Here is a 72,089-nt window from a genome sequence, read left to right as displayed (position 1 = left end):
CTTTTGAATGGTGATACTTTTCCAGTTGGTCTACCTGCTCTTCACGTAGCTCTGCATGTCGTCGTTTAGGTGCTTTTTGTTCTGGAGATAGGCACTCCTCAATCCACTCCTCCATATAGTAAGACCCCCCCCCGGAGGTCGAAGTTAATCTTAAATGTTTTTGCGGACCTTTTTGATTACAGATCTGAAAACATCGTTGCTTGCTTTAAAAGGAGCACAATTCATTATGTCAAACCTTGGAAAGTATCTAATATCCCTGCCCTAATGCCAAAGGAACTGCACACTGAATATGTTTTTGTGCCGTTTGATGTCTATGTCTGGACCGTTGCGTCAAAAGGAGGGTTTCTGCTCCGTTACTTCTCCGCTGCTTTCTTGTTCCAGTTTGAAAAGCAAACTGCAAGCAGTTTGCTTTTCAGCCCAACTGTATACTGTTTATCTCAGTCGCGGAGGGATACTGAGTTGTTGTGAAAAGTAACTTACAATTCTACCCGTGGTATACGCTCAGTATACCACAGCTAAGAACCAATCAGATTGCTTGATTTGGCTTGTCCGTTTTATAATGTTGTATTTACCACTCCTAGTGCTAGTCTCCTAGCACTAGGATGGGTAGATGCGGAGAACAATCTTCACTGTGTGTGCTGTGTGCTCCGCATGTGTGGCCATTCACCGGCCACGGTTACTTTTGCCATAGTTACTACTGTAGCTACGGTTCTAAGCCGTTTAAGTATTGGCCATAGTTACTACTGTAACTACAGGTCTACGCCTTGTAAATACTGGCCGTAGTTACTACTGTAACTACGGTTCTAAGCCGCGTAAGTACTGGCCATAGTTACTACTGTAACTACGGGTCTACGCCGTGTAAATACTGGCCATAGTTACTACTGTAACTACGGTTCTAAGCCGCGTAAGTACTGGCCATAGTTCTACTGTAACTACGGTTCTAAGCCGCGTAAGTACTGGCCATAGTTACTACTGTAACTACGGTTCTAAGCCGCGTAGGTACTGGCCATGGTTACTACTGTAACTACGGTTCTACGCCGCGTAAATACTGGCCATAGTTACTACTGTAACTACGGGTCTAAGCCGTGTAAGTACTGGCCATAGTTACTACTGTAACTACGGTTCTAAGCCGTGCAAGTACTGTCCATAGTTACTACTGTAACTACGGTTCTAGGCCGTGTAGGCTGGCCATGGTTACTACTGTAACTACAGCTCTGTGCTGTTCTCTTTTGGAAGCTAGTTATCTGGTCTTAAACATTGTGTTTTTTACTTGATTTCGCTTGATTGTTAGCAGCAGCCGCTTGACTAACACCTTGCATGGACCGTTTAGCTTCATTATTTAACTCAGCTGGTGAAGGCAGTGCTCTCGCTCCCGCTCCCGGTAACGTTGCCCTGTAACGTATCACTCTGGCTATTAGCAGCGGCCACTTGGCTAACATCTGGCGTGTTCGGCGTGCTGCTTGATTCTTAGCAGCTGCTGCCTGGCTAAGCTGCCCTGTTAAGCTTCTTCGTTTAATCTAGCCAGGTGTAGGCAGTGCTCTCGCTCCCGCTCCCTCTGCTAGTAGCGTGGGTGTAGGTCATTCACATCCCCCTCTGTGTTCGGCGAGTAGGAGCAGTGCTCTACTCTTTCCGTTCAGCAGGTAGCTGGTGAAGGCTGTGTTACCGCACCCGCTCCCGGTTACGCTGCATCTGGCATTTGTCTCTGACTCGACCAGTGAAGGCAGTGTTCTCGCCCCTGCTCCTGGTAGACGTGTACTTGATTCTAGCAGCAGCCGCCCGGCTAAACTGTCCTGTTGAACTTCTTTATTTAATCCAGCTAGGTGAAGGCAGTGCTCTCGCTCCCGCTCCCTCTGCTGGTAGCTCCGTGCTTCGTTTACTCGGCTAGGTGAAGGCAGTGCTCTCGCTCCCCGCTCCCTCTGCTAGTAGCCTTGCACTTTCATTTACTCAGCTAGGTGAAGGCAGTGCTCTCGCTCCCCGCTCCCTCTGCTAGTAACGTGGGTGTAGGACATTACACCCCTCTCGTGTTCGGCGAGTAGGAGCATGGCTCTACTCTTTCCGTTCAGCAGGTAACTGGTGAAGGCTGTGTTCTCGCACCCCGCTCCCGGTTACGCTGCATCTGGCATTCGTCTCAAACTTAACCAGTGAAGGCAGTGCTCTCGCCCCCGCTCCTGGTAGACGCTAAAACTGCCTTGTTCGTTAATCCAGCTAGGTGAAGGCAGTGCTCTCGCTCCCGCTCCCTCTGCTGGTAACGTGGGTGTAGTTACATCCCTCTTTGTATTCGGCGAGTAGGAGCATTGCTCTACTCTTTCGGTTCAGCAGGTAGCTGGTGAAGGCGGTGTTCCCGCACCCGCTCCCGGTTACGCTGCATCTGGCATTCGTCTCGAACTTAACCAGTGAAGGCAGTGTTCTCGCCCCCGCTCCTGGTAGACGCTAGACTACCTTGTTTATTAATCCAGCTAGGCGAAGGCAGCGCTCTCGCCCTCTGCCGGTAACGTGGGTGTAATTACATCCCTCTTTCTGTTCGGCGAGTAGCAGCACCTACTCTTTCCGTTAAACAGGTAGCTGGTGCAGGCTGTGTTCCCGCACCCGCTCCCGGCTACGCTGCATCTGGCTACCCACAGAATGGCTCATTCATGTGGGCTGTCCCCTAAGGTGGATCGGTTAGCTGCCATCATGGAGCAGACAAAGCCGCTCCTGTTGGCCCTTCAGCCAGGGGCCGGTGTGGGGGCTACTAGCTTGCCGCCTGGCCCGCCTTCGGTTGCCACACCTCTGCTTGAGGATGCCATGTCGCTAGCGGCTCCGGCTGAACCTCTTCTTGAAAAGGGGGGGGCGGGGCCCCGCTCACCCCCGAAGAGGCTCCCCACTCCTCTGCTCAGAGCTCTTTGCAGCACGGAGGAGGACGGCTCCATTATTCGTGCGGCCCTGGTACGCTTGCAGCTTCAGGTTCCGCAGGCCGACCCAGGCTAGCGCCTTCTTCAGGCATAACCCTGCCCCCTTTCATTCCCACTGTTCCTCCTTTAGAGGAGTACCTAGCTAGGGAGCTCCATGCTACTAGAGACACACCAGGGCCCTCTCCCACTCTGCTGCCATGCAGGATCCGGCGAGGGTGGGGCTGGGTCGCTTGCCATCCATTGAGCCTGCCATCGCCTCCCCGATTCTGGCCCCGGATGCCAGGCGCCCTGGCCTCAGTGCAGGGTCACAAACGAGCTGCTCTGTAAGGCCTACGACACAGCGGCACGGGAACTCCCTCTCCCATCTGATACTGGCTGTCTCTACCTCTCTGCAGCAGGCTCCGGCTGAGCCTTCTTTGCTGGGCCTCAGTGATGCATCACTGCAAGCCTTTGCCCTAATGCTAGGGAATTGGGACGAGTCATGTCCTTTGGTGCAGACTCGTCGCCAGGTTTGGCCTGCTTAGTCACCACTGTCGGAGACATGTCCTCCGTAGTGTGCCAGTCGAGTCAGGGGAGCTGTTTGGGGCAGCTGCCCTGTAGGCATTGGAGCGTGCTGCCCAAGCTAGGCAGACCAGGCAGCAGCTCTCGGTCTTTATAGGCCTGTGCCCACTCCCAGCAGGCCCAGGGGCCCCTCTAGCAGCCGCACTCAGCCACCAGCTTACAGTGGTGGTCTGCGCAGGTCCCAGCGGCCCACTCATCCGTTGTGCCCCCGGCTGCCGGCCTTCTAGGCGGCCTCGTGCCTCAGAGCCTTACCGGCCTCCCCCCAGCAGCAGCTCAGCTACTGGGCTGTCTGTACTTCCGGCCCTTGGGTGGTTTTCACCTTAACCCAGGGGTACGAACCGCAGTTCCGGCCCCTAGCCTTCGGCCGGGCCAAAATGACAGTCGTCAGCGATCCGGCAGATGCCCTAGCTCTAGCCCAAGAGTTGTCCGTCCTTCTGCCCAAGGAGGCAATCGAGCCAGTAGACCCTCTGCTTAGCCCAGGGGGTTCTACTCTGCGTACTTTCTCGTGGCCAAGAAAGTCGGCGGATTTCACCTGGCTCTTGGACCTCAGAGGAATGGGCACAACGACAGCGGGCTAAGGGCCCAACGGCTGCTCAGCGCCTGTGCCAAGTGGCACAGGCACAGGAAAGTCAGAGCTTGCAGCGTTGTCTCCACTCTCTGTCACGCTGGAGGGGCAGGGTCTATCTCCTGAGGGGCGTGCCCATGGGCGCCATCCCATCCCGCCAGGAGACCGTCACCATAGGTGCATGTCTCTTAGGGTGGGGTGCAGTGCGGCAGGGCAGGACCGCTCAGGGTCAGTGGTCTGCCCAGGAGTGTGCACGCCATGTCAACGTACTAGAGCTTCGGGCTGTGCAGCTTGCACTCACGTACTTTCTACCCCAACTGAGGGGCAAGAATATGCATGTTCCTTGGGACAGCAGGTACACTGTTGCCCAGACGCAGTCCCTTCTAGAGAGTGGACGTTCTCACTCCACTCTGAATTTATGTGACTACTATTTCTGCCCGACATGTTCGGGTCGACGGCGCCACGGCGGGGTGCCTCAGGTCGGTGTCCCTCTTCCTGAAGAGGGACTTTACGGCAGCGTCCCCCTAGCACCCCAAGGGCTCCGGCTTGGGACCTGCCCCTGCTGCCGGATGCCCTATCATCTCCTCCCTTCGAGCCCCTGGCCCAGGTGGGGCTTTGGTGGCTGCCCACGAAGGCAGCATTTCTGCTTGCCATGGCCTCAGGGAGGCAAGTCGGGGAGTTACATGTCATCTCATAAACGATAATGCCCGAGGTGGGGACTCTCAGGTGTTGCCCTTGGCATTCCTGCCCAGGGTGCTTCCACAAACCCACTTCAATCAGCCTGCCCAGCTGGCACGCTTTGACATTCAGGAGAATGGCACGTCGAAGTTGCTGTGCCCTGTGGGTGCCCAAAGGGCGAATATCGAGGCTACTGCCTGTATACGGCAGTCGGAGCAAACTCTTGTTTTTGCCATAGCGGCACTAAAGGAGGTGTGCCCTCTACCAGTGGCTGCCCCACTGGGTCGTCGATACCATCTCACATGCCTTCGGGGCCAGTGGGCCGCCCCCTGCCATCGGGATGGATACCACTGCAAGGAGCATCTCAACATCTTGGGCTGCCCCGAGAGGGGCGCCCCTGGAGACCATCTGCGCTGCGGCGGTCGCGGCGTCTTCTGGCACATTCTCCAGTTATCGGGTTAATGCGCCACTCCCCATTCGGGCGTGGTCCTTTTGCCGAGCTCCGCTGCTTCCAGTAGTGAGCCAGGGCTTGGATTCATGACATGGTTGGTATAAGTATCCAGTGCTAAAAGCACCGCCTCTGGCGGTCAGTAGGGACGAAATAGAATGATAGTTACGGCTGTAACTACGGTTCTATGAGTCCCGGATGAACCGCCAGAGTTTCCTGTCACTCAGAACTCTTGTGTGCTCGCAAGAAGATTCTGGGAACAGATCCTCTGATGACACCGGCTGATATAGCCGGTGTCACGTGGGTCACAGGTGACTTTGTTGATATTGGTACTCGTACTGCGCATGCGCACGATGGACATATCCAGTGCTAAAAGCACCGCCTCTGGCGGTCATCCGGGACTCATAGAACCGTAGTTACAGCCGTAACTATCGATTGTAGTTGCTATAATTTCAAGTAATTTGCAACATTCATTCTACATGTTAATGGTAAAAGCTTAAACAGTTGATTACCTGCATGCCACAAAGACTGATGTTCTAATATTTTGCACATTTAAGTAGAAATGTAATTGAAATTCTATTTACTGCCTAAACATTGTTCCTTGTCATAGTATTATCCTAAATAGTTTGACCTTGTTTCCTCAGAAGGCTTCTCAGACTACATGGCGGATCCCTCAGAGAAACACAGTTTCCACGTTCAGTTCCCCCCCGCTGAGAGTAGGCAGCTCCCACCACACTGCGCCTCTTCCGGTCAGCGGACACCATGAGGACTACTATCTGATCACAGAGGATCCCATCCTGACCGCTGCTGCCATACTGCAGCAAACAGGAGGGAACGGAGGTGAAAACACACTTTATACATTTAGATATGTGGAGCACAAAGAAAAGTGTTTGAGTTTAACTATAAAATATTAGGTTCAACTAAACCTAATACCGTTATATGAAACTTGCTGTGTTTTCAGCGTAGCTTTGTAAGGTAACATTTAGCAGCTAAACTGTGGATAACAAGTAAACCACATTGGTTTGTTATTCAATATGGCCGCCAAAAGCTTTTTGAATCATTACATGTCCACTTGTTAGACGCTTTTATCGAAAGCTTACCTACTCAATACTGTGGGCAATCCCCACAGGAGCACTTTGGGGTGAAGTGTCTCGGGGACACAACGACATGCTGACTGCAGTGGGGTTTGAACCTGTGCTCCCCTGATCCGAACACCAATGCACTTATCCACTGCGCCACAAGCCTCCCTATCATGTCCTGAGAGCCCTCCATCCCCCAATTACTAGTGCCTTCACCATTTAAAATGTTAATAGTCAAATCAAAGGTGTTCCTCCTGTTGTGTGCCTGCAGAAACAGACTCAGAGGTGGAGATCGCCCACAGTGATGACTCTGACGTGGGGCGCTCTCTGTTATGGGCTGCTCCCCTTCCGGTATTTGGACAATGTTGTGTCGTTGTTGCGATTAAACTGATCTTGTATCTTGCATATTTCACCTTAGGAAAGTGGGCATGCGATGACAGCTTCCTTGACACCATCATGGCGATGGACCGCCGTGCCATGGTCAGCAAGGAGAATGAGGACCTGCGTGCCAAGGAGATGCACGACGAACGGCTGCTGTATTCACACAAGGCCCAGGAATCGAGGTGGAGCAACAAAATACCTTTCAGGCTGGGCTTCTGGCAGTGCTAAGCAAGCTGATTAAATCCAACAGGCCTTCAATACAAAAATTAAGAAAAACTTGTCGTCGTTGATAAACTGTACAATGACTTGTTGGGAGGAGTGTGGTGCAGTGGTCTGGTGCGTTGGTGTTCGGATCAGACGAGCACAGGTTCAAACCCCACTGCAGTCAGGATGTCGTTGTGTCCCTGGGCAAGACACTTCACCCCAAATTGCCTACACCTGGGACAGTTAATTTTGTATTATTGTGATTATATATATATGCCACTGTTATTAATACTGACACCTAACTTTGCACTAAGGTGTGTCTGCTGCTGAGCCTACCTATTGTTATTATATATATATATATATATATATATATATATATATTGCCACTGTTATTATATTGTTTTGATACTACTGAAACTTATTGATCTGCTGCTGATAAATAAAAGAGAACCTACATGCACAGCACTAGCATCATGACTGTCTTTGTTTAAACCAGCAGCAGTGCAGCGGTACACAGACTAACCTGTGTGTGTGTAACGTAGTTCTTCAGGTGTGTATGCTTAACATGTATGTATTTATCACAGTAAAGATGGTATACAAACGTTTTTAAAGAGCTTTCAACCTCATCCCATTGTCTTTAACACACATTTAACATAATAATATACTCATATTAATATACAAATATACAGTATGAGTACTGTTTTGATACTGACATGTAATCTTTGCACTAAGGTGCGTCTGCACTATTGTAATTGTGTCTGTTGACTGTGGTAAATAAAAGAGAGAACTAAATGCACTGTACAAAAGATCAGCTTTATTGTCAATTTACAATTTCCATGCTGTTCAGCTGCCTCAAGGGCTGTGCACGTGTCTTGCCCCGCGGCGATTTTTTTAGGTTGCGTCTGCCCAACGTTGCTTCCAGGCGAATACAGAGGAGTTGAAACGAGCCCTTGGACATTCGGAAATCTTTGATCCACTGGTGTACGTTTGCACCACCTTCTCCCACCAGGCCGCATATCTGGAAACACATACAAAGACACAAATTAGCCCTACATAACTCCATAAATCCTACATTAGATAGTATTAATGTGATTTAATGAACGTACCATTGCTGTTCTTTGGGCGTGATAACGGTCATCATGCTCAGCTGTCCTGGCGAACATGTCCATAGCGTGTGCTTTTCGTGGTCCAATCCTTTTATTAAGGCTTCTTAACCGCCTTCGCCTCCGACTCAGCATTTCTATTGCATTTGAATGGTCGATCTGTATTTGTATTTGTGGCTGAGTTATTGGCTTAAATAACTTGGTTACGAAGCTGTATAACACGACCACCAAAACGTCAACTCCATACCGTGTCTGAGGTCGGAAGGTAAACTTCTTCTCTTGGTTTTTTGGCGAATTGCAACTTTAAGGTGCATACCGCCACCTACTGTACTCGCCGTGAAGTTGTTTGCGGCCTGCCAGTAAACCCAAAGCAGAAGAAGAAGAAGTGACGTCAGCGGCTCATTTGCCTAATCCACCCCCAGGAACTCATTTTGGTGTGAACGCGATCTGCTTTAGTTCATCAGAACTAAAGAGCTCTCATGAACTAAAGTTCTCATGAACTACTGTGGGAAAAGTACTTGGTGTGAACGCCCCTATAGATGCTCTCTCTCTCTCTCTCATTTAATTCAGTTTGTGTCACTGACGCTCTGCTGACGTCACGGAGCTATTAACATACAGTGATTCATAAATGGGAATACAGCACTTTACAAAAACACAAATTAATAGATGTAAAAAATAAGTAATGATAGGCTACATATTGTTCTTACATTTCCCATAAATGTTCATATTTAAAAAAAAATGTAAAAAATAAAATTGGCTTGAAAATGTAAAAAAATGCTTTTTCTTTGAATTAAAAAGTTGTATTTTTTTGTAATCTTGTCATGCATTTAAATAATAAAACATCAACAAATAAAATACAAATTCTAAATGTAATGTGAATATAAAACAAAAAATTACGACCGTATTTACTTTAATAAAATTCAAAAATATTATTCAATAATTGCATTTATTAATTTAATAATTACATATACATATAACTGTAATGACTGTATTTTAAAAAAGTAGTGAAAAAATAATATGAATGAATGAAGATGAAGTTGGTCCTCATTAAGGTAGAAGTACAGGCATAAACACACACACAGGAACTAACTGCTTCAAGAAATAAAGCTGTCATCTGATTGCTCAAGCGTCAAAACGTCATCGGTAACTAGGTCAAACCAGAGCCGTATAATAGAAGAGTTACGACATCTCCGTTCACTCCAATCGACCAGTTTTTTTACAGCAATGGCGGATGGCGGCCAATAGTATGAAGCTGCAGCCTCGGAGGCTGCACTCTCAGGACCGCACTATCAGGACCACACTCTCAGGACCCTAGTTGTTTTGCAACATCGCCACCTAGCGGATTGGATGACCGCAAAAGTACAACCAGCGAGTATTGAGTCTCATACACTGCGATTCTCTTTAGACATTGTAATGCTTGTTATTAACCATCTAAAAATGCATGAAAATATGTTTTTCTTACTGAAATTACATTATTATTATTATTAACAAGTTGTTGTTAATATGTTTTTGATTTTTAATAACAAATGCATTTTGTATGTCAGATGTAAAAAGATAGTCTTTTATATTTGTCTTATCAAATTTGACATACAACATAAATATTAGGGCTGTCAGTCGATTAAAATATTTAATCGCGATTAATCGCATGATTGTCCATAGTTAATCGCGATTAATCGCAAATTAATCGCACATTTTTTATCTGTTCTAAATGTACCTTAGAGGGATATCTTTCAAGTTTTTAATACTCTTATCAACATATGAGTGGACAAATATGCTTTATATGTTTGTTTATTATCATTTGAACAATGACAAATATTCTCATGAATATTAAACACAACAACCTCTGAACATTACAAATATTCACCTCAATTCAACCTGGAACCTCTCTCATACAATAATACTGTGTGTGTGTGTGTGTGTGTGTGTGTGTGTGTGTGTGTGTGTGTGTGTGTGGACACTGTGATGGATCGTTGGAGCTATGTGCAGCTCAAGGCATATATGCTCGAATGGGAGCTGCCTGGACGCTGCAATCATGTTGCGCGCACTATCCGTGCTGAGTGTGCTGACTTTTCGTACAATGTCCCACTGTCTGGCTACCTGCCAGTCAAGTGCTCGGCGCAGTTGTCGGCGAAATGTCATTGAAACAGCTCCTTATATCCGTTAGCGCAGCTAGCTAGCACCAGATGCTAACAACAACAACACGTAAGGTGTGCCTCGCTCGCGCGAGTCGCGCCACACATACACACTCCCTCCCGGTCCTCCCGATGGCCAGTCCGGGCCTGCCAGTGAGCGTGGAAGTGTGGTCTGCCACAAGCGGGCAGCTGGAGCGGGGCTGTCAGCATCAGCTTGTCGATGGTATTTTACACTCGATGCGCTCTGAAACTACGGCGGCCGAGGACAAAAAATACACATGCGTTAATCGCGTTAAAATAATTAGTGGCGTTAATTTTTTTTTGCGTTAACGCGTTATTAACGCGTTAACTTGACAGCCCTAATAAATATATATATATATATATATATATATATATATATATATTGTAGTAATAATGATATAATCTATTTATAATTGTAAATGTATATTGTATGTAGACATACATTTAGATGTATATTTTGTTAAAAGAAAACAAAACTGTTAATTTAGTTTTTGGGAGAAGGGGTGGGGTTAAATAAGTGTAAACTCCTTTGAATCAATTTGATACTGCTTATGTTTCTACAGTATCATAATTCTCTTGTTTCATTTCATTATTATATATATATATTTTATTGTATTACACGTTCGAAATAAATCAAATCAAATGTGTCTTTGAAGAGGTGCTAGATTACTCAAAAACAACTGTTAGTGTGTTTATGCACCAGGCTGCAAAAGATAAACATGCAATTTGACGAGAGGAATTTCAGTGCAGAATACATTTTTATTTATTGGGCACTGTGGATTCTTCACTGGGGTGAGGCGGGGTCTGCTGTTCCCTTAACCACCAGACAACAGCTCCAGCTGCAGTACCCCGGGAAGCCCTCTTCTGAGTAAAAACCCTGTAATGTTCCTCGCCGTCCACTTCCCCGGTAGCCTGTGCCAACGTCCTTATACAGGTTGTCGCACTGAAAGCACCTGGAAATTTGGTAGGCCTTCCTGAATTCCTGTTTGTGTCCCTCTGAGAAGATATTCCAGTTGACGACACCTGAAGTAGAATGTCATAAGAAAATTACAATTCAGACAGAAAAACAACAAAACCTTCCTTAATTTAGCTGACCTTACTCTTAGTCAATCAACTTCATATTTCATAATATAATTTAGCACGTGTTGCTTGTATTGCTGTCCAATTGAATACACCAGAATAGTTGTTAACTTTAAACAAACAACATGATTCACATTACTCACACTCTTACTGTAATTAGTGATTAAATCAACAATTAATGTAGGACACCTAGTTGGGCTTGCCAAAATCACGCTACAGTTTCATTAAACAAATAATCAAATATGCTAATGAAGCTAATGCTATTAGAAAGCTATAGCTAACAAATAATTGTTTTTAGTGCCTTTAATACTGTTAGAAGCTATCATAAGCTAACAGATGTTTGTTTGTTGTTTCCGCACAGCTTCCGGTTTCGCTATGAGTGGTCGCATTTTCGAGAGCTCCCGCTTTGGAGGTTATTCCTCACGATTTTTTACATATTTCATCCTCCTGACAATATGGATTATGGACTCCTACCTCAACTCATCAATGAGGCAACATCACTTAGAGAAGGAGAGTAGTGAAAGCAGGGATAAAATGAACCACAATGACTTTTACCTTCTCAACGGCTGGGAAAGGAAACACCTCGCTTTTGGAAGTGCAAGCATTCATGCATTATTAACTGCAAACCCGACGCGAAAGTACTTACCCCCGTCAGGCAAACTAGACCGAAGAAGTATGATCGTCTTGGTCTTATTGTTAGCGGGAGACATCCATCTGAATCCGGGCCCGGTGCAGACAAGAAGCCATTCCTGCAGGCTCGAGGAGCTAGCATCACAACTAGCATCACAACTAGCATCTCTTCCGCTACAGCAACAACTACGCGACGACAACAGAGACCATGGAGACAGCGGAGACCGAGGAATCAACGGAGACTTCGACATTCCCCCGGGGACGCCTCGGCAGACAGACACGCATGAGGCAGTGACGAGAGGAAGAGAACCGAGATCCGAGGGAACAAATATCCACCATGTTGTTAGCCACCCTGCTAGCATATCGACGGCTAAAGCTACAACGGAGCCTCCCTCCCCCCACCACCCCACCGCTCCAAGCACCACGGCAGGCCGCAAGCCGTTTGCTGTAACGGACAAAGACAAATATCTTCAAGCTGACGACATTATGCATTTAAACAACAAAAATGGACTACATATTTTTCATCTGAACACTAACAGCCTGAGACACAAACTGGCTGAACTCAGGCAACTGTTCATGAACGGTAAGGCAAGCATATTATGCTTTTCTGAGACCAAATTGGACAATTCCATTACAGATTCAGAGATTGAAATTGAAGATTATCTTGTAGTGAGAAGGGACAGGAACGTGAATGGAGGTGGTGTCTGCATGTACATACATAAAGACACCAATTTCAAAAACCGTACTGACCTGCATCATGAAAATATTGAATCTGTGTGGGTTGAAATTATTTTTGACAATGCTAAATCTGTAATAGTCGGGACAATCTATAGACCACCAGAACAGAGTGACTTTTATGATACATTAGATGGGTGTTTGGCTGATGTGGGGGATGTAGAGACAATTATTATTGGAGACTGGAACACGGATATGCAACGTAAAGACACGTCCGTCTTCAAGTCCTTCAGTAGGATTTGTGATCTGCACGGCTTCAGCCAGCTAATCACCCAACCCACCCGGGTATGTGAAACAACACAAACTACCATTGATCTCATTCTGACCTCTGACAGGTCCAGGATCTCCAGTAAAGGGGTTATAGCATGCGGTTTAAGTGATCATTATATGATATTCTGTACCCGCAAAAAGCTAAAACAAAAGGCCGGCTGTCACAAAACAGTCATATCTAGAGACCTCAAAAACTACTCTAGCGAGGCCTTTAACCTAGAACTGGAGAGCCTGGACTGGTCAGATGAGCTCAGTGGTACACAAGTTGAAGACACATGGCTTGGTTTCAAAAACAAATTCTCTGCAATACTCAATGATTTGGCCCCCCTAAGAACAACCAGGGTAAAAAATCGCGCTGAGCCGTGGATGCACTCCGGCATACTGACCGCCATGAAAACCAGAGACAAAAAATGCTCTGAGTTTCATAAAAGTCAGTCAATGCTTTCCAAAAGCACGAGCAGTGAACTCCAGGCCCACGTGACTGAACTAAAAATTGAAAGAAACAGACTAAGAAATGACGTAAGCTCCATGATCAAAACTGCCAAAAAGAATTTCATCAATGACAAAACTGAGGAAAACAAAAATAAACCCCGTGAACTTTGGAAATTACTCAATAACCAGCTTGGCTGCAGTAAAAAACTCAAAACGAGATTTTCAAACGTAAACATAAAGACAGATAACAGGCTCATCACAGACAAACTGGATGTGGCCAAGTACTTGAACATTTTTTTCACAAACATAGCCACAACTCTTGTAAATAAATTACCCTCCCACTCAGGGCTTTTTGGAGTAGATCACATCATGACCTACTACAAAAACCTAGGGGTACGCAAAGATGATTTCAGTCTAGCAAGGGTAACAACAGCAGAGGTACTCATTAAACTGAGCGCCCTCAAACCTAACAAGGCCACTGGCCACGACAATATCCCCTCCAAATTCCTCAGAGACACAGCAACCGCCATCTCACCAGTCATAGCTCACATAATTAACCTCTCCATAAAACAGGGAAAAGTACCCAAAGACTTCAAAATTGCAAGAGTAACCCCCCTGCACAAAAAGGGCAGCAAATTGGACCCAGGCAACTACCGCCCTGTTTCTATACTTACCTCCATCTCGAAAGTCATGGAAAAAATAGTATATGAACAGGTCGAAAAGTACCTCGCAGAAAAGAAACTAATCTATGAATTTCAATCTGGCTTTAGAACATCCCACTCCACTGACACATGCCTTCTTTATTTGAACGACCACATCAAACAAGAGGTGGACGAGGGTAAATACTGCGGCATGGTGATGCTGGACCTACAAAAGGCTTTCGACACTGTCAATCACCCCATTCTGATTGACAAGCTAAAAGCAATTGGTTTTGATAAACTATCGGTGAGCTGGATGCAATCCTACCTGGAGGGGAGAGAACAGATGGTGGAGGTAAACGGTACTCTGTCCCCCCCCCCTCCCAGTGAGCTGTGGTGTTCCACAAGGAAGCATATTAGGTCCGTTACTGTTCCTAATTTATGCAAATGACATGTCATCAGCATGTGACTGCAACTTGTTCCTGTTCGCGGACGACTCAGCCCTGCTGGTCTCTGACAGGAGCAGATTGCAGGTTGAAAAAACCCTCAGCTCCGAGCTCGGCAGAATCTGCACCTGGCTCGCCGATAATAAATTATCATTACACCTGGGTAAAACAGAGTCCATTCTCTTCGGTTCGAAACATAATCTCAGCAAATCCGACGACTTCTCAGTTGCAGTGGGTGACATTATTGTCACAAGTAAGAAGGAAATTACATACCTAGGATCTATTCTTGAGGCAAACCTCTCCTGTGACAAAATGGCATCCAATGTAATAAAAAAAGTCAATCAAAGAACTAGATTCCTATACCGGATCTCCTCTCTGGTAAACAAAAACACCCTGAAAACTCTGGCAGGAGCACTCATTCAAGGGTACTATGACTATGCTTGCACGTCATGGTACCATAGCACCTCCAAGGCGCTAAAAATAAACTTCAAACATCGCAAAATAAACTGGTCAGACTACTGCTTGACCTTTCATCTAGAACCCACCTCACCTCTGCCCACTTTGACAACCTAGGATGGCTTAGAGTAGACGACAGAGTACAGCTACTTGCAATGGGCCTGGTCTACAAGATCCACTACACCTCTATGGTACCCATGTACATGTCAAAATTCTTCCCAAAGGTCAAGGAATACCATGATCATAACACCAGAGGGAGCTCCACAAATCATGTAAAACCCAGATTTGGCACAAAAAAAGGGGAATACACGTTTCGCAATTATGCCACATCAAGGTGGAACGCTCTTCCCACAACTGTAAAGGAAAGTAAAACTATACTTACCTTCAAAACCTCTCTTAAAGAGCACCTTCGGGGGAAAGCATTGCAAAACTGGCCCCGGTAATGGTACAAATCTCAACCTGTCGTACAATGGACAGCTTCCCCCCCCCCATCTATGTATATACTCGCATTTTAGACTCTGTTACTAACTGTATATCTGTAGACTTGGTATGTCTTAAATGTCCGGTTAGGATGTATTAGAACGAAATCTAAAATGAAAATTGTAAATAAGCCATCTGTATGTAAAAAACCACCTGTATGTATATTGTAAATAAGCCATCTGTATGTCAAATATGTCTTATATGTCTTAAATGATATGATGAATTGGAAATGGGGGACCCTGATGTAAACAAGACGAAAGTCTTTCTCTGGTCTGCATCCCCTTAACAATTGTATGTTTTGAGCTGTACTGTACTGTACCCAATATACAAGCTGTTAATAAACTTTTCAATCAATCAATCAATGTATTGCCTTAAGACTATCATAGTTAATGTTAGCTAATCACACTTCATTTCAAGACACCGGAATTGTTATTAATGTTAAACAAATAAAACTTTAAAAGCACTTCACACTACTCACACTCTCTGCGTTGTCGTTCATATTCATGTCTCCTGCTCACTAGGTGGCGATGTTGCAAAACAACTAGGGTCCTGAGAGTGCGGTCCTGAGAGTGCAGCCTCCGAGGCTGCAGCTTCATACTACTCGATGGCGGAGCCGTCAATAGTTCCCCGGAAGTTAGCTTGCCGCTGACTTCCGGGGGACTATTGACTCGAGAGGCTCCACGATCTGTGGCTGGCAGCGCAGTAGAGTTGCAGCGTTCTTGATGGACTATTAAAGGTAAGAAGACGTTTAAAGATTTATATTGCGGATATTATCAGCACATCTGAGTCAAATGAACATGTGTATTAAAGGATGTTAGTGGATTATCCCTAAATCAGTAGATTTAGGGAACGTTTACAGATAACAGATTAGGCTAGGATACCGGATAAAGTTAGCAACACACGTTAACCATGAACAGCTATTAATCCGTTATCCTAATGTTATTTCATCCAACGTTGTGGAATTAGAGAAAAAGGGCTTCTAAACGTGATTTTTTTGTGGGGTGGAGGAATATAATATTAGTTAAATATAACATTGGGGCACGTGTGATTGTAATGAGTGGAAGTGGAGAAATTACGATCTCCATTTTGGAGTAGACCTACAAGCTAGTATAATAAAGTTAACGTTACACAATAATAAGGAAGAGAGCTATTTGATATTAATTTAGAGTGCATATTTGAGACTTCCAAACAGTAAACAAAAACGTAATTTATGGGTGAGTGTTTTTAGTGTATTCTGTTGATTATTACCTGTCTGTATTATGTTGCAACTCAGCTGATTTTGAAATGATGGCAAAGTGAGAGTGAAAACACAAGGTACATTTAATACTACTGTTGTATATAAGTAAGCATACTAAACATGTATTCTATCACTGTATTATATAAGTAATCTTGTTAGTGTATATTAGTAACCTACTGTATGGCAGGTGGAGGGGCAGTGATGTTACAGGTGGAGGATTTACTGGACATGTATACACTCATTACATACTGTACGTAAAATACGACCAAGAATGTGAGACAACTTTATACAAATTCATATCACATCCATTACTGATGCCATTTGTCATACTTTGTTAAACTCACAAATAATAAAGTTCCATAACTTCAGTTGGAAACAAAGACCACACCTAATCTCCCCAAGGCAATTTCCCATCCAATAGATGTGCTATATAGGTGTGTATAACCCTTTCTCCTGTCTGTTTCTCCCTCTTTCAGCCCACGAACCAGAGGGGGATTCAATCGAGCCTGAATACCTGCACTGAGACCCTCACCCTGCACCCTGAGTCTCAACTCTCAGAGTTCTTCAAGCCTTTCCCTGTTATTTGTATTAAACCAAACATTAAGCTTCCCAATGGTGTGGTCTTCGTTTTGTGAAAAAGTGCAAATACAGTGTTTGAATATGATTACCTCACATATTTTGTTGCGGCTGTCTATTTTGATTGTTAAATTGCTCCTGCTGACTTAAGCTAGCCATTTTTTCCTCCTCTCTGTGTCAGTGGGGAAGCCGTACATTCTGATTCTTACTCCTTTCTCTGAGCGAGTGGAGCATCCCCAGGCAGCACAGCAAACCATGGTGGAGACGATATGCCAGGACAACACGGAGGAAAAGGCACAGACAAACTGCATGACATGCTATTCAATGTTTATTGAATTCCATGTATTTACAATGGATGTTCCTAAAACAACACTTTTAACGTCATAATCATGTTGCTGCTAGTCCATTGATAGTCACCTGTTGGTCTCTTGTCCTTTCTGAAAGGCATAAAGAGTACATTAGTCATTTAGATTACTTATGTCCTCAAGTACCATGGGATTACTGAAACCACCATGAATTAAAAAAATGGTAGAAATGAATCTAATCTAAATTTTGAAGCATCCCTTACCATCCCCTCCCTCTAAATATATCAATAAACATTAGGAAGTGATGCTCCTGACTACCATACCTGTTTAAGAAGATAATATTTGTTTTAAATAATTCAAAGCAATACACAACAGCAACAGGCTCTTTAACCAAGGCAACAGCCTAACATGTATATGTTAACAAGTAAACTAGTTGTTCACACTATTCCTAATATTATCCATAAATATTAGCAGATTCTATTTTATTTTTAAAACATATTGATGTAAATACATGCACATATCGGTATGTTGTATAAATATTGCAAATCAAGACCTTTATTCACTACTTATTACCAAAAATCGTAGTTCTATCTCCGGTAATCATGCATTCATATGTCCCGCCACGAACTTCCGGGGAACTATTGAGTCTCCCTGAACCACGTGACGATCAAGCATTTTGGACTTCCGCTGTCGTAACTCTTCTATCTATATGGCGCTGGGTCAAACTATACAATTAGGCCCAATCCCAAACCACGCCCTACACCCTACCCCTACACACTATCCCTCCGTTTGCGCGTTCGTGCGGAGGGTCCGCCACATTAAGTGCTGTTCCAAACCAACGAGTGTGGAGAGGTGTGAAGGGGGAGTGGGCTATCAAGCCCTCAAACAGCGAGGGTGTTTCTCAATCGCGAGTAAAGCTGCTTCAGAGCCACTATTTCAAGCATACTACGTCATCGAGTGCCGCCGAAGTACTGTTCCAATCTCCAGTATACTTGGAAATCTACCGAGCCCGGCGTACTCCGTTTGGAGAAATATCGAGTCTGCACATGAGTAGACTTCGCGGTCTTAAAATCCCCACAATGCTTTGCGCACGGACCAATTTCCCCAAATCTGTGGCGGAAGATGTAAGGCGAGGGCCTCTCATATGACGCACACCTGCACACTTGCTAGCCTGTTCCACACTTCGTTTTCCGAATGCCAGGAAGTATTCTTGACTCGCTTCTGAAGCAAGATGCTCGGCAGACATGTGCTACCAAGCAAGCGTACTCGCGATTGAGAAACACCCCGAGTCTGCATTGGTGCTGACTTGAGACTGGTCTCTACCTGACCGGAGTCACGCTGTGTGTGTCCGTCAGGAAACACGCTGTTTACAAGTAGTTCCAGCAAACATCCACTGATAAATTGCGATGTTAACAACCTCATGATAACCCTCATATTTTTTTAACTTAGGATCATACCTGTGTTTAGTCTAGAAAAAGGTAAATGTGTGCATTTTATTATAAAGTTGTGTATATTTACAGACTGTTGCAAAAACTAAGAAGCATATAAACATCAGGTTTAAAACTAAAAGAGCTTTACAAAAAAGTAACACAATGAAAGATGTTTGGAGTTTTATTTGAGTTCTTAATTTACATTTTTTGTCTAAGAGATGCTGATTTGAAACCGTTGTTACATACAGTTACGGCATTTCCTGTTTCTGCCGGAGAGAGGGGAGTTTGTCCCAAAGCTTGCCGCTGTATTTACTCCCTCCATCTGACAGGAGGGAGCCTCGTTGAGCTGCGAGTGTGGCTACAGACGGAGTTCACTCCGCCACGGAGGGGTAGGGTCGAGGGGAGTGGTTTGGGATTGGGCCATAATGTTACTTTGAGTTTCATTTTCAGCAACGACACGGAGGGAAGCTGTCATGTGAAGGTGATTTTCCACCGAGACAAAACAACAACAGTTACTAATAAACAGGTAAGCTTTGACTTTGTTACCTCTTCTCACGCTTTACGTAACTTTTATTGGATTTGAACTGTTAACCCTTATGATGTGTCGGGTCTCCCGTGACCCGTTTCAAGTTAAAATTATATAATAACTACGCTCTAGTTTTTTAAAACTTTTTAACTATTTTTTTCGCAACATGCACCTGGGTTGCGGTCGAATAGTCCAAAAATCAGCTCCTAAATTCTAACCCTATCGTCTATTCCTTAACCTCTGAGTGAAACGTCACGGGGTTAAGGGATAGTGGATAGGAGAATTCAAAAGGACTTAGGAGAAGAGACTGCGGTACTTTAGAGAATCGACTGCACTTTCACTATCCGCCATGTTTATGAAGCGCCAGCGGAGGTCATAAATGTGCGTCTGCTGCTGTGGGGAAACTATGGAAACTACAGTTTTCTATACAGCGGACTACAACATGGATGTTTAATAAGGCGCCGTTTACACGAGGAGCAAACTGCTTGTATCTGCATAGTTTCGCGTGCGTATAGCCCTATTATTTACACGAGGCCGATAGAAACTGACCCCACAAACGATAACGGGTCCCAAGGTGGATAGATTTGCAAACGAAACGCTCTGGGGGGTCAACCGAGTCCGTGTAATCACCTCTATACGAATATTTCCTGAAAAAATAGCGAAAAAAAAAAAAATAGCACCTCTCCTGCTCACTGCTGTAGCAACCATCAAAAATAGCTGTGTTAATTAAACGCACAAGGGGTTCTTGAATGAAATAATATTATAAAAGGCAAACCAGAATTGTTAACGCCCAATATACTCCTTAAACAAAATAAACAGAGTCAGATTTCATGCATTGATCCATTATATTGACAAAGGTGAATCTCACCCGGTGTTTGTAGAGAATATCTCTCTTTCTGAGCCGTCCTCTCGATGCAATATCCACAGAGACGTGCTTCTTGGTTTCTTTCAGTTAACTTCCCCGTTGCATTTATCCATATGCTGAGGAAATGACTATATCCCGCTGAATACCAGCAATCGCCACACACACTGACTTCCTCCTGTCAGTAGCTACTGCTAGTGCTACTGCTACTGACCATGCTACAGATATTAGTGCAAAAATATACAGCTCCTCTACCACAACCATCAGCAACAACAGATTCGGTTTCTTTCAGTTTCTTTCAGTTTCAGTTTCAGTTTCAGGGCTTAAACAGAAGGGTAGCCATGGCAACATTGCTGCGGGGCTGCTCCAGGCTGCTCTTCTTCGCGGCTTTTGGTGTATTTTGGCGGAAGTTACAGCGCCACTTACAGTCCCAGCATATGTACTACAGCGTTTCCAGCGGCCTCGTTTAAACAGACACGTTAAATGAAACAAATGCATGTGAACGGAAGACTTTTTTGAATACGCATACTGTGCATAAACGCAAACGGTCCCGTGTGAGCGGGGCCTAAGAACGAGGGACTACTGTAAACTCATCTAGAGACTCTGCACCGTGCTCTGATGCTGTTGTTTTATGCTTTATGAACGGGGACAACAGAGAAACATATTCTTCATGACCAAAGTTGGAATTGAAATAAAAAAGGAAAGTGAAACTTATGCTCGTCACCCTCTCCCTCCGGTCCACATTAATACAAATGATCCCAATACGTATGACTGTATGAAAAGATCTTAAAATCAATACAAATGTATTTATTATAAACGTTAGTCCTTAACATCTATCCCTGTGTATTAGGGATGTGCATCTCCATCACTGAGGCCGATACGATGCGCATCTCGATACGCTACCAACGATACGATACATTAATGATACCTTTGAAACACCAGGCGATGCGATACGATACGATTCACCCTGGTTGCGATACGGTTCGATACGATTTGATTCAACATTATGCGATACGGGGCGATACGATGTGATTCAACACGATGCAAAATAATGATACAATTCAATATGGTACGACAGAGGATTTTGTTTTATTCCTTATATGCAGCAAATCATACATTAACAAAAAAGTGCTTCACATATTTGCTTCTCTCTACTAGTACTGCACATCCCATCATGCTGTTTCTTTTTTACCTTAACAAAAACAAACACTTGGACCTTTCACAAACTGGCCTTTTCACAAGTGTAGTAGTGTTCTCTGTCTCCAGAGTACAGTTCAATTTTATAACACCTCACAGTTAAACAATTTAAGGATGCCCAGGATTACCAATGTGCAAATAACAACTACCATAGTGCAATGCACATACAGCTGCCAGCCTGATGTGCTTAACACTCATTCATAGGCTAACTCACCAGTGAGCAGAAAGCAGTGGTTTCTATAGGAACAATAAAGAAAATAACCTTTCACAAACAGGTATTTCATAACTGCTTACAGTAAGGAAGACATTTAAACTATTATTGGCAGTCACAGGCTGTTGTAAACTAAACACCACTCTCACTGACAGAACACCTCACTGAGTGATTGAACTCATATGTCTAACTTTCAGGTTTCTCTTTTCAGCCGCAGACCCCATGCTGCCTCTATGTGCGTCGCTAAGTTCCTCGTACTACTTGTGTACTTTAAAGCGGCACGGCATCGTTTACAATTTGCGAGCGAGTTTTCAAGTTGTCCGTCTTTCTTGAAAAATTCGAAGTGTTGCCAAACGTTTGATTTGTAGGTATTTTTCGGTGCGCTGTGTTTCTCTTTCTCCTCGACTTCCATGTGTGTTGATAACTGAGACTCTCGGCCTCCGTAGTGGCGAAGCAAAGATCAAAGATCGTCTCTGCTGAGTGCTGACAAGATGAGGGGATATTATATTAATGAATCGTTTTTTTACCGATGCAAAGACGCTACAATCGATGCATCGCGAGTTCAACCCAAACTGTAGCCGATGTGCACTCTTTCAACCGGTGCACTCGCATCTTGAACGTTTATGCCGGTGCACCGATGCGAATCGGTGAATCTTAACATCCCTACTGTGTATATCACCATTCAAACATCTTTTAAAAGTTGAACAAACCCCACACAGCTCAGTAAAGACTGTGAAATGTTGACTTTATTTGATCATTTCAGTAAAAACTAACGTTCATATTTCTCTTTTTGATTATAATACTGATGAACGTTCAAAACAAAGCACTTTGGCAACTTACCACATACGTTTTGAAAAGCTTAGTAAGCACCGTAACTTTCATGATATCATTTCTCGTTCATAATCGGTTGTTTCCGTGAACGGCCGACTGTTGTGTGACGGCAAATGCGGCGGCCGCAAGGCATTGTGGGGCAGCATTTTCTCCTCTCCTTTAGGTTAGGGAGGTCCAGTGGTTCCTAAGCTAAAGGAGGTTATAAAGGAAGTTTGAAACCTCCTTTTCTTTCATTTAGAGAATTGGAACGGCACTTATCATGGCTGCCACTGAGGGACTTCCGGGTCATTTCACTCCGTTAGGAAGGTTCCTAAGCTAAATGGACTATTCGACCGCAACCCAGGACTCGAGTACTCCATCTCTGAGTCAGAAACGTTTATATTTTAAGACTATTCAATATTGAATGCCTAAACACACTGCTGCTCATGTAACACAGTATATAACTCATTGTACACTTTTGATTTACTCTATTGATGTTGTGTTGGTGATTTTTGAGCAATCTCTGAAGGAATAATTTATTTGGGGGGTTTATTAAGTTATATCTTATCTTATAGAATAATCAATAATATTATTCAGCTAACTTTTATTTGGCTTCTTTAGTCATACTCGTGTTTGGGTATCATTTGCCATTTTCTTCGGCTGTTAAGATTCACTTTTAGTTGTTGTTATATCAAAATAAAATATAGTTGTAATGATATATTTATTTTCTGAAATGGATGCAGTTTTTGCCTTTGGTCACTTGAGGGCAGTGCACACACAATAATGGTTCTGCTAAACCCCTAATAATAAACAAATACACAAGTTACTGTTCACAAAACAGGAGATAAATATTACTATACAGCCAATTTAATGTTTTCATACAAGGTGGGTTATATTTAGTTTCCACTCAATCAAGGTGGTGAGAATAACATGAAAAACATTACCAACATTACCAAAAAGCACAAAAAAAAGAGATTTCTTCATAAAAATACGTTCCTTTTTATTGGATTGCACTTTGTAAATGTGTATTAAAGGTCTCATATGAATAAAGTTAATTAAAATAATTAAAAATGGCTGAATTGCTTGGAGTTGACACACGATATCTAAGGTTTTTGAACATGTTTTGGAGATACAGGTGAGGAATTATGAAATTAGTATGACATAAGGTAGCAGAATTATTTACATAATTTACAGCAATATAACACAATAGAGTATAATTTAAACTCCAACTTCCTCCAGCCAATCAGGTGCCTTTGTTATTTTCACATTACGTTCAGCCGGGCATAACATTAAACAATAAAGTACAAATTCTAAATGTATTGTCGTGAGTGTAAAACACGTCCTCCGGGTAAAAATATGACGTTTTTAATTAAATATATTTATATACATATATATTTAATACAATTAAAAAATAATATTATTTAATAATTTGATTTATTCATAATAAATATTCAATTTGGATCTAAATATTTGTTCTTGGATTCAACTGTAATGACTGTATTTAAGTAGTGAATTAAAAATAATAAGAATAATGCAAAAATGAAATACATTCCTAAAAATGTGAAATTCGTTTTTGAAAAATATTAGTTTTAAGTGTTATAACTTTTTTAATTTATTGTCTTGAATATAAATAATTGTTTTTTTTTTGTATTCAGGGCATTTGGATTTTACATTTTATTTTCATTACAAAATATATTTTAAATTAAATATAATGACGTTTTTTTTATTGAAAGTCCTAACAAGACCTGAAGCGGAGGTTGGTCCTCACAAAGGATGAAGTACATGAATAGACACACACATTACATTACATGACATGTTACTTGTTAGACGCTTTTATCCAAAGCAACTTTCTTTACGACATGCTGACTGCAGTGGGGTTTGAACCTGTGACCCTCTGATCCGAACACCTACGGACAACCCACTACACCACACACCTCTTCACACAGGTAGAAGAGGTGTGTCCTGCATTCACAAGATCTGCACTCAGATAGTTCAGTTGTGTTTCTAGCTTGCACTGCACACAAAAAACAGGTAAGCTTTGATTTCTTTACTTCTTCTAACGCTTTATGTAACTTTTATTGGATTTTAACTGTTAGGTTTCAGCTGTTATGTAGACACTACATACTGATACACACCTGAACATCAGCAGGAGAGGACTCTTTAAAGTAGAGACACTACATACTGATATACACCTGAACATCAGCAGGAGAGGACTCTTTAAAGTAGAGACACTACATACTGATATACACCTGAACGTCAGCAGGAGAGGACTCTTTAAAGTAGAGACACTACATACTGATATACACCTGAACATCAGCAGGAGAGGACTCTTTAAAGTAGAGACACTACATACTGATATACACCTGAACATCAGCAGGAGAGGACTCTTTAAAGTAGAGAGGCTACATACAGGATTTTAACTGTTGGGTTTCAGCTGTTTTGTAGCCAAGAAGTAGATGAGATAGCTAAAAAATGAGGTAAATTAGTGGGCTACTGATACAAGAGTACATATAACCCCAAAGTATCGTGACACAGGCAGTATGTTCTCAAATATTTATACTACAATAATATATATAGTCATATTTTGAAATGGGGCGTAATACAATACTTTTACTTGTAACAGAGTACTCCTACACCTAGGGGTTTTTACTTACACTTTTTTTTTTTTCCTTATTATTATGTAGAATATTATTCATTATTTGTAAAAAGAAAACGTAGGGAAAATATGAAATATGTTGATATTTTTTATATCACTTTACACACATTTCATTTAAATTATTGAATGTTTAGGATTGGATTTATTCAAAAAAGCAATTACTCTTTGTCTTCTAGGATCTCTTTCGTGTTTTTAGAAAATGAATTGTGTTGAATTCTAACCATTTCTTTCTGAATATATAAAATAAATATTAATAAAATAATACATCTCAATAATCAATATTATCAATAATACACAATCAATACATTTTTTAATATGTTTTACTTTGTACTAATGTGGAATGCAGCGAGGTAGATCTATGTGCGTCAGCATGTGACCGGTGTAACTGGTTAAACTTCTTCTCATGAATGTCTTTCATTGTTCAGCATTTATGAAACAATTCAGTCCACTCCTTTCACAAGTATGACTTTACCAAACCGACTATAGTAACATAAACAGCTGGAGAGGGATCCTCTTTAAACTCTTTAAAGTAGAGACAGTACATACTGATATACACCTGAACATCAGCAGGAGAGGACTCTTTAAAGTAGAGACACTACATACTGATATACACCTGAACATCAGCAGGAGAGGACTCTTTAAAGTAGAGACACTACATACTGATATACACCTGAACATCAGCAGGAGAGGACTCTTTAAAGTAGAGACACTACATACTGATATACACCTGAACATCAGCAGGAGAGGACTCTTTAAAGTAGAGACGCTACATACTGATATACACCTGAACATCAGCAGGAGAGGACTCTTTAAAGTAGAGACGCTAAATATACACCTGAACATCAGCAGGAGAGGACTCTTTTGGTACTTTATGTATGCCAATACTATACTATACTATAATCACTTCAGTTAGATGAATGAATGCAGTAATTTGACTTGTAACAGAGTATTTTTGGTAATTTAGCATTACTGCTTTTATTCTACTATCATTCAAGGGTGGTTTTCACTATAAGTAATGGGTTTTTTTTAGGCGGAGATAGAATTTACATGTTTTTACTATGTTCCATATGAATTTATTTTAAAATAAAAACATCTATATTAATTTCTGACACTTCTACATCCAACTCACAGATGTAACCTTGCTTTGAGAAAAAAGATTATGAATTTACCCCTTTTAGAAGTGAAGATATAGTCTTTGTTGTGTTAGTGGCATTTTCGAGCCTGAAACCTGAAAAACAGGCTCAGGGCTTAACAGGTTAAGAAGAACCTTTTTACAATTTGTATTTCTTCCACCCTCTCCTCTGTCTTTTCCCCTGCAGAAATGGCCTCTGCAAACATTTCAGAGGAGTTTCTGTGCTCCATCTGTTTGGATGTTTTCACTGAGCCTGTTTCCACTCCCTGTGGACACAACTACTGCCGGGCCTGCATCAGCAGCTACTGGAGCTCCGGGGCCATCATCCAGTGTCCGCTGTGCAAAGAAACCTTCCTCACAGCCCCCAAACTGAGAGTCAACACTGAGTTCAGAGACATGTTGGAGATTTCCAAGAAGACCAAACAAGCAGGTGACTCAAATTCCCAAAATGTTCTGAATTTGTAAAAGGTATTTGTCAAAGAACGTATTTTCTTTTCTTACATTTTTTTTATTTTTTATATTGATAAAAAGAAAAGCACAAGGTCTTTAAACAGTCAGGATTTGCAAAAATCACCTATTATGCAAAAGTCACTTTCTGATGTCTTTTATACATCAATATGTGTCCCCGGTGTGTCAGGAGACTCACAAAGTGTCAGAAAATAAACCCCTCTCTCTTTTCCTCCGTGCCCACATCTCTAAAAACGGCGTATCAACGGAACTGATCCAGATTTGCTGCGTCATGACGACATTACTCAAATGTGGGCGGCCTTTACACCCACGGGCCTATCAGAAACGTTGCCGTCAGAAACAATGAGACATGTTTTGTATAGATATGGCCCTATAATATATTTTTCCAATATATCATAATAGGTGAGCTTTAATATAAAAAAGGAAACCTTATAAAACATTTAAAATATGAAAAAATATTCTTTAATTTTCCAAAAGCAGGTGAGGATGGAGGATCCCCGGCCGGGCCTGGAGACGTTCCCTGTGACCTCTGCGAGGGGAATAGGAAGCGCAAGGCTGTGAAATCCTGCCTGGTTTGTGTGGCCTCTTACTGCGACGCTCACCTGAAGCCCCATCGCACCGTGCAGAAGTTAAAGTGGCACCAGCTGATCAACCCCGTGGATTCCCTCGAGGAAAGGGTCTGCAGGAAGCACAACAAAGTGATGGAGTCTTTCTGCAAGAGAGACCAGTGCTGCCTTTGTTCCGTGTGCCTGAAGGAAGACCATGTGGGGCATCACATCGTCTCTTTGGGGGAAGAATTTAAGGCGAGGAAAACTATTCTGCAGGGCGCAAAAATGCATATTAACAACGCTATGAACGATAAATGCAACATGGTTTTCAGGATGGATTACTCGATGACACAAAGTAGGCAGAAGGAGCAGGAAGCGAACCAGGCCCTTGCTGTTGTGGTTGCCGCGATTCTCAGTAAAAGAGCTAAGCTGATGGAGGTTTTGGAGGAGAAGCAGGAAGCTGAAGAGCAAAAGGATAAAGCACTAAAGAGACAGCTATGGCTGGAGATCGCAGAACTCCGTGAGACGAGTGTGAAGATGGAAGAAGCTTTAAAGACAGAGGATGAATTTGGACTCCTGCAGAACCTACCACCCCTCCCCTCTGCATTAATCACAAGGCATTGCTATACAGAACGCAAAAGTCTCCTGCAAGTAGAGAAAGTCTGGAGAGCCGGAGTTAAAATCGAGGAAACGCTCAACGAACACATGGACAAGATTATCAGAGAGGTCCTTCAGGGGGATGAGGAAGAGGAGGCCTTTGAAGAACAGCAAACAGGAACCCCGTTTGACGATGAACTTGTGAAGATCCAGGAGCAACATGCAGTAAAAGTGACTTTGGATCCCAACACAGCTCACCCTTCCCTTATCGTCTCTGAGGACGCGACACAAGTTGGGGATGGAGTCTTCAAGAGGAACATCAGTGACAACCCTAAAAGGTTCGACTCGCTCCATTTCGTCCTTGGGAATGAGGGGTTTTCCTCCGGGAAAATCTACTACGAAGTATCCCTTGAAGGACTGACTGGATGGGAAGTGGGAGTGGTGAGAGAGTCCATTAACAGGAAAGGTGTCAACTGGTCTCTTACTCCAGAAAACGGATGCTGGACGTTGGGGTTGTATTGGGGACGATGCCAGGCTAACTCCAATCCTCCGGTCCACTTGCCTTCGATTAAAAAGCTCCAGAAGGTCGGGGTGTTTGTGGATTTGGAAAAAGGGTTCGTCTCTTTCTACAACGTGGACACGAGGGCTCAGATCTACTCGTTTACAGGGTGCGTCTTTGAAAGTACATCATTTCTGAGGAAAATACTAGCGTTCTGGGCGAGGACCAGGATCTACCCTTTGTTCCGACCCAGCGCTGAGGAAGGGAGCGCTCCTTTACGGATCACTAAAGTCAGCTCAGTGTGGGATGCGTGTGGCGCAGTGGACTAGTGCATTGGTGTTCGGATCAGGGGAGCACAGGTTCAAACCCCACTGCAGTCAGCATGTCGTTGTGTCCCTGGGCAAGACACTTCACCCCAAAATGCTCCTGTGGGGATTGGCCACAGTATTGAGTATGTAAGTCGCTTTGGATAAAAGTGTCTAACAAGAAACATGTAATGTAGTCTAGTCACCAATTCACGAGTCCAAGTCACTCTCGAGTCCCCACTGTCCGAGTCCAAGTCAGAGTCAAGTCCAAGTCCAAGTCCAAGTCCGAGTCACCCAAGGAGTGTCCGAGTCGAGTCCGAGTCATCACTACCTAAGTCCAAGTAACCCAAGAAGAACCCAAGTCAAGTTCGAGTCACAAGTCTTCATGTATTAATCTTAGTGGATATATTTGTTGAAATGTAGCTGCTCCTCTACATTGCTTTTATCCTGTCATGTTATACTCATTTGTCTATTGAACTGCTGTGAAGCAAGTTTGGCTACAATTATTGTCTAAAAGGTGCTATACAAATATAAAGATTATTACCAATATTAATCTTAATATTATTATTATTATTATTATTATTATTATTATTATTATTATTATTATTATTATTATTATTATTATTATTATTATTATTATTTATTAATAATATAATAAATATTCTATCACAATGTCCAACAGCCAACAAGTGAACGTTTAAATTCTATCAATAAAGATTAAGCCCCAGAAAGCACATGGCTACTTAACATGCAAAATGAGACATTCTGCATGTTAAGTAGCCATGTGCTTTCGTGTGATCGGCTGAATCTTTATTTATTGATTAGATCACGTTACTCTCATGATAGTGTTCAAGACAGCCTATATGACAGCCTATATGTCTGAACTCGATCCTTAAGCTGGCTACACACCAACCCGATTTTGGGAGTCAGAGGCCGTCAGAGGCAGTCGGGCATTCGCGGCGCCCTACTCATGTTGGTGTGCCCCGCACCGTCGTCTCTTTACGGCACCTCTTCACACCTCCCGATGCCTCCTTCAACATGTTGAATCGGCCGCGGGAGGTCAGAGAAAGTCGGCCCAAGCAATCACTCTGATTGGCTGTTCACACTACCGCTGCCTGCTGGTAAGGACAGTTATTGCCACTCGTCGACTGAAGTATTTGCGGTGTGTTCGTAGGCGGGCGGCGTAGCGGGTGGCGTAGCGGGCGGCGTAGCCGATGCAGGCGACGAAGCTGACGTAAAAGTCGGGACGCCTTCGGTACGCGTTCTTTGGTCTCAGCTGGGTGTGTAGCGGCCTTTAGAGTAATATATTACGGAGCCTTCTCTTCAATCTTTTTTCCACATAACGAGCATTTTGTGCTGCTCTTTTCCAATGTGGAAGCAGAATGTGTGAAAGCAGACAGCACGATGCGGGGTGTGTCTCTGGACATCTTTAGACTGGTAGAACATCTGACTCGAGACAAAACTTGCTCGAATCCGAGTCCAAGTCGGAGCGTCAATGTACAAGTCGAGTCCGAGTCATCGTGCGCGAGAATTCACAAGTCCAAGTTCGAGTCCGCGTCAATCAGTGCGCGAGTCCGAGTCGAGTCACGAGTCGCGAAAATCGGCAGGACTCGAGTACTCCATCTCTGTGTCAGATACAGAAAAAGAAAGTAGAGCGTCCTAGTCGGACAAGATCCTGGGGTTTGTTATGATGGTGGAGGATTTTAAGATAAGATGACCCTTTTTCTTTGACATTTGGACGTTGCAGCAGCACAAGGAGAGCATTTGTACAGAAAAATAAAGGAAGCTTCTTTGTGTACTTGGAAATAAGCGATGTTGCTCTAGTAAAATCTAATTTGAAGTATTCCTTAAAGCAGGGGTTTTCAAAGTGTGGGAAGGTGAGCATCCCCTCAGAGAACATAAGAACAGCCGCGCCCCCCCTCCCAATTATTATTGCTATTATTATTATTATTATTGTTGTTGCTGCTATAATGCAGGGGTATTATTATCCAGTGGAAAGCCCTTACCTACTGGCCTAGTTAAATCAAAGTGGTTACTTTTTTTTGGCTGGGCAGTGTAGTTTTACACACCGTCTTATTTGACTTTCTCAGGACTTAAAACAGTTTTTTGGGGGCAGACCCCCACAAACAAAAAAATATATTTACACACGTAAGGTCATCATCTTAACAGTGTTTTATGCTCATCGAGTCATCCGTGAGCATCAAGTTGGCATGCCTTTAACAGCTGAATACGGCGATTACCATCTTGTTCAGCAAAATGCCTCACAAACGTATTAAGATCTAAAGCTTTAGTGCGTTTTGATTCAATGCTGAGTACAGCCACACTTCACAGTCTCTTCTCTGTCATTGTAGACCGCAAATACCTCATTCCTTCCGTCTACTTGGGGTCCGAATGCGCCGTCCCGTTCAAAGGAAATCGCCGCCAATCACATTTCCTCGATCGCGCCAGGGCCGGGGGAGGGGTTACAAGGCTCGCGTCTTGTGCTGCATTCACTTGCACTCGGACATTAGGGATTTTCTCTCATAAATGTCTGATGAGCCACAACTTTTATTTCAAAACAAAGCTGAAGTTTTCTACCAGACGCTGTCTCCTCTTTCACTTTAGGTAACTTCACTAAAAATCGATCCATGTTGCCGCTCGCATAAAGTTAGCTGAAGTTAACTAGCTAGATTTCACTGTTTCTCGTTATTTTTTTCTCACGCTGCGCCTCCCCTGAAGCTCTCTGGCGCCCCCCAGGGGAGGCGCGCCTCACACTTTGAAAACCGCTGCCTTAAAGGACTGACAGGATGGGAAGTGGGAGTGGTGAGAGAGCCCATTAACAGGAAAGGTGTCAACTTGTCTCTTACTCCTGAAAACAACAAGATAAAGCTTTTTCTTTAAAATGTGTGTGTTGCAGCAGCACCGGGAGAGCAATTGTAAAGTAGAATAAAGTACTGAATGGATATTTTTGTATTTCTAAACTTATTCATTTCATGGTTAAAACAAAAACAGAAAAAACAACAACTTTATATTAAGGGGAAAATGCACATATGGCAAAAAAATCATAATTATTTGTATGTCCAAATACTACCTTTACGTGTCATTTGTTAGACGTTTTTATCCAAAGCGACTTACATACATTCAGTACTGTGGACAATCCCCATAGGAGCAATTTGGGGTGAAGTGTCTCAGGGACACAACGACATGCTGACTGCAAACTTGCTACCCCCTGATTCGAAGTCCAGCACTCTATCCACTGAGCCACAGCCGCCCATATATACCTTAAATATTGTGATCATTATTACTTTCTATAGTTTCTTATTTCTACGACATTTCGCTCACCTTTATTGTGACTCTATTGAAATGTTTATATTTTAAAATGTGCTGTTTATTTTGGGATTTTATTAAGACTGTACTTTATTCAATGTTTAATCCCTAAACACACTGCTGCTCATGTAACACAGTATATAACTCATTGTACACTTTTGATTTATTGTTTTCCTTTCTGATGCTGTGTTTTTCATTTTCAAGCAATCTCTGAAGGAATCATTTATTTGGGGGTTTATTAAGTTATATCTTATCTTAAAGAATAATCAATAATATTCCTGAGCAAACTTTTATTTGGCTTCTTTAGTCATACTCGTGTTTGGGTATCGTTCGGCTGTTAAGATTCACTTTTAGTTGTTGTTATATCAAAATAAAATATAGTTGTAATGATATATTTGTTTTCTGAAATGGGTGCAGTTTTTGCCTTTGGTCACTTGAGGGCAGTGCACACACAGTAATGGTATTCTGCTAAACTCCTAATAATAAACAAATACCCAAGTTACTGTGCACAAAACAGGAGATACATATTATTATACAAAAGACAGTCATTTTTGTCTTCATACAAGTTGGGTTATATTAAAGGGCCCATGTCATGGCCATTTCTACTGATCATAATTCCGTTGTTGAGGTATACTAGAATAGATTTATATTGTGCAATTTTCCAAACTCACATTGGTTTCTCATCCAGCATCTCTGTATAGTATGTGTATTCACTCTCTGTCCTAAACGGCTTGTTGGAGCTCCTGCCCCCACCACCCTGTGAGCCCAGTGTGCTCCGATTGGTCAGCTCGGCCACTCTGTTCTGATTAGTTAACCACCAGGGAGGCTCCGCCCATGTCTAACACAGTGCTTTTTTCGGCTCTGAGCGGAACATCAACAATGATATGTTATAGGAGCAAATAATTCAGGGAAGAAAGGCTACTAAGTATTTCCATCCAACTTTATTTTTAGAAATGTACAAAATGAACATGTGTAAATATACATATATACACTGTATATCATCCATTCCTCCCCTTATAGGCGTTTTCGGCATCTTGTCTATCGAAGCTTTGTAAGCTGGTGCCGGGGCTTTTTAGGACGAGGCATCAGAGTGTTCATCCCGTCATGTGTTGTCCGCCGGATACGCCAGGAGTTTCCTGATCTGGCTGGACCAAATCAAATGCAAATCACAAAATATTAGAGAAATGTAGTTGTTTTAGGTTCGTTAGCTTGCCAGCTAGATTAATATGCTAACCTACGTTTGCTAGTTGTTCAGTGTAATATGCCAACCTACTATGAACAACAGCTAGTCGTTCATATTAGGCTAGCAAGAACATGTTTACAATTGCAATCTTATACGGGTAGTCTGCTACGTTTGGTCATTCATTGTAGCTGGCATAAAAACAATGTTTTCCCTAGTATGTCTAGCTCTTGGTAGCCTTCTTGTTTAGCTCGGTAGCATACACGCTAGGAACGCCAACTATAATGTAACTAAGTTTCGCGACTGACCGTACGGTAAATCACCCGAAGTATACTGTCTATGATTATTTTGTGTGTGAATGCAGACATTCTCCTGCTATGAGATACATGTAAGGCCATCTACTGACATTGGAGTTGATATATGGAAACGCTAGCAACTTAGTTAGCCCAGTTAGCACTGTGTCAATGGCTTAGCAGCCCAAAAAACATTTACCCATTTAAACAGTCGTGGTAGATACCTTGTTTGTTTTAAACATCATAAATACACAAACAACAATGCATACTTACAGGTGTACCCGAATCTCCCGCTGGTCCAAACAAAGTAGGAACAGCATCGTCCTTCAGTGTCCTACGCTGTGCATATCCGGCATGAATCGCTGCAATGTTTGCGAAGCTTTGGTCCGTGAAATGCCGCGCACACAGTACAATACCGGCTCGAACATCTGAAGGAACAGTGTTAACAAGAAATTTCAACCACTGACTTCGTCGTGGTTCTGCCCTTGGTAAGGCATACATTGAAGATTTCCCCTCACAAGACAGGAAACAAACCCTCGTTGGCATGACTGGATACAGTTTTGAACTGAACCTGAGCTTCCAACAGTATATATGTTCGACCTGGCAGAGGGTGCAGCCATAGCTCTGGGCGTGGCTACTGGGTATCCCTACGTAATGATACCCAGGAAGAAAACATTGGAAAATGAGAAATCTCCAACGAGGCGTTTTGGGGAGGTCTTTTCTGTGTTAGAGTTTTACTCCCTACAGGGTTTGCTTTGAGGGTTTTTGACTCTGCAGACCGTTTACATGCATAAAAACCTTCATAACACACAAGGGGACGGGTAATAACCGGAAAAGCATGACATGGGACCTTTAAGTGTCCACAAGAAAAACATAACATTACTGTACCAGAAAAAAAATTATTTTCATAAAAATGTGTTCTTTTTTTATTGGATTGCACCTTGTAAATGTGTATTAAAGGTCTCATATGAATAAAGTTAATTAAAATAATAAAAAATTGCTGAATTGCTTGGAGTTGACACACGATATCTAAGGTTTTTGAACATGTTTTGGGGATACAGGTGATGAATTATGACATTAGTATGACATAAGGTAGCAGAATTATTTACATAATATACATCAATATAACACAAAGTATAATGAAAACTACATTCGAGTATAATATAGGCTACAGTCGTATAATACAGTAAATTGTTATATAGTTATAGTATAATATATATAAAGACTGTCAATAAATATGCTTTTTATGACTTCAATATCGGTATTAATTTAAAGTTATATTATTTTATTTATGGCATTTCAAGTTGTCTTGTTGGAGAGTGCTCTAACTTTAAAATCAAATTGTTATACAGGTGACATAACTGAGCAGACTTTGGGTCATTTTGCCCCAAACAAACATACTGTATGAAGGGCCGTGTAGGACAACATTCAAACTAACCTCACACACTTACTACTGAAAATTAACCTCTCACACACACTATTGAAATACTCTCACATTCACTACTGAACACCTCACACACACAACTGAAAATTAAACCTCACACACGTACTACTGAAATACTCTCACATTCACTACTGAAAACCTCACACACACACACACAGTCCTGAAAACATTTTACTGAAAGGTTCTCAGTAGGGAATGTGCATGTATTTCACCTATGTGTGTGAGGGGGATTCTTGCTGTAACGGAAGTCATTGTAATGAAACGGAATAACCAAACTGCTAGTGGTCGCTCTGCTAGCTCCGTTAGCTCCGTTAGCTCCAGACAGGGGCTCAGCTGCTTTGCTGATCCGGAGAACACAACTTGAACTCGGACGTGTTTGTTGTGTTGATGCCAGGTGGAGTATTCTTCATTGAAATATCGGACTTATCTTATGGCTCTGCGGTTAAAACAGACCGTCCATGAATGCAGTTTCTTCGGTAAGTGAAATTCAAGCACTTTGTGAATGTTTAGACTTGAGTTAGCATTTGAGCGAGAAGAAGCTACGTCTGTGCTAACGATGCTATCCGTAGCATCCAAGTTCAAACATAATATAGAAGTACATAATAGAGAAGTGTAAAACATTAAGAAGGATTATACTGTAGAACAAAAGGCTTCTGTGTGAGGTTGGTAAAATAAGGTCATCCTCGTACATTAGATAGTTTGCTAGTTAGGTCAGGGTTGCCAACTTTGGGTACCTGGCTGGAGTGAGATTTTAATATCATGGGTTTAATTCGGTTTAATTACACATATGCGCACGAAATGACTGCTATCGTGTCAGCAGCGGGACCTTAGCATATAGGATATATATACAATATATACAAATACACAATAATGGACACAGACTACAGTATAAAGGGCACACAGTTTCATTCACTAATGAAAGTCAAACATGTTTGTTTCCACTGTTTTATTGTGTGCCTGTCGCGATAAGCAATTAATTGACTTATCGTACGATAAATAAAAATGAACTCGATAACTTTTCTGACCTCGATAAATTGCCATTTACATGAGGATGTGACTAGCAGTTTGAAAGGGTGTACTTGAATTATTATTATATATTATCATTATGTCAGTGGTCTAAAATGGTCATACAACGGTGCCGACAATATTATCGTTTATCGCAATAATTTCCGGGAAAATGTATCCAACAAAATTAATTATCGTGAGAGGCCTATACATTAGGGATGTGCATCTCCATCACTGAGGCCGATACGATGCGCATCTCGATACGATGCACATCTCGATACGCTACCAACGATACAATACATTAACGATACCTTTGAAACACCAGGCGATGCGATACGATACGATTCACCCCTGTTGCGATACAGTTCGATACGATTTGATTCAACATTATGCGATACGGGGCGATACGATGTGATTCAACACGATGCAAAATAATGATACAATTCAATATGGTACGACAGAGGATTTTGTTTTATTCCTTATATGCAGCAAATCATACATTAACAAAAAAGTGCTTCACATATTTGCTTCTCTCTACTAGTACTGCACATCCCATCATGCTGTTTCTTTTTTACCTTAAAAAAAACAAACACTTGGACCTTTCACAAACTGGCCTTTTCACAAGTGTAGTAGTGTTCTCTGTCTCCAGAGTACAGTTCAATTGTATAACACCTCATAGTTAAACAATTTAAGGATGCCCAGGATTAACAATGTGCAAATAACAACTACCATAGTGCAATGCACATACAACTGCCAGCCTGATGTGCTTAACACTCATTCATAGGCTAACTCACCAGTGAGCAGAAAGCAGTGGTTTCTATAGGAACAATAAAGAAAATAACCTTTCACAAACAGGTATTTCATAACTGCTTACAATTGTAAGGAAGACATTTAAACTATTATTGGCAGTCACAGGCTGTTGTAAACTAAACACCACTCTCACTGACAGAACACCTCACTGAGTGATTGAACTCATGTCTAACTTTCAGGTTTCTCTTTTCAGCCGCAGACCCCATGCTGCCTCTATGTGCGTCGCTAAGTTCCTCGTACTACTTGTGTACTTTAAAGCGTTGAAAAATTCGAAGTGTTGCCAAACGTTTGATTTGTAGGTATTTTTCGGTGCGCTGTGTTTCTCTTTCTCCTCGACTTCCATGTGTGTTGATAACTGAGACTCTCGGCCTCCGTAGTGGCGAAGCAAAGATCAAAGATCGTCTCTGCTGAGTGCTGACAAGATGAGGGGATATTATATTAATGAATCGTTTTTTTACCGATGCAAAGACGCTACAATCGATGCATCGCGAGTTCAACCCAAACTGTAGCCGATGTGCACTCTTTCAACCGGTGCACTCGCATCTTGAACGTTTATGCCGGTGCACCGATGCGAATCGGTGAATCTTAACATCCCTACTATACATGAAACACACACACACAAACAAATCTATAGACTTACTCCAAACTGCCAAATATATTAATTAACACACTCTCACTCTCATATACTCTTTGACTCTATTTTGGCCTAGTAGAACAATAAGCAGCAGACTTTTACTTTTTTATCATTTCTACTGGATCTTAGATCTGCGCATGCGCAATACGGGTCGGCAGTTGCGGCTCCAGAGTATTTTTGTTGGGTAATCTATGGTAGGGCTAACCCATACAGTGGTGGGGCTTGTTGGAGCAGAACACCTATTGTGGTGGCTGATAGCCACCCCCTCTGCTACGCGCCATTCGTTGGATGAGGCTGAAATCTCTATTAAATAAAGAAAGGAATTGAAAACACCGGAATCAAAAGTTATAACAATTATCTGAGTTTACTGGTAGGAAACCAAACACATATACAAGTTATACAGAGTACTCCGGACTTCAGGTTTGTGATGCGATGCGGATAAAGGTGTCGGGACCCGCCAACTCATCAAACAAAAAGAAATTGACTTCAGGTTTGTGATGCGATGCGGACACAGATATCAGGACCAGCCAACTCACCAAACCAAAAAGCATTTTACATACAAAAACAACAGTATTCATAATCATATTTTGGGGCGGAGATGAGTTGACTTTTCCCTCCCCCTTTTACTCCAAAGCGAATTAGAGAGTCCGTGAGGAGGAGCTGTGTGAGCTGCTCACATCCCCCAGGCGTCCTTACTGGCTGGATTCACTTCTGGTCGGGTTCAATACAGCGAATCAGAGTTCTGACCAGAACGTGAGATTCTAAAGTTTCACAAGGTCAAAAGTCAATCTTTATCTCTGCACCGGTATTCACTCCCTTACTTTCCCATGGGAGTTTTTCACATAAACTATTCTTTCTCAGACATTTAAACCTTTGTGCACATATATGGATGTCCTTAACGACCTTAAAACGAACATCTGTGTGTGGGGGTGAAAAGGAGCGGTGTGGGTGTGAAACAGGATCTCTGGGTCAGTGAGTTGAAAGTGAGAATATCATTTCTATATATGTGATTACCCAAAACCGTTGTGATTACCTAAAACAGTTCAAACAATACATGTTCACTAAAATACAATTCAAAATAATACATGTTTACTTCAATACAGTGTAGAATCATATCTTTTTACTTCAATCCCTCTTTTGATCTCACCTCACGAGATCAACATATAGCATTTGAAACATTACCACTGTCATTTTTTTTTTTTTTCTTACTGTGTCTGTCCCAACATTTATATAAATCCATCAGAAGCTGGGATTTAGAGCACTTTAAACCTTTAGGAACAGTCCACAACAACAACTTTTTATGACAGTGGAGGGAGAATAAAATATGTCTAAAAAAGTTCGTCCTTGTTGGCTGAGTCATCTTACTCTTCCCCCTCCGACGCATAGGCCAACAAGTGCATTCGGTACCAAGGGGAAAGGGCACTTTTCCCTCAATGGTGGAACTGATGAGTCTAACACACAATGAGCGGATACAAGGCACACAACAACAACCACATGTCACTAAAATGGCAATAAAAGTAGCCACAGAAATTAGAAAAGACATTATTAAACTTTTCCCTCTTTTGGTAACACATAGTTCTGTAGAATAAAAAATACAAATCCCTTAAATTATGGGATATAAAAATAAAGTTGAAAGTTCCTCCAAAAAAAGGATTCTTCAGACAAAGTTCCACACCGGCTATATCAACCTGTTTCAGCGGGAAATGGAGTTCTCTGTGCCGTCTTGGTTTGCTGGTGTCTTCGTCCCCCCAGCCCGCTGACGGCGGCTTCTGAGCTGCCTTCTAGAGAGATGTGTCCGGATTGTCCTCCCCCGGCCCGCTGATGGCGGCCTCCGGGTCGATGCTGGAGAGATGTCCCGATCCTCCTCCTCCGGTCCGCTGATGGCGGCTTCCGGTTCGACTGCTGGAGAGATGTCCTCCCGATCCTCCTCCTCCGGTCCGCTGATGGCGGCTTCCGGGTCGACTGCCTTGACGAGGGCCAGATCTGTCCTGATGTCGTCTAGGGTCCTCGCAGGTGTTTTTCCCGACCGCACACTGGCTCCAGTGGTACCAGTTGTCTCCCTTTCCATCTAGGCGGACGGCATGGGAGGTCCTTTGGGTCACTCTGTAGGGGCCGGAAAACCTGGGGTTGAGCCACTTAGGCCTGATGGCCTTCAACCAGACGTAATCTGCTGTGTTGGCCTTGTGTTTCTCGGGTCCCCCTTTGGCGTCAGCAACCTGTGTGGAGAAGTCTCATACCAAGCCCTTAAGTTGCTGGAAATATGGTTTTGAACTCATCTCTTCTACTTCTTTAGTGTTTATTGGCGGCACCAACTAGACTGGAGTGTGGACAAGAGACTATGCAGAAAACAATAAACAAAAAATAAAATAAAAAATAAAAAATAAAAAATAAAAAAATAGAACAAAAATAAAACAAAAAAGGAACAAACAAACAAAACAAAAAATAACCAAAGCTAGATTATTTTAAATGTATCAATTTCTCTTAAAAGCAACAAACAAAACAAAACAAAAAATAGCCAAAGCTAGTATTTTAAATTGATACATTTCTCTTAAAAACGTAATAATCTCACATACATATTGTCTGATGTATATCCCATCCCCCCTTTTTCTGAAATAGAATGCCGTTAACGGTGTTCTTATTTTCAGAAATATCGAGCCTTATACATCAGTTATTTAATATCAGCTATATATTATATATTATTATTACTTATATATCAGGCATTAAATGTCAGCCTTCTTCCATGATTGACCTCGTTTATATTATCTGACTTATGTTGATACGTGTTCGTTTGTATTTATTTAATATACTGGGCAATTATTGCTTTTAATTCTAAATGTTCAATATGTATTTTCTCAGAATGTTGTAGCACTCCCTGTTCGCCACCAGAGGGCAGCAGCTGACCACGAATGAAGTGCCTCTGTCTCTATGTCTTCTGCAAATCTATCTCCACAGTTCTTTTTACTGGATTTTTCTCTCAATCATTACACAGATTTGACTTAAAAAATTGCAGTTTTACATATATTTATACGTACAGTCAGGCACATTTTTATTGTGCGATGTATATTTCAACAGATAGCGTGACTTCCTGAAGCAAGCTTCTACAAACCCCTCACGGCGATTGCGGCTTCAGGCAAGGAGTCGAAACTCAGTCAACAAAATCTCTTTATCGTCACGTATAATGAGCCTGATTAACCCCACAGCAAGAGTTGTGATGAGATTCGGTCGTTCCAAATAATTAGTTGAAGGTCGCGTCTCTCTCCTCCTCTATTACCCACCATATAACAATTACAGAAATTTTATACATTTAAAGCACCACGAAAGGTAACCGCATTAATCAATCTTATCATGATCTGCGGGGAATTTAACCCATCTGTTTTTTACACCTTTGCAGCCTTTAATTGAAGCACTGCAAAGCAACCGTATTAATCAATGTTATTTTGACTTACGGGGAATTTAACCTATACATCTTTTACAGCCTTGCAGTCTTCGTACTTAGTGAGTGAAGGGCCGGGACTGACCTACCCGCCTCTCTCAAACACTTTTTTTGCTCTAGGTCCAGGACTGAATACCCGACTCTAAGCACTTCCCCAATATCCCCAACTAGAATATGTATTGTATTTCCCACCGTGACTAAGAACACTGAGAACGCTGCTGACAACTCTAAATTCTTTAGTATAATCAATCACAGATTTTTGATAGTCAAAACAGGTGTCTGCTCACCTTTTGTATATTGCCATGGTCTTAGTTGTCACCAGTATCTCTGTGTCCTCCCCCTGGACTGGATTCCGTCCCCTGGCTATCGGTGTCCCTTTCTAGAGACCAGCACTCATCACGTCGGGCAAGTCACCACTTGTTGGAGCAGAACACCTATTGTGGTGGCTGATAGCCACCCCCTCTGCTACGCGCCGTTCGTTGGATGAGGCTGAAATCTCTATTAAATAAAGAAAGGAATTGAAAACACCGGAATCAAAAGTTATAACAATTATCTGAGTTTACTGGTAGGAAACCAAACACATATACAAGTTATACAGAGTACTCCGGACTTCAGGTTTGTGATCCGATGCGGATAAAGGTGTCGGGACCCGCCAACTCATCAAACAAAAAGAAATTGACTTCAGGTTTGTGATGCGATGCGGACACAGATATCAGGACCAGCCAATTCACCAAACCAAAAAGCATTTTACATACAAAAACAACAGTATTCATAATCATATTTTGGGGCGGAGATGAGTTGACTTTTCCCTCCCCCTTTTACTCCAAAGCGAATTAGAGAGTCCGTGAGGAGGAGCTGTGTGAGCTGCTCACATCCCCCAGGTGTCCTTACTGGCTGGATTCACTTCTGGTCGGATTCAATACAGTGAATCAGAGTTCTGACCAGAACGTGAGATTCTAAAGTTTCACAAGGTCAAAAGTCAATCTTTATCTCTGCACCGGTATTCACTCCCTTACTTTCCCATGGGAGTTTTTCACATAAACTATTCTTTCTCAGACATTTAAACCTTTGTGCACATATATGGATGTCCTTAACGACCTTAAAACGAACATCTGTGTGTGGGGGTGAAAAGGAGCGGTGTGGGTGTGAAACAGGATCTCTGGGTCAGTGAGTTGAAAGTGAGAATATCATTTCTATATATGTGATTACCCAAAACCGTTGTGATTACCTAAAACAGTTCAAACAATACATGTTCACTAAAATACAATTCAAAATAATACATGTTTACTTCAATACAGTGTAGAATCATATCTTTTTACTTCAGGCTCAAGTCAGTATTTGCAATGTAATTACATACACGCTCCCCCCGACAGTGAAACGCCACGCGTGAGGTTTAGATTATTTCCCTGTCTCAATCCAAATTGAACTGTATGAAATAAAAAGGCACATTTGTCTTGTAGTAAATAAAAAGGGCGACCTGGAGCCAATCCTGCAATTTCCCCACAGGTGAAAGAGTTGACATGCTGAAAACCCAACCCCTGCAGGGGGGTCTGGGGGGATTCTCCCCCAGGAGATATTTTTAAATACTAACATAAAATACACATTCTGGTACTCTCTTGAGAAGAAAAATAAATAAATCTATTACTACACGACATATTTAAAAAAATGAACGCCATTTTAGTTTTTTGTTACTTTGTTCTGAAAGCTGAACCTGCTGCTCCTCACAGAGAGAAGAGGGAAGAGGCTGTGTGAATTACTTTACATAATAAGGGTGGATAGCCCCCATTGTTCTGTGTGTCAAAATGAAAGACAGCCCACACACCTATCAATCATCAAACCGTGGGGTCTTATTTCATTATGTGTTGATTTCTATCAACACGTAATGTTGTATCGATGTATAGAGATGTACTACCGCAAAAGTATTCTCCGTCGGGACTTCCTGCAACAACACCACGCCGTTATCGTGATTCTGATTGGCCAGAAGACATTATCAAAGATGTTCTATTGAGAAGACGATCACTACTGCCCCTTTCACACCGGCGCTTTTCCAGCTCCGGCTCGAAAAAGCGCCGGTTTTTCCTGTTCACACCGCAGCGGCGGCGCGTCATAGCTCCGGAATGCAGTTCACTTCCAGCTCCAAAAAATTGTCGGTCCAGAGGCAAGAGCTTCGGAGCTATGACGCGGCGTCGCTTACGTCTCTCTTACGTCGAGGCGTGCAGGAAACCTTACTTTGACCATCCGTTCGCTGTTATTGATCATTGTGGAGATACATGGGCTGTACAGGTTGTCATGTCCGACTATCACAAGTAGAATCATAATGAAAAATACGCCGGTAAAATGTGCCTGTAGAAAACGGCTTAGCAAGTAGTCAGTTTAGCTTCGGTTGCTATGCTAACATCACCCATGTTATACCAGAGAAACTTTCATAACAGCGTTGTGATGCCAAACAGCGTCAATTCAGACTGACACACATTCACTTAAGGGGAACTGGGGATATGTATCAGCTGCTTGTGTGACAGTCAGACAGTGAATACTTTAGAGCCGTGTGAGCTAACCCGGAGCTAACGGGAGAATAAACTCCAGTGGAAGAGCAGCCAGCACTGCAGCGGTCGGTAAATGCCGCTGAAACACATTAATAAACAATGAACCACGGCACTCTGGAGAAAAGTATAAGGTTGGAGAAGTCGTTATTTAATTTAATCTGGCTTCGTATGATTAAAAGCAACACGATCATCGACCCGACGCAGTCCCCGGCCCGTTGTTGTTGTGGGAGAAAATCAGCGACGTAAACTGTGACGTCATGACGCAGCAGCGGCAGCTCTGGGCGGTGTGAACAGAGCGGGAGCTGAAAAGGGAAACCGGAGCTGAACCAGAAAAGCTCTCGCTAGGAGCTAGAAAGGGAAAAGCGCTGGTGTGAAAGCCGCATACGTGACAAAAGTTTTCAAAACCGTTTCCAGTCTTCGGTATTCTTGCTTTTGGCGTGAGAATAGTTTGGGCAGCGTGAGAGCGTGAGATTGAGAGTGAAAGCGTGTGTCACACGCCAGATGCGTGAGAGTTGGCAACCCTGCAGTTAGGTTACTGTATGCATTGTTATTGTTAATTTACATTTGCTCTGCTCGACGATGCAGACAGCTAGCGTCACAGTAGTGTTGAAGACCAGCGTACTGTATATGAGATTAACCTCACTATAAGATGTGTATTTTAAAAATATGAATCTCACATTTCCAGTTGGTTCCAGAAATAACGTTAACGTAGATATTGCAATATGGTTTGTTGAGCTGGAGTTAATTATTGAAGCTTACTGGTTAACATGATATTAAACGAACTAACCCAAACGTTGTTGTTTTTATTAATATTATTACCAATACTTACTTAGCATTTTATTATCATTACACTGGAGAAACCGGCTTATTGTGGCAGCAGAACGTGAACATGTAACTTAATGCCTGCATTTAAAGGTGGGGTACTGTAGGTAAGTTTGAGAAACCGGCTCGAGATACACTTTTTGTTATATTCTATGGAATGCTCTTAACATCCCGATAGCAATGAATATCTGAAGTGCTTTGACAAAAAAATCCATAAAAAAATGTCATCTGTGGAAGCCGTAATACTGTAAAAAGTACGACCAATCATTTTAGCCGGCCCGTCTAAAATGATTGGATGGCCTACCTGCCTGTCAGCCTTCCATCGGGGCACAAACTTATCTTGTGCCCTCATTGGTCATGTGCGCGTTCGTGTGTGTTGGAGGAGGGGCTCTGTAAGGAAGTGGCAGATTTTCTCCGGTTGTGTATTTTCAAATTCTAGCGATCTCGAGCCGGTTTCTCAAACTTACCTACCCTACCTTTAAGGACGAAAAATTGCATAGTCAATGCTTTAGTGACAAGGAAATATTTTTTTTAAATATTAGATATGACGTTATGTGTGCTTCTGTGACAATTAAGCTCATTCATTGCATTACATTTGTTAAAGATGTTTGTCTTTTACCCTTACGTGTGTGTTACAAATTAATGTGAATATGGCATAGGACAAATATTTAATTTGACTGTCTCATGAAAAACGATTCCAAAATAACAGTAAAATAAAAAGGACCCCAACTAGACAATAATACACAATCCAACTGATAAGATACAGTAAGGGCTGTGATATCCAGCACTTTTTTTAAGGACAACAAAAAGATTATGACATGACGTTTGCATGTTAAAAAGTCTGTGACCAACACATGTTACTTTACTATCTGTTTGTTTAAAGTTTCCAGGTGATGCAGACCAAAGGATGCTGAACACGAGAGACAGACCTAGATTCCTAGAAGCAGTGAACAGCATGGAGTGAAAGGTACAAAGATCCCTTTCATACTGTACAAAGAATCGAGAAACGTTCTGGTTTAAATAGATAAAGTAACAACTATAATACACTGATATACATTCCATTAAACATGACTAAATACTGACATCAGGGAAGTTGAGTGTTCCTTCCTTGCCACAAGTTACATTTCGATTTGACCAAGCAACAAGCAATATGATTTTCTTGTCAGCTTTCACATTTCAATGTATTTAAGGCAATTATTATTTTACATTGTGAGAATGGCTACCATTTGTCTCTACATATTGTCTGTAAAAGACGTGGTAAAAGTGGTTCTTGCAGTGAGACAACCGAACAGCATGATTCTACATTTACACTAAGTTCTGATAACAGTTGAATATTATTTTAATAATAACATATATTTTAACGTTGATTAACTTCATACTGTTCATTCATAATCTGATTATATTTGTAGTACAAAGTGATGAATTAAAAAAACACAATCAAATACAAAAATATATTATTTCTACAGCCGCTAAGTAAACAAACACTCCTCTTTCATAAATAACGTACTTGCTCTGCAATAATATCATAAGTTTTATGTTTCTTGTAATTTCTCTTAGGAGAGGACATGCCTGAAGGACACAACTGCCTCACCGTTTTCTCCGAGGGGCAAGAAGAAAATGAAAAGCTGATATGAGATTAAAGACCAACACAGGACATTCACTAAGAAACTACACTTTTATTGTGAACACAAAGATCTGCACACTGAATAGTGTGTAGTCAAACAGGACCATCATTTGTTTGTGACAGCTGTGCCCAGTATGGGCTCACAGATGTAGTTAGGTGGTTTCTTCATCAGGTCTGGTCCTCCTCCCAGAGAAAGACCGCTCCACCTCAGTCCTCTCCAGCCAAACCCACAGACAGGACATCCGTCACACTGAGGTTTCTCCCAAAGTCTCTGCAGCTCTCTGGACACCACGCCGTCTCAATTGATCCACACTGTGAATATGAGAGGGGAACATGTGTGTAATAAATGCTTTAGACAATAAGAAATATGAAGTTAACTGTTAGGAGTGGCTCAGTTTAAAAAAAATAAACAATAGGCCTACTATTACTGTATTTTAATATCTCACGTCTGAAAGTTTAATTTAAAAGAAGAAGAGGCCACAAAAATAAAGATTGGTATATCAATAAATGTAGTTGATTTTGTCTTTGTAATTGTTTAAAGTAAAGTAGATAGAACAGGTACTTAAGAGTTTTAATACAGTCTGGTTGCGGAGGAGGCACACAGGTAAGAGCACTCACTAGCTACCATCACATATAACTAAGCTTGACTTGAATTTATTAAAAGTATAATTAAGTGACAGCAAAAAATCAATAACTAAAATCATGCAAAAATGTGAATCTTTGCTTGGTCCACTGTTACATTTACCACATATTATATATTTTAGAAACCTGAAGGCATTTATAGATTTGTATGCAAGTATTATCCCAAAAACTCAATACCTTAGATTATTATTGAAAGTTTTGCTGAATAGTTTCATGTTCACTTACCTTAAGCAACGTAAAACATGCAGACTGGGAGCAACAGACGTAGGTTAGCCGGCTAGCATCACAGGACAGCACTGCTGAGCATTGTTAGCATAGCTTGTTAGCCTCAGCTAGCTCTGGAGCTTCCAGCTCGGTGGCAGCAGGTCCCACCTCTTTGCCCTTATTTGGATCAGGCTGGAGTACATCGGTTACTCCTATATTTACTTACTGTTAACTAACTAATGCTAACATAACTGTTGGCTAGAAGTACACAGCTTAATCAACCATATTTAACTGGCCATTATCCTCTCAGCCTGAAATATCAATCACTTCAATAAAGAAAAAAGGAAAGGTTCTGGCTCAATTTCGGTTTAGTCATCTTGTTAGCTTATTGCAGCTGTGCATGTTGCTAGCGGGTTGCTAGGCCACCTCACGAGCTGCGCCAGGTGATGTAAACAAGAACACCCCCATAGACCACACCGTCTCAGTTTGTAGACCGCTCGGTCCAGGGTCCAGCCTACGGCTGCGGTGCTGTTTCTCTATAAATCCATGCTGAATAGAGAACTGCAGTGACGCGTCCTAAAACCAGGAAGTAAACTCCTTCCGGTTCCTTCGTCAAAAACGCAATGCAATTTCTCCATAGGATTTTGGAAAATAGCTCGAAATAAGGTCTGTGGTTGACACACATTTAAGAGACGGATCACGTTTTGTTCAGCCGGATAATATCCACATGTCTACACTATTTTTATAATTTTCGAATCATAAATCTAGTCACCAGAAGCAAAATGCTAACGTTATGCTAAACGAACTACAGCAGGGTCGCTGCTTCAACGTCACGCCAACTTAAGATCCATATTCAAACATACAGATTCAAAATGGTACAAGTTGAAGCGTTTGTTTGAACAGTTTGCAGGAGGCAGGTACTTGCTTTCAAGCAGAACAGGGCAAACAAACTTAGCGGGAGTGTTTTATGTGTTCGGTGTAATGACGTAAAACGGCCTGGACAACTTCTGTAGTCCTATTCAGCCACTTGTTAACAACCATCGTTTTTCAGACACGTAAACTCTTCAAAAATCACCAGTGGGGTCACTGCTGATGGATTTAATGTCGTAGAATAAAACGTGATCTGTCTCTTCAATTTGTGTCAAACACAGACCTTATTTCAAGCTATTTTCCAAAATCCTATGGAGAAATTACATTGCTTTTTGTCGAAGGAACCGGACGTGGTAAAAATGCTAACTTACTTCCGGGTTTTAGGACGCGTCACTGCGGTTCTCTATTGGACCTTCTGTTTCATTCTTCTTCTTTAATGGTGACTTCCAAACAGAGTAGACGAGAATTATCGCCACCTACTGTATCACTGCAGCATTGTTCTTTGTTACTTCCGTTTCATTACAATGACTTCCGTTACAGCAAGAATCCCCCTCACACACATAGGTGAAACACATGCACATTCCCTACTGAGAACCTTTCAGTAAAATGTTTTCAGGAGTGTGTGTGTGTGAGGTTTTCAGTAGTGAATGTGAGAGTACTTCAATAGTGCGTGTGTGAGGTTAATTTTCAGTCGTGTGTGTGTGAGGTTAATTTTCAATAGTATGTGTGTGAGGTTTAATTTTCAGTTGTCTGTGTGTGAGGTGTTCAGTAGTGAATGTGAGAGTATTTCAGTAGTGTGTGTGCAAGGCCAGATGTTTTCAGTAGTGTGTGTGCGAGGTTAGTTTGAATGTTGACCTACACGGCCCCTCATACAAACATGGCAGTCTTACATTCCTAAAAAGAAGTGTGTCCTGTGAAATTCGTTTCCAAAATATTTGTTTTAAGTGTTATAACTTAATACTTAATAATTTATTGTCTTGAATATAAATAATTTGATTTTCTTTGTATTCAGGGCATTTGGGATTTTACTTTTTTTTTTTAAATACAAAACATATTTAAAATGAATTTAAATGTAATGACATTTTCTTTATTGAAAGTCCTAAAAAATACTTGAAGCGGAGGTTGGTCATCACAAAGGAGGAAGTACAGGAATAAACACACACAGGTAGAAGAGGTGTGTCCTGCATTCACAAGATCTGCACTCAGATAGTTAAGTTGTGTTTCTAGCTTGCACTGCACACAAAAAACAGGTAAGCTTTGATTTATTTACTTCTTCCAACGCTTTATGTAACTTTTATTGGATTTTAACGGTTAGGTTTCAGCTGTTATGTAAATACTGATATACACCTGAACATCAGCAGGAGAGGACTCTTTAAAGTAGAGACACTACATACTGATATACACTTGAACATCAGCAGGAGAGGACTCTTTAAAGTAGAGACACTACATACTGATATACACCTGAACATCAGCAGGAGAGAGACTCTTTAAAGTAGAGACACTACATACTGATATACACCTGAACATCAGCAGGAGAGGACTCTTTAAAGTAGAGACGCTACATACAGGATTTTAACTGTTAGGTTTCAGCTGTTTTGTAGCCAAGAAGTAGATGAGATAGCAAAAAAACGAGGTAAATTAGTGGGCTACTGATACAAGAGTACATATAACCCCAAAGTATCGTGACACAGGCAGTATGTTCTCAAATATTTATACTACAATAATATATATAGTCATATTTTGAAATGGGGCGTAATGCAATACTTTTACTTGTAACAGAGTACTCCTACACCTAGGTGTTTTTACTTACACTTTTGTAAAAAAAAATAAACATGATTTATTATTATGTATTTTCTTGTTCTTCTTATTATTATGATATTAAAATGATTATAATTATTTTAGTTCACTTTACACACATTTCATTTAAATTATTGAATGCTTAGGATTGGATGTATTCAAAAAAGCAATTACTCTTTGTCTAGGATGTCTTTCGTGTTTTTAGAAAATGAATTGTCTTGATTTTAACCATTTCTTTCTGAATATATAAAATAAATATTAATAAAATAATACATAGCTCCGTTCGCCGTTTTGCACCGTAACTTTACAATCATCCACTGTATTATTCATCTGAATTTGCCGATGTTCTTAAAGCCAAGACATTTTAGATCAGACGTAACCACCAACCTTGGACCCCGCCTTGTTATGGTCAGCCAATAATACACAATCAATACATTTCTGTATATGTTTTACTTTGTACTAATGTGGAATGCAGCGAGGTAGATCTATGTGCGTCAGCATGTGACCGGTGTAACTGGTTAAACTTCTTCTCATGAATGTCTTTCATTGTTCAGCATTTATGAAACAATTCAGTCCACTCCTTTCACAAGTATGACTTTACCGAACCGACTACAGCAGGGGTTTCAAACTCAAGGCCCGGGGGCCAAATCCGGCCCGCAACTTCATTTTCTGTGGCCCTGCAAGAGCTTGCAAAGAATATAATATGTTTATTATAGGGTTACATGCCGATTTACAGAAGCAGGTTGCCCATAAACTACATGTCCCACAATGCATCTCAAATATGCCTTTTTTTTCAAAATGTTACTTTATTTCAAAATGTCACTTCTTTTTTTGATTGTGACTTTTTTTCCAGAATTTGGCTTTTCTTTTTAAATCATTTTGTGACATGCGCACTGAAGAGACTTGCAATTATTTGCCCTAGACTTCTGCTTTCAGACGTAGTTAATTATGAAGTTATTACCCTATCCGATAATAATCCAATGCAGAGGCAATAATGTAATATATAATACATTATTTTATATATATTACATATTTATATATGTATTTTTATATAGTCTTAAAGTTACAACCGGCCCTTTGAGTGCAACTTTAATGCTAATGTGGTCCGTGATGAAATTTAGTTTGACATCCCTGGACTATGTAAGGGATAATGTGCAGCGAGGCGGTCATTATGGGTAAAAGAACACCCGACAGGCAGATCAGGAGCCTGACGGGAAGCGGAGGGATCTTGATCTGCATGAAGGGTGTTCTTCATAATGACCACCTCGCTGCACATTATCCCGCTTATTACACGGCCACATTCTCAACAAAGTAACGACATGACTCCCAATATTAATTGAAATGCTTTTATTGATTTAGAAAATGTTTTTATTGATTTAAAAAATAGTATTATTGATTTAAAAAATAGTTTTATTGATTTTAAAATGACATGCATCCGCTAAGAAAAATAGTCCGTTGTTACCGTTTGAACTACGTAGCAACAGCAGGAACTGCTTCGATGGCGTTTTTGAGGAGCTTTTTGATTACAGATTTGAAAACATCGTTGCTTGCTTTAAAAGTAACACAATTCAATATGTCAAACCTTGGAAAGTATCTAGATATCCCTGCCCTAATGCCAAAGTAACTGGCAACTGAATATGTTTTGCCGTTTGATGTCTGGACCATTACGTAAAAAAAGACCGCAGCTCTGTGTTGAGGGTTTCTGTTTGAAAAGCAAACTGTATGCAATTTGCTTTTAAGCCAAACTGTATACAGTTAAATCGACCGGGACGTCTTTCTGCAGATGTGAGCGTCCTTAACAACGGGCAATAAGTCCTTGACAGCAGTCTGTACTACTGGATTAACAACGTGTCACGTGTTCTGAATAGACCAATCAGAAAATCGAGTACTCAACTGAGCCATGTAATAAAGTAACATAAACAGCTGGAGAGGGATCATCCTCTGTTGCTCTTTTCGAGGTTTCTTCCATTTTTCCCCATTAACTGTGGGGTTTCTCCAATTAACTGGAGGGTTGGTCCGATGTGAGGGTCCAAGGACAGAGGGTGTCGTATTAATATTCTGTACAAACTATAAAGACCACGGAGACTCTTTAAAGTAGAGACACTACATACTGATATACACCTGAACATCAGCAGGAGAGGACTCTTTAAAGTAGAGACAGTACATACTGATATACACCTGAACATCAGCAGGAGAGGACTCTTTAAAGTAGAGACACTACATACTGATATACACCTGAACATCGGCAGGAGAGGACTCTTTAAAGTAGAGACACTACATACTGATATACACCTGAACATCAGCAGGAGAGGACTCTTTAAAGTAGAGACAGTACATACTGATATACACCTGAACATCAGCAGGAGAGGACTCTTTAAAGTAGAGACAGTACATACTGATATACACCTGAACATCAGCAGGAGAGGACCTCTTAAAGTAGAGACACTACTTACTGATATACACCTGAACATCAGCAGGAGAGGACTCTTTAAAGTAGAGACACTACATATTGATATACACCAGAACATCAGCAGGAGAGGACTCTTTAAAGTAGAGACACTACACACTGATATACACCTGAACATCAGCAGGAGAGGACTCTTTAAAGTAGAGACACTACATACTGATATACACCTGAACATCAGCAGGAGAGGACTCTTTAAAGTAGAGACACTACATACTGATATACACCTGAACATCAGCAGGAGAGGACTCTTTAAAGTAGAGACACTACATACTGATATACACCTGAACATCAGCAGGAGAGGACTCTTTAAAGTAGAGACACTACTTACTGATATACACCTGAACATCAGCAGGAGAGGACTCTTTAAAGTAGAGACACTACATATTGATATACACCAGAACATCAGCAGGAGAGGACTCTTTAAAGTAGACACACTACACACTGATATACACCTGAACATCAGCAGGAGAGGACTCTTTAAAGTAGAGACACTACATACTGATATACACCTGAACATCAGCAGCAGAGGACTATTTAAAGTAGAGACACTACATACTGATATACACCTGAACATCAGCAGGAGAGGACTCTTTGAAGTAGAGACACTACATACTGATATACACCTGAACATCAGCAGGAGAGGACTCTTTAAAGTAGAGACACTACATATTGATATACACCAGAACATCAGCAGGAGAGGACTCTTTAAAGTAGAGACACTACATACTGATATACACCTGAACATCAGCAGGAGAGGACTCTTTAAAGTAGAGACACTACATACTGATATACACCTGAACATCAGCAGGAGAGGACTCTTTAATTAGAGGACACTACATACTGATATACCTGAACATCAGCAGGAGAGGACTCTTTAAAGTAGAGACACTACATATTGATATACACCAGAACATCAGCAGGAGAGGACTCTTTAAAGTAGAGACACTACATACTGATATACACCTGAACATCAGCAGGAGAGGACTCTTTAAAGTAGAGACACTACTTACTGATATACACCTGAACATCAGCAGGAGAGGACTCTTTAAAGTAGAGACACTACATATTGATATACACCAGAACATCAGCAGGAGAGGACTCTTTAAAGTAGAGACACTACACACTGATATACACCCTGAACATCAGCAGGAGAGGACTCTTAAAGTAGAGACAGTACATACTGATATACACCCTGAACATCAGCAGGAGAGGACTCTTTAAAGTAGAGACACTACATACTGATATACACCTGAACATCAGCAGGAGAGGACTCTTTAAAGTAGAGACACTACATACTGATATACACCTGAACATCAGCAGGAGAGGACTCTTTAAAGTAGAGACAGTACATACTGATATACACCTGAACATCAGCAGGAGAGGACTCTTTAAAGTAGAGACAGTACATACTGATATACACCTGAACATCAGCAGGAGAGGACTCTTTAAAGTAGAGACACTACTTACTGATATACACCTGAACATCAGCAGGAGAGGACTCTTTAAAGTAGAGACACTACATATTGATATACACCAGAACATCAGCAGGAGAGGACTCTTTAAAGTAGAGACACTACATACTGATATACACCTGAACATCAGCAGCAGAGGACTCTTTAAAGTAGAGACACTACATACTGATATACACCTGAACATCAGCAGGAGAGGACTCTTTAAAGTAGAGACACTACATACTGATATACACCAGAACATCAGCAGGAGAGGACTCTTTAAATTAGAGACACTACACACTGATATACACCTGAACATCAGCAGGAGAGGACTCTTTAAAGTAGAGACACTACATACTGATATACACCTGAACATCAGCAGCAGAGGACTCTTTAAATTAGAGACACTACACACTGATATACACCTGAACATCAGCAGGAGAGGACTCTTTAAAGTAGAGACACTACATACTGATATACACCTGAACATCCGCAGGAGAGGACTCTTTAAAGTAGAGACACTACATACTGATATACCTGAACATCAGCAGGAGAGGACTCTTTAAAGTAGAGACACTACATATTGATATACACCAGAACATCAGCAGGAGAGGACTCTTTAAAGTAGAGACACTACATACTGATATACACCTGAACATCAGCAGGAGAGGACTCTTTAAAGTAGAGACACTACTTACTGATATACACCTGAACATCAGCAGGAGAGGACTCTTTAAAGTAGAGACACTACATATTGATATACACCAGAACATCAGCAGGAGAGGACTCTTTAAAGTAGAGACACTACACACTGATATACACCTGAACATCAGCAGGAGAGGACTCTTTAAAGTAGAGACACTACTTACTGATATACACCTGAACATCAGCAGGAGAGGACTCTTTAAAGTAGAGACACTACATATTGATATACACCAGAACATCAGCAGGAGAGGACTCTTTAAAGTAGAGACACTACACACTGATATACACCTGAACATCAGCAGGAGAGGACTCTTTAAAGTAGAGACACTACATACTGATATACACCTGAACATCAGCAGGAGAGGACTCTTTAAAGTAGAGACACTACATACTGATATACACCTGAACATCAGCAGGAGAGGACTCTTTAAAGTAGAGACACTACATACTGATATACACCTGAACATCAGCAGGAGAGGACTCTTTAAATTAGAGACACTACATACTGATATACACCTGAACATCAGCAGGAGAGGACTCTTTAAAGTAGAGACACTACATACTGATATACACCTGAACATCAGCAGGAGAGGACTCTTTAAATTAGAGACACTACATACTGATATACACCTGAACATCAGCAGGAGAGGACTCTTTAAAGTAGAGACACTACATACTGATATACACCTGAACATCAGCAGGAGAGGACTCTTTAAAGTAGAGACACTACATACTGATATACCTGAACATCAGCAGGAGAGGACTCTTTAAAGTAGAGACACTACATATTGATATACACCAGAACATCAGCAGGAGAGGACTCTTTAAAGTAGAGACACTACATACTGATATACACCTGAACATCAGCAGGAGAGGACTCTTTAAAGTAGAGACACTACTTACTGATATACACCTGAACATCAGCAGGAGAGGACTCTTTAAAGTAGAGACACTACATATTGATATACACCAGAACATCAGCAGGAGAGGACTCTTTAAAGTAGAGACACTACACACTGATATACACCTGAACATCAGCAGGAGAGGACTCTTTAAAGTAGAGACACTACATACTGATATACACCTGAACATCAGCAGGAGAGGACTCTTTAAAGTAGAGACACTACATACTGATATACACCTGAACATCAGCAGGAGAGGACTCTTTAAAGTAGAGACACTACATACTGATATACACCTGGACATCAGCAGGAGAGGACTCTTTAAAGTAGAGACACTACATACTGATATACACCTGAACATCAGCAGGAGAGGACTCTTTAAAGTAGAGACACTACATATTGATATACACCAGAACATCAGCAGGAGAGGACTCTTTAAAGTAGAGACACTACATACTGATATACACCTGAACATCAGCAGGAGAGGACTCTTTAAAGTAGAGACACTACATACTGATATACACCTGAACATCAGCAGGAGAGGACTCTTTAAATTAGAGACACTACATACTGATATACACCTGAAGATGAGCATCATGTGTCTTCTTCAATAAATATGGTTCTGAAATGAGCCGTGACATCTACGTTTGCTTTTGGTACTTTATGTATATTTGTATGCCAATACTTCTGTACTTTCACTTAAGTTAGATTAATGAATGTACTTGTACTCGTAACAGAGTATTTTTGGTAATTTAGCATTACTTTTACTTAAAGTGGACCTATCATGCTATATTTGAATAATATAGTGTAGGATCATACCTATATAAGGCATATTTATACTTTTTTTTTTTCAAAATACCAAACAGATCATGCATTTTAGCCATGCCTCATTTCGCTCAATTTGACCATTTTTTAGCTCTGTGTTTGTAAGGGCAGATAAGGGCAGAACAGCACCATCTACTGGCCTGGCATATGTACTACAGCGTCTCCAGCGCTTTCGAATGGCAATGGCCGTGTCTGTCTCCTCCTGATTGGTGGAGTTGGCCCAATAGCCGTAGCGCCACCGTCCTGACGTCAGGACAGTGTTCAAATCTGGATCAGTTTTTATCAGATCCGTTGCAGCCCCTTTTTTAGAGATTTGGGTATGGAGGAAAAGAGAGAGGGTTGTGTTTTCTGACACTTGGTGAGTTCCCTGGAACACCGGGGACACATATTCATGCATAAAAGACGTAGGGGACCTATCATGCAAAATGCACTTTTTTACATGCATACAAACTTTTTTACATGCATACAAAATGCACTTTTTTACACAACCCTCTCTATTTTCCTCCATACCCAAATCTCTAAAAAAGGGGCTGCAACGGATCTGATAAAAACTGATCCAGATTTGAACACGTTACTGACGTCAGGACGGTGGCGCTACGGCTATTGGGCCAACTCTCCACCTATCAGGGGAATGTGGGGTTGGGCCACGGCCGGCCATTGCCGCTCGAAAGCGCTGGAGACGCTGTAGTACATATGCCAGGCCTGTAAGTGGCGCTGTAGTCTGCCACAAAAGCAGCGAAGAAGACTTCCCGCCCATAGTTACCATGGTTACCCTTCTGTTTATTCTCCGCTGTGGCTTTTTTTCTCCCTCCCCGAGGCAAGCGTTTGCTCCCGCTGCTTTAATTCAATGCAATCCCTCCCCGTCGAGGCAAGCACTGTAATTCTCTCCGGTTAGTCCACCAGCAGATGACAAACACCCACCTCTCCGCCTCTTCCAAGGAACGAGGGGACCGTGCGGCAGAGTTTCAGTTTCAGTTTGTTTCGCCGGTCAAGATGTCCGTCTCCCCTCTCCTGCAGGGGGGCATGGTCAGCAGAATCAGACCCGTAGACAGCAAACAGCACATAGAGCGAAATGAGGCATGGCTAAAATGCATGATCTGTTTGGTATTTTGAAAACAGAAACGTATAAATATACCTTATATAGGTATGGCCCTACAATATATCATTTAAATATAGCATGATAGGTCCACTTTAACCTGTTACGCACCATCCCCCCGGTACCGGGCGGATAAACGCGTCATTTGCAGGAAACAACGTCTAAGGGATCTTAATATTTAATAAACTATGAATCTTTTATATCCATGTAACGGGAAGAAACTCAGCTAACTGATCTTTTTAATTTTTTCTCTCCAAAAAAAACCCACACTGCTAACACTCAGCCTCTGAATTACCCACGAGCGAAAAAATGTAACCTAAAACGGCACTTAAACTCACAATAACTCCCTTATTACTTATCCTAGATGCACAGCCAACCACTCGTTTTTGGTGTCCTGGAGACACTGAATCTGTGTAAAAAACCTCAACACTCAGTGATAAACATTTGCGACGCTATAAACGAAAGCGTACATCATAACATGTGGAGCTAGGTAGCTAGAAACGCTAACATGGCTTACCTTGGTCAAAACTGGTCTTCAATGGCATTAAAACGATAAAAAAACGATGCTGCAGTTAATCCATAGGTTCATCCACTGTATCTGTGTCCTCTTTGAAATTATTTCTGATAATCCATAAGCAATAAAACTGCTTTTTTGTTTCCAGATGCCAGAGCTAGAATGTAGCTCCACTCTGCTTTAGATTTACATGTGCGCAGCCCCCACCTTTTCTCTTCACAATGTGTGTGTGTGTGGGCCTCCCCCTTCGATTCTATTGGCTCTAACGGTCAGAAAGAGGTGTCAACCATCAAAATTGAGCAAGGGGGGCCAGAGATATGGAAAAAAAACAATTTTCACCCAAATCACCTCAGAGGTGGGGTGGTTTTGGCTAAACCTCTCTAAAAAGGTCAAATGTCACTTGTTTTGCATCAATCTTGATACAGGGTACTTATTATATGTTGTACTTTGGATTCCTAAAGCTTTTAGTCTACTAACCCATCATCCAAGGGTAGTTTTCACTATCTGTAAAAAATAATTTTTGGACGGACACTATAATTTACAGTTTTTTACTATGTAAAATCTGAATTGTCTTTAAAATAAAAAACATCTATATTGATTCTGACACGTCTACATCCAACTCACAGATGTAACCTTGCTTTGATAAAAGAAATTATTCATATAACCCTTTTAGAAGTTAAGTTGTAGTCATTTGTTTTGGGCATGTCATTTTCGAGCCTGAAACATGAAAAACAGGCTTGGTGCTTAACAGGTTAAGAAGAACTTTTTTACAATTTGTATTTCTTCCACCCTCTCCTCTGTCTTTTCCCTGCAGAAATGGCCTTTGCAAACATTTCAGAGGAGTTACCGTGCTCCGTCTGTTTTGAGGTTTTCACGATGCCTCGTTCCACTCCCTGTGGATGCTACTACTGCCGGGCCTGCAACAGCAGCTTCTGGTGCACTGGGGACATGAGCCACTGTCCCGAGTGCAATGAATCCTTCCTCACAGCCCCCAAACAAGCAGGTGACTCAAATTCCCAAAATGTTCTGATTTTTCTGGTATTCTTCAAATAACGTCTTTTCTTGTTTTTGGAAAAATGTATTCTTTTATATTGATAAAAAGAAAAGCACAAGGTCTTTAAAACAGTCAGGATTTGCAAACATTTCCTCAAAAATCCTTAAATACCTATTATGAAAATGGCACTTTTTGATATCTTTTATACATAACTACCCTCTCTCTTTTACTCCGTACCCAAATCTCTAAAAACGGGGGAACAACGGAGCTGAACCAGATTTGCGTCCGATATGAGGTAATATCTGAAATGTGGCTTTACACCCACGGGCCTATCAGAAACGTTGCTATCAGAAACAATGCACAAAGTGTTTTGGAAGTAATATGGTCTTTGTTTACATTAGCAAGCATCGCTAACACTCAGAGCTAACCTGTACTGGAGAGAGTGTGTGTGAAGAAGCAGGAAATAAAAAGGAACTCACCTTGTGGTAAACCTGAGAGAGAGAAAAGAGTTTGAGCTCCATACTGTTTCAGAAATAATACTTGATGTGGTTTGGAACATAATATAGCATTTAATCACAGCAGCATTTACCTGAGTTTCTGCTTCTCTCTGCAGCTCTGCTGCATGCACGCTCCAAAGGGGCGTGGCCACGGCAGCTCGGGTTACAGTTGTAGAGCCAGACCCAGAATCAGCACGTTAGTAACAGGCTGAAACAGATATGAGGCTACAATGGGTGATCTGTTTGGTATTTTGAGCAAAACACTTCATAAACATGTTTTGTATAGATATGGCCCTATAATATATTTTTCCAATATATCATAATAGGTGAGTTTTAATATAAAAAAGGAAACCTTATACAAAATTAAAAATATATATGAAAAAATATTCTTTAATTTTCCAAAAGCAGGTGAGGATGGAGGATCCCCGGCCGGGCCTGGAGACGTGCCCTGTGACCTCTGCGAGGGGAATAGGAAGCGTAAGGCTGTGAAATCCTGCCTGGTTTGTGTGGCCTCTTACTGCGACGCTCACCTGAAGCCCCATCGCACCGTGCAGAAGTTAAAGTGGCACCAGCTGATCAACCCCGTGGATTCCCTCGAGGAAAGGGTCTGCAGGAAGCACAACAAAGTGATGGAGTCTTTCTGCAAGGAAGACGAGTGCTACGTTTGTTCCGTGTGCCTGAAGGAAGACCATGTGGGGCATCACATCGTCTCTTTGGGGGAAGAGTTTAAGTTCAGGAAAACTTCTCTGCAGCTCGTAAAAATACATATTGACAATGTTATGAATGATAAATGCAGCATGGTTTTCAGGATGGATTACTCGATGACACAAAGTAGGCAGAAGGAGCAGGAAACTAAGGTGGAAGCGAACCAGGCCTTCTCTGTTGTGGTTGCCGCGATTCTCAGTAAAAGAGCTAAGCTGATGGAGGTTTTGGAGGAGAAGCAGGAAGCTGAAGAGCAAAAGGATAAAGCACTAAAGAGACAGCTATGGCTGGAGATCGCAGAACTCCGTCAGACGAGTGTGAAGATGGAAGAGGTTTTAAAGACAGAGGATGAATTTCGACTCCTGCAGAACCTACCATCCATCCCCTCTGCAACAAACACAAAGCATTGCTATACAGAACGGAAAAGTCTCCTGCAAGTAGAGAAAGTCTTGAGAGCTGGGGTTAAAATCGAGGAGACACTCAACAAACACATGGACAAGATTATCAGAGAGGTCCTTCAGGGGGATGAGGAAGAGGAGGCCTTTGAAGAACAGCAAACAGGAACCCCGTTTGACGATGAACTTGGTAAGATCCAGGAGCAACATGCAGTAAAAGTGACTTTGGATCCCAACACAGCTCACCCTTCCCTTATCGTCTCTGAGGACGCGACACAAGTTTGGGATGGGGTCTTCAATAGGAACATCAGTGACAACCCTAAAAGGTTTGACTCGCTCCATTTCGTCCTTGGGAATGAGGGGTTTTCCTCCGGGAAAATCTACTACGAAGTATCCCTTGAAGGACTGACTGGATGGGAAGTGGGAGTGGTTAGAGAGTCCATTAACAGGAAAGGTGTCAACTGGTCTCTTACTCCAGAAAACGGATGCTGGACGTTGGGGTTGTATTCAGGACGATGCCAGGCTAACTCCAATCCTCCAGTCCACTTGCCTTCGATTAAAAAGCTCCAGAAGGTCGGGGTGTTTGTGGATTTGGAAGAAGGGTTCGTCTCTTTCTACAACGTGGACACGAGGGCTCAGATCTACTCGTTTACAGGGTGCGTCTTTGAAGGTGCATCATTTCTGAGGAAAATACTAGCGTTCTGGGCGAGGACCAGGATCTACCCTTTGTTCCGACCCAGCGCTGAGGAAGAGAGCGCTCCTTTACGGATCACTGATGTCAGATCAGTGTTGTAGTCAAGTCACCAATTCACGAGTCCAAGTCACTCTCGAGTCCCCACTTTCCGCGTCCAAGTCCAAGTCCGAGTCACCTAGGGAGAGTCGGAGTCAAGTCCGAGTCCAAGTCCGAGTCCAAGTCCGAGTCCAAGTCTGAGTCACCCAAGGAGTGTCCGAGCCACCATATCTTTCTGAGCTGCTACACCCTTACACGCCCAACCGCCTTCTCAGGTCAGCGGATCAACTGCTCCTGAATGTGCCCAGAACCAAGTCAAAGGTCAGAGGGGGCTGTTGCTTTTCTGTAGCGTCTCCCACACTGTGGAACGATCTGCCCATGCACTTCAGACAGGCCTCCACACTGCCTGCTTTTACATCGCTTCTTAAAACCCACCTCTTCTCCTTAGCGTATTAACATCTTTTAGAGTGTTGCTTTTATTGCTTTTAAATTATCTATTGTTTTTACTTGTACTTGTTTTATGGTGTGTGAGCTGTGCTGTGTTATTTTTTGTATGTTTTGTTTTGTTTATTTGACTGTACAGCACTTTGGTCTGGAGGTTTAAAGTGCTCTATAAATAAAGCTGTATTGTATTGTATTGTATTACCTGTGTTCGAGTCCGAGTCCAAGTCCGAGTCACCCAAGAAGAGTCCGAGTCAAGTTCAAGTCACAAGTCTTCATGTATTAGTCTTCGTGGATATATTTGTTTAAATGTAGCTGTAGCTCCTCTACATTGCTTTTATCCTGTCATTTTATAACTCGCCTCCAGGTGCACTCGCCAGGACAGAGTACATCTGACTCGAGACAAAACTTGCTCGAGTCCAAGTCGGAGCGTCAATGTACAAGTCGAGTCCAAGTCATCGTGGGTGAAAAATTCACGAGTCCGAGTTCGAGTCAGAGTCAATCATTGCGAGAGCCTGAGTCGAGTCACGAGTCGTGAAAATCGGCACTCGAGTACTCCATCTCTGTGTCAGATACACAAAAAGAAAGTAGAGCGTCCTACTCGGACAAGATCCTGGGGTTTGTTATAATGGAGGAGGATTTTAAGATGAGATGACCCTTCTTCTTTGACATTTGGACGTTGCAGCAGCACAATGAGAGCTATTGTACAAAAGAAAAAAGGAAGATTCTTTGTGTCCTTGGAAATAAGCGATGTTCCTCTGGTAGAATCTAATTTGAAGTATCCCTTGAAGGACTGACTGGATGGGAAGTGGGAGTGGTGCGAGAGTCCATCAACAGGAAGTGTGTCAACTTGTCGCTCAGAAAACGGATGCTGGACGTTGGGGTTGTATTGGGGACGATGCCAGGCTAACTCCAATCCTCCGGTCCACTTGCCTTCGATTAAAAAGCTCCAGAAGGTCGGGGTGTTTGTGGATTTTGAAGAAAGGTTCGTCTCTTTCTACAACGTGGACACGAGGGCTCAGATCTACTCGTTTACAGGGAGCGCTCCTTTACGGATCACTGATGTCAGATACACAAAAAGAAAGTAGAGCGTCCTACTCGGACAAGATCCTGGGGTTTGTTATGATGGCGGAGGATTTTAAGATAAGATGACCCTTTTTCTTTGACATTTGGACGTTGCAGCAACATTGGGAGAGCCATTGTAAAGTAGAATGAAGTACTGAATGGATATTTTTGTATTTCTAAACTTATTCATTTCATTGTTAAAACAAAACAGAAAAAACAACAACTTTATATTAAGGAAGAAATGCAAATATGGCAAAACATCATAATTACTTGTATGTGCTAATAATACTTTAAATATTGTTATCATTATTACTTTCTATCATTTCTACGACATTTCGCTCACCTTTATTGTGACTCTATTGAAATGTTTATATTTTAAAATGTGCTGTTTATTTGGGGATTTTATTAAGACTATATACTTTATTCAATGTTTAATGCCTAAACACACTGCTGCTCATGTAACACAGTATATAACTCATTGTACACTTTTGATTTATTGTTTCCTTTCTGATGCTGTGTTGGTGATTTTTGAGCAATCTCTGAAGGAATCATTTATTTCGGGGTTTATTAAGTTATATATTATCTTAAAGAATAATCAATAAGGTTCCTCAGCTAACTTTTATTTGGCTTCTTTAGTCATACTCGTGTTTGGGTATCGTTCGGCTGTTAACATTCACTTTTAATTGTTGTTATATCAAAATAAAATATAGTTGTAATGATATATTTGTTTTCTGAAATGGATGCAGTTTTTGCCTTTGGTCTCTTGAGGGCAGTGCACACACAGTAATGGTATTCTGCTAAACTCCTAATAAACAAATACACAGGTTACTGTTCACAAAACAGGAGATACATATTATTATTCAAAAGACAGCCATTTTAATGTATTCATACAAATTGGGTTATATTAAAGGTGGGGTAGGTAATTTTGGAGAAACCAGCTCGAGTGCGCAAGAATTTGAAAATACACAGGGTGTTTCTCAATCGCGAGTAAAGCTGCTTCAGAGCCACTATTTCAAGCATACTACGTCATCGAGTGCCGCCGAAGTACTGTTCCAATCTCCAGTATACTTGGAAATCTACCGAGCCCGGCGTACTCCGTTTGGAGAAATATCGAGTCTGCACATGAGTAGACTTCGCGGTCTTAAAATCCCCACAATGCTTTGCGCACGGACCAATTTCCCCAAATCTGTGGCGGAAGATGTAAGGCGGGGCCTCTCATATGACGCACACCTGCACACTTGCTAGCGTGTTCCACACTTCGTTTTCCGAATGCCAGGAAGTATTCTTGAGTCGCTTCTGAAGCAAGATGCTCGTCAGACATGTGCTACCAAGCAAGCGTACTCGCGATTGAGAAACACCCACAGCCGGAAAAAATCTGCCACTTCCTTACAGAGCCCCTCCTCCAACACACACGAACACGCACATGACCAATGAGGGCACGAGATAAGTTTGTGCACAGATGGAAGGCTGACAGGCAGGTAGGCCCAGTGGCGTTTTTATATGTATAAAAGTGGTGGGGCACAAAAAACGTAGATGTCTATATATAAGCTTCTGCAGTGACGTGCAGTGAGGTTCATGGCTGCTGAGGCACTGGCACTGACTCTTCAGGTTTACAAATATTATATTTTGACCTAAACCAAAATATAATATTATTTTCAAAAGCTTTTTTTGTCTGATGCTTCGATTAATTTTAAACAGACAGTTCAACAAAAGGATACCCAAAAAATTTAATTTTATCATTTAAATATTGAATTGTTCTCTCTTAGTAAGATCCCATTTTCAATAAAATTGCGGTCTTACCTTGACTTGAAGATGAAGTCCATTTGCCTATCCTTCTGGACAAACATTTCTATTACTTTTTTGTAAAAGTCCTCCTTATGTTCTTGTAGTTTCAAAAGTCTATCATAAATCTAATCGATAGATTTATGATTCAAAAATTATAAAAGTAGGGTAGACATGTGGATATTATCCGGCTGAACAAAACGTCCATTTATCAAACAGGTACGTTTCCCACAGATCTTATTTCGAGCTATTTTCTAAAATCCTATGGAGAAATCTCATTGCTTTTTTGTCAAGGGAAGCCATGCGCAGCTTACTTCCGGGTTTTAGGACGCGTCACTACAGCTCTCTCGTCTCCTCTTCAAGCACCACACTTTTCGCGGCACACGTACTTACAGCCAATCAGCTCTGAATGATGTGAGATGACGTATGGTGGGGATGGCAGCTCAGTGCCCCTATGGTCATTATTTTTTTGCCACACACATTAAATAGGAAAATACTCTGAGCATGCGCAGTGTAGTTTTTACAGTCACCGTTGACTTCACAGTGAGAGGGAGGGGCATGATCAGGTTTTGTCCCACATGGCTCTAAACAGCTCAATAGGCACACACTGTAGACACTAATTAGAAGAACACAGACTAAAACAGCAATGTACAGACGAATCAGATGATCAACCATGATCTTAAAATATATTTTATATATATATATATTTTTTTTTGCGCATTTTTTGTAATCATTATTTGTAATACTTTCTGCTGACACTAGGTGAGGCTGTGCCCCACCTGCCCCTAATGACCAGTCGCCACTGGGTAGGCTATCCAGTTATTTTAGCCGGGCTAAAATGATTGGTCGTGCTTTTTACAGTATTACGGCTTCCACAGATGACATTTTTTTATGGATTTTTTGTCAAAGCACTTAAGATATTCATTGCTATCGGGATGTTAAGAGCATTCCATGGAATATAACAAAAAGTGTATCTCGAGCCGGTTTCTCAAACTTACCTACCCTACCTTTAAGTGTCCACAAGAAAAACACAACATTACAGAAATGTGGTGTGTGATGAGCCTCTCTCTCTCTCTCTCTCTCTCTCTCTCTCTCTCTCTCTCTCTGTGATGCAGAATAACAGTGATGCTCTCTCTCCCTTTTACTCCCTCCCTCTCTCTCTCTCTCTCTCTAATTTAAAGTGGACCTATCATGCTATATTTTAATAATATAGTGTAGGACCATACCTATATAAGGCATATTTATACCTTTTTTTTTTCAAAATACCAAACAGATCATGCATTTTTAGCCATGCCTCATTTCGCTCAATGTGCACTTTTCTTAGCCCTGTTTTTGCAAGGGCTGATACTGTGAGAACAGCACCACCTACAGGCCTGGCATATGTACTACAGCGTCTCCAGCGCTTTCGAACGGCAATGGCCGTGGCTGTCTCCTCCTGATTGGTGGAGTTGGCCCAATAGCCGTAGCGCCACTGTCCTGACGTCAGGACAGTGTTCAAATCTGGATCAGTTTTTATCAGATCCGTTGCAGCCCCTTTTTTAGAGATTTGGGTATGGAGGAAAATAGAGAGGGTTGTGTTCTCTGACACTTGGAACACCGGGGACACATATTCATGTATAAAAGACGTACAAAAGTGCATTTTGCATGATAGGTCCCCTTTAATTCAGTTCGTGTCACTGACGCTCTGCTGACGTCACGGAGCTATTAACATACAGTCATTCATAAATGGGAATACAGCACTTTACAAAAAAATGTATTAAAAGATGTAAAAAATAAGTAATGATAGGCTACATATTGTTCTTACATTTCCCATAAATTTAAAAAAAATGTAAAAAATAAAATTGGCTTGAAAATGTAAAACAAATGCTTTTTCTTTAAATTAAAAAGTTGTATTTTTTTTGTAATCTTGTCATGCATTTAAATAATAAAACATCAACAAATAAAATACAAATTCTAAATGTAATGTGAATATAAAACAAAAAATTACGACCGTATTTAATTTAATAAAATTCAAAAATATTATTCAATAATTGCATTTATTAATAATAAATAACATTTAATAATTACATATACATATAACTGTAATGACTGTATTTAAAAAAAGTAGTGAAAAAATAATATGAATGAATGAAGATGAAGTTGGTCCTCATTAAGGTAGAAGTACAGGCATACACACACACAGGAACTAACTGCTTCAAGAAATAAAGCTGTCATCTGATTGCTCAAGCGTCAAAACGTCATCGGTAACTAGGTCAAACTATACAAATAGTGTTACTTTGAGTTTCATTTTCAGCAACGACACGGAGGGAAGCTGTCATGTGAAGGTGATTTTCCACCGAGACAAAACAACAACAGTTACTAATAAACAGGTAAGCTTTGACTTTGTTACCTCTTCACACGCTTTACGTAACTTTTAATGGATTTGAACTGTTAACCCTTATGATGTGTTCGGGTCTCCCGTGACCCGTTTCAAGTTAAAATGATATAATAACTACGCTCTAGTTTTTTTTAACGGAACAAGGCTTCATGATATTCTCCACAACAGCTATATAAACACTACAAGACTGATTTTGACTATTTTAGCCAAGTCTGAAGGTCTCTAAAAATAAAGTGTATAATTTGGTGTTCTGGGGAGACCCAGCAGAATTGCTGTGGGTGACTCGAGGTCAAATTTGGCCCAATCAAGATTCATCTTTGACTTTAGCAATTCAAAATGCTTTACAAAAATGAAAGACATTAAGAGCATTAAGAAACATATTATTAAATGACATTTAAAAACACTAATTTAAAAGCAAAGATAATAAAACATTTTAAAGCAAAGGTACATGAATAAAAGTCACACTGCAGTGTGAGAAACACACATCTGAAATGTTTAAATCTGACTCTCAATCATTGCTCACTTTTTAGCAGAAATAGTTTTCTATCACCTCCCTTTCTTTCTACTTTCTTGTTTAACTTATCTTTTAGTTATTTCAAGTGTTTCATGCCAAACGAACGCCCCTTTGGAAAATTATAATCTGACCCCATGGTACCTTTTAGTTTTCACCAAAACTATTCCTCTTTTTTATTTTTAAATGCACATAGTTAAGTTTACCTTGTCTTTCTAGGACTTTTTTGGTATCCTCCGCGAACTATGAAGGTAGATATGGTGCAAAATGCGAGAGTGTGTAAAACCTGATGTGAGCACTTGCAGAAAAGAAATCTGAGCTTGTGTGCATACATTTACACTTGTATAAAATATCCACGTATCTGTGAACCACATTTGAAGTCACAGAAGAAAAAAAAAAAGTTTTGTAGCTTGCAGAAAAATATATATTTTTTAAATATATTTTCCATTACAACTGCAACTTGGTTATTACAACCTCTCAAATCAGTCATTACAACTTCACGAGTCTGCTCTGTGGCAGTATAAATCGACAAATCTGCGGCCTTGACTTTTGCTACACTTCTTGCGATGAATGTGTTGCAAAAGTAATTTTCACCTGTAGATGTGGGGGGAGGGAGGGGGGTTGGAGCGAAGGGGCGGAGCTATCAGGCTCGGGTCAGTCACACAGTCACAGCCATGTCAGGTCGAACCGGATGACTGCGGGGCTAACGGTCCGTGTCTTCATGCTTATATCGGACTATTGTGACTCGCTCTGCGGTTAAAACAGACGGTGCATGAATGCGGTTTTGCGGTAAGTGAAATTCGAGTACTTTATTTATGTGTTTATGATTTTAATCAGCTACGTAATGAATGTTAAGGCTTGGGTTAGCATGTAAGCGAGTGCTAGCTACATCTGTGCTAATGATGCTAATCGTAGCCTGCAAGTTAAAACGATAGACTATATATATAAAGGTTAAAACGAAATAGACAAGTGTTAAACGTTAAGTGGGATAATACTGTAGAACAAACGGCTTCTGTTTGAGGTTGATAAAATAAGGTCATCCTTGTAACTTAGAGAGATATTTTATAATGTAGGTAGGAACTGTATGCATCGCTAAGGTTAATTTAAATCCGCTATGCTCAAGTATGTAGACAAGCTAACGTCGAAGTAGTGTATGTGAAATCAACCTCACAATAAGATGTGTGTATATTACAATTATTAATGTCATATTTAAAGATGATTACTTGGATATTACAATATGGTTGGTTGAGCTGGAGTTCATTATTGAGCTTACACGTTAACGTCACAGTCATCTGAAGAACGAACCCAAACCTTGTTGTTTTTTATTAATTGCATTACCAAATTGGTATCAAATAAACAGTAAGCATTGGTAACACAACTTCCAAAGTTACAGTAAAATAAAAAGGACCCTGACTCGGACAATACACAATCCAACATGTTCAACAGAAGATAATAAGTTATATTGTTTGTACACATGGTTCTTTACATATATATCTGTTTGTTTAAAGCGTCCAGGTGATGCAGACAGGCTGGACCAGAGAGTGAGAGACAGAACTGGACTCCTCACAGCAGTGAACTTCAGCACAGGTACAAATACTCTTTTTTCATACTGTACAAAGAATCAAGAAAGATATTGGCTTAAATAAATGAAGTATTGACTTTAATACACTGATATACATTCCATTAAACAATACTAAATACTAGATCACCTACACATCAGTGAAGTTGAGGGGTTTTTCCATGCAAAGGGTTACATTTAGATGTTAACAAGCAATATTACTTTGTCAGCTTTCTAATTTAATGTATTGAAGGCAAAGATATTTAACACATAGTGAGAACTGCTACTATTTATCTCTCAATATTGTCTGTAAAAAACGTGGTAAAAGTTATTCTTTCAGTGAGACAACAGAGCAAGCTTGTTTTAATAACAGTTAAATATTATTTTGATAATAAAATATATTTCAATGTTGATGAATTTCATACTGTTCATTCATAATCTGATTGTCTTTGTAGCTCACTGTTGAAATAAAAAAAAACATTACCATTACAAAATAATTATATCTACAGCCCCTAAAAACACAAACACACCTCTTTCATAAATAACACACTTGTTCTGCAATAATATGTTTTATGTTTCCTGTAATTTTTGTTAGGAAAGGACATGCCTGAAAGACACGATTCAACATTTTCTCCTTCTGAGGGTCAAGAAGAACATCCAAGAGGAAAATTAAAAGCTGATTTTAAGACCAGTACAGGACATTCACTAAGAAACTACTTTTATTGTGAAAACAAAGTCAGCTGATCGGATGCACCTATTTCTACATCTACACTCCATCAGCTGATTATTTCTATTTGCCTCACTTTATGAGCTTCACAACACCTGTACCTTGTACCGCAGAGTTTGCAACGTCACAAATAAATGGGGCCAATCTTCAGTCAGATGTGAATGTGTAATCTAACATTTTCAGTAAGAATAATGGACAGAAGGAGTGCAAATACAATTTATTGAAATGTGAACCAAAAGTTCATCAAAAATGTTTTAAATAAAAAGCACATATGGACAGAAGGTGTAAACCTATTAAATGTATAAGTAAACACATTTAGTAAAATAAAGTCACAGACTAGGCCTGTGCAGTTGGTATCAGCTATGCCCAGCATCCATCAGGCCTGGTCCTCCTCGCTGAGGAAAGACTCTCAGTCCTCTCCGGCCAAACCAACAGACAGGACGTCCATCACACGGAGGTTTCTCCCTGAAGTCTCTGCAGCTCTCTGGACACCACGCTGTCTCAATCCATCCACACTGAATATGAGAGGGGAAAAATGAAAATAATAAATGCTTTTAGACAATAAGAAATATAAAAGTGAACTGTTGAGTTGCTCAGTTTTTTTAGATTGTCAATACTATTACTGTATAACTAATATCCCAGGTTAAGAGGCACCTTCAAATAAAGATGGGTCTTTAAATACATTTTGTCTTTTGAATTGTTTGTCTAAAGTCAAGGATCTAGAACTGGTACTTCTAGTTTTAATGGTACAGTCTGGTTATTATGCTGTTTGGAGGAGGCATCACAGGTAAGAGTACTAACTAGCTACCATCACATGTACCTTAGTTTGTCTTAAATGTATTAAACGTATAATTAAGTGATGGCAAAATATAAATAACTAATGTCATGCAAACATATTCATATTTGCTTGATTCCAGTGTTGAATTTAGCACATTGCATACAAACGTCAAGGGATTTTAAGATTCTGAAGTCATCGTTCTAAATAGAAAATAGCATGGATAATTTACAAAGGCTTTAAAAACACAGCAGGAGCCCAAGACAATTATAAAACTTGTCATTATTTAAGTACAGTTCAATTGGTTTTATTTTCATAAACGGTTATCAACCGTTAGTGCCAAAGCAGTAGGCTATAATATATTAATTACTGCTGTATAGACTACAACCACTACTTGTTTAGCTAGCATAAATTCAACAAAGCTAGCGTTAGCTGGCTAACTGACGTTATTTTGCCGCTAAACTGCACGATATAAAACGGTGGTCTCCATAGCGGATTTCATCCTCAATCACAATAATAATATTCAAAGTAATACTGGGGAAGTAATGGGCAAAACGTACCGTTGATTTGCGCGCCATGTCAGCGGACTGGTAGCGACACAGACCGTTAGCCCCGCAGTCATCTGGTTCGACCTGACTATGGCTGTGACTGTGTGACTGACCCGAGCCTCATCGTTCTGATAGCTCCGCCCCTTCGCTCCAACCCCCCTCCCTCCCCCCACATCTACAGGTGAAAATTACTTTTGCGACACATTCATCGCAAGAAGTGTAGCAAAAGTCAAGGCCGCAGATTCGTCGATTTATACTGCCACAGAGCAGATTTGTGAAGTTGTAATGACTGATTTGAGAGGTTGTAATAACCAAGTTGCAGTTGTAATGGAAAATATATTTTAAAAATATTTTTTTTTCTGCAAGTGAACGTCACGAAGTTCATTTTTTTTCTACAAGCTACAAAACTTTTTTTTTCCTTCTGTGACTTCAAATGTGGTTCACAGATACGTGGATATGTTATACAAGTGTAAATGTATGCACACAAGCTCAGATTTCTTTTCTGCAAGTGCTCACATCAGGTTTTACACGCTCCCGCATTTTGCACCATATCTACCTTCATAGCAAACCAGGGTCTTGAAACCAAAACGGCACACGTAGGGGACTTTAACCCCAATAATGACTTTAACTACCTACGAGGGGACTTTAACCCTTACAATAATAAGCCTGAATATATCAATTAAAAGCAGCGGCAAAAAGAAAAGTCTTCAGCCTGGATTTAAAAGTAGTCAGAGTTGCAGCGGACCGGCAGGTTTCTGGTAGTTTGTTCCAGATATTTGGAGCATAATAACTGAACTTCTCCATGTTTAGTTCTGACTCTGGGGACAGAAAGCAGACCTGAGAGATCTGGATGGCTCATAATGCAGCAGCAGATCAGAAACCATACAATGCTTTGTAAACCAGCAGCAGTATTTTGAAATCAATTCTTTGACAGACAGGAAGCCAGTGTAAAGACTTCAGAACAGGACTGATCCACTTTCTTAGTGTCAGTGAGGACTCGAGCAGCAGCGTTCTGAATCAGCTGCAGCTTTCTAATAGATTTTTTAGTGAGACCTGTGAAGACAGGTTTTATATATGTCGTGCACAGCAGTGTAGATATCTCAATACAAAACGTAGGTCCAGCTCCTCCAACAATGCAACATAAATATATATAAGACATACAAAAACAATAAAAATAGTTCGAGAGAATGTTGCAAGACTTACGGAAGAGGATTAGGGCCACAAAAATGTTTGTTTTTTTGTTCTAAAAAAAAAGTCAGAATTGCTATTTTTACTTAAAGCTCACCTATTAAGCTATATTTGAACAATATATTATAGGGCCATATCAATACAAAACATGTGTCTGAACCAGGGACACACCGGGGACACATATTTATGTATAAAATATATCAAAAAGTGCATTTTGCACAATAGGTGACCTTTCAGTAAAAAATGTCAAACGACGTTGCAGTGCGGTCATTGGAACGTTAGGAAGCACCTAACCAGAAAACCCTCCCTTCTGTCTTTCCCCTTCAGAAATGGCCTCTGCAAACATTTCAGAGGAGTTTCGGTGCTCCATCTGTTTGGATGTTTTCACGGAGCCTGTTTCCACTCCCTGTGGACACAACTACTGCCGGGCCTGCATCAGCCGCTGCTGGAGCTCCAGGGACATCATCCAGTGTCCGCTGTGCAAAGAATCCTTCCGGAAAGCCCCCAAACTGAGAGTCAACACCGAGTTCAGAGACATGTTGGAGATTTTCAAGAAGACCAAACAAGCAGGTGACTCAAATTCCCAAAATGTTCTGAATTTGTATTTTACAAATTGTATTTTCTTTTTAAATGTATTTATTGC

The 72,089-nt window shown here is 41.3% G+C and overlaps 2 protein-coding genes across 6 annotated transcripts; both read left to right on the top strand.

Moving 5' to 3' along the window:
• The first annotated feature begins 19,217 nt into the window (after positions 1-19,217).
• Positions 19,218-28,658, top strand: LOC117476217 (probable E3 ubiquitin-protein ligase TRIML1). 3 transcript variants are annotated; one of them, XM_034122592.1, is made up of 3 exons: positions 19,218-19,304; positions 26,360-26,602; positions 27,118-28,658. In XM_034122592.1, the coding sequence occupies exons 2-3, from the start codon at positions 26,362-26,364 to the stop codon at positions 28,611-28,613; spliced, it is 1,737 nt and encodes a 578-aa protein (XP_033978483.1). In that variant the 5' UTR covers positions 19,218-19,304; positions 26,360-26,361; the 3' UTR covers positions 28,614-28,658. The 3 variants fall into 3 exon arrangements, with proteins under 3 accessions (XP_033978483.1, XP_033978484.1, XP_033978482.1); XM_034122593.1 differs by lacking the exon at positions 19,218-19,304 and adding an exon at positions 24,356-24,415 and having other exon boundaries at positions 27,121-28,658; XM_034122591.1 differs by lacking the exon at positions 19,218-19,304 and adding an exon at positions 24,356-24,415.
• Positions 28,659-48,600: 19,942 nt separating this feature from the next.
• Positions 48,601-72,083, top strand: LOC117476218 (E3 ubiquitin-protein ligase TRIM21-like). Of its 3 annotated transcripts, XR_004555260.1 has the most exons (4): positions 48,601-48,649; positions 57,971-58,159; positions 66,056-66,131; positions 71,774-72,083. XR_004555260.1 is itself a non-coding variant. In XM_034122596.1 (3 exons), exons 2-3 carry the CDS (start codon positions 57,973-57,975, stop codon positions 60,537-60,539), a joined length of 1,671 nt encoding a protein of 556 aa, XP_033978487.1. In that variant the 5' UTR covers positions 48,601-48,649; positions 57,971-57,972; the 3' UTR covers positions 60,540-60,602. The 3 variants fall into 3 exon arrangements, 2 of the variants coding, with proteins under 2 accessions (XP_033978487.1, XP_033978486.1); XM_034122596.1 differs by lacking the exons at positions 66,056-66,131; positions 71,774-72,083 and adding an exon at positions 59,056-60,602; XM_034122595.1 differs by lacking the exons at positions 66,056-66,131; positions 71,774-72,083 and adding an exon at positions 59,053-60,602.
• Positions 72,084-72,089: the final 6 nt, after the last annotated feature.

The sequence above is a fragment of the Trematomus bernacchii genome, unplaced genomic scaffold (assembly GCF_902827165.1).
Source record: "Trematomus bernacchii unplaced genomic scaffold, fTreBer1.1, whole genome shotgun sequence".
NCBI classification, from domain to species: Eukaryota; Metazoa; Chordata; class Actinopteri; order Perciformes; family Nototheniidae; genus Trematomus; species Trematomus bernacchii.
This window is presented reverse-complemented; position numbering and strand designations above follow the sequence as displayed.

Coding starts and splice junctions, on each gene's coding strand:
- LOC117476218 (XM_034122595.1), top strand. CDS start 57,973: ATGGCCTTTGCAAACATTTCAGAGGAGTTACCGTGCTCCGTCTGTTTT. Junction 58,160..59,052: donor CACAGCCCCCAAACAAGCAG/GTGACTCAAATT, acceptor ATTTTCCAAAAG/CAGGTGAGGATGGAGGATCC.
- LOC117476217 (XM_034122592.1), top strand. CDS start 26,362: ATGGCCTCTGCAAACATTTCAGAGGAGTTTCTGTGCTCCATCTGTTTG. Junction 26,603..27,117: donor CAAGAAGACCAAACAAGCAG/GTGACTCAAATT, acceptor ATTTTCCAAAAG/CAGGTGAGGATGGAGGATCC.